Below are 60,948 nucleotides of genomic sequence, written 5' to 3' on the forward strand. Positions count from 1 at the left end.
TATTACCAAATACCACGCTGCAGCCAATCTTTAGTAAACTAACTAAAGATTAATTTTTTTTAAAAAGACAGAGCATTATTAAATGGTTAAAGGAATCATATACATTACAATAGATTTCAGAGTCTGTAGGTCAGTAAAATAGCAGTGATGGTAATTCTGCTAATTTGCAATAAATGTCTCCGGATCACCCACAAAGATCAGTCCTTTGTTTAAATCTTCCTTCTTGTTTGAAAATCACAGTCCAGAGAAATGGAGCAGGATTGAAGACCAAGAACTAAGTCATAGTCTGCAATTTATACCTCTTAGTCCAGGTGCATGGAAAGTTGCTGGCACAAACATGGAGTCCTGGGTCACCTGTGCCTTGCTGAGTCATGAGGCATTCATTGCCTATGTGCTGCCTGAAGAGACCTCAGGAGGGGTCCCTGGAAAAGCTGATTGTCCTTAATGGGCCATCAAGCAGGCTGGCTAGCCTTGATGTAAATCTGTGTTGGGGGTGTTATCCAGAAACACAACAGGTTTGAGATACAAACATCTAGCAACGTTTCATAACATACAATGATGATACATGCATAGAGAAAGGATAATCCTACTTAGCAGATTATAACTTTTCCAATGATACTTACATGACATACTTTGTACAAGATTTATCACAACTGTGCAACAGTGTGATGCATCAGTGTCACTTTTCTTTTATACAACCACACAGTTACTAAAACACATTCCAAAGCCGGGGAGTAGTCAAACCAGTTCCTCAGAGACAAAGGATAAACTGATGCCTCAACCAGGTGTGAACAAGGTCAAATGGCCCATCACCTGCAAAGTGGCTATTCATTGGCAGAAAAAGGGACATGGGCAAAAAATCTACCTCTAAGCACAGAAATAGCATGGAGTTTCCAGCCACAGTCTGTCTGTCTCCATGTTTCCAGCTGGAGAGGCTTCTCAAAGAAGGGAGAGGACTATAAAAAGGAGGAGCAGACACCCCAAATGATCCCTCTCTTCTCTCTAAAAGAAAAGGAGTACTTGTGGCACCTTAGAGACTAACCAATTTATTTGAGCATGAGCTTTCGTGAGCTACAGCTCACTTCATCGGATGCATACCGTGGAAACTGCAGCAGACTTTATATACACACAGAGATCATGAAACAATACCTCCTCCCACCCCACTGTCCTGCTGGTAATAGCTTATCTAAAGTGATCATCAAGTTGGACCATTTCCAGCACAAATCCAGGTAGTCACATAGAATCATAGAATATCAGGGTTGGAAGGGACCCCAGAAGGTCATCTAGTCCAACCCCCTGCTCAAAGCAGGACCAATTCCCAGTTAAATCATCCCAGCCAGGGCTTTGATGTTGTTTCCACAACACCTGAGGAACAAAAGAAGCAGCATTCGACTGGAAGGGCGGAATCCTGGCTGAACTTCTTTCCACCAGTAGAATTGCTGAAATGGGGTGAGGGAGACTTTGCTTTCAATTTACCCCAGTATGTTAAGTTAGGCACTAATTGTGTTTTACTTTTATTTTACATGTAAGCAATTCTGACATTTAGGCCTCATAACTTGTATTCACTTAAAATCTCTTTGTAGTTAATAAGCTTGTTTTATTGTTTTACCTAACCCAGTGTGTTTGAATTGAAGTGTCCCGGGAAACTCCGCTTGGAATAACGGAAATTATATGCACAAATCTTGTTAATAAAATGATGAACATGATATGAGCTTGTATTGCCCAGGATAAGGCTGGGCAGTGCATGACACACATTTCTGCAGGGAAATGAGGGAGTATGCTGATGTCACCCTGTGGTATATTTCAAGCTGGGAAAAGCGTGAGTGTGACTGGTAGTTTGCAAGTGCACTGACATAGCTGGGAGTAACTTACATGCTAAAGGCTGTTTGTGAGCAATCCAGGAGAAGAAGCAACAACAGCAAAGCAGTGTAAAGGGCACCTCAGGTGGGAGGGCAGGGGCCATAGCTACTCACTAGTCTAGATTGTATCCTGTATATGTCACATTCACTCAAAATCCTTCCAGTGCCAGGTTTGACTGTTATCTTCCATTCATGAGACATCACATTATCCTCCTGCCTTATCGGTAGAAAGATCCCCTGTGCCTCTTTGCAATCCTAGATATATCACAACAGTCCTTTGATCTTTATTCATAAAGAGGACACGCCCTGTTGATTGATCTTCCCTGTGGCCTCCCTCTCTTCTAATTAGCATCTGACTCCACATGCAGATAGGCTTAAATTGTGAGATGCACAATACACATCTGACTAGACACAGAGAGAGAAGTGTCGCCTATCCCCTGCCTGAACAGAATCCATCCAGGACTGGTCACCTCCTCGTGACTTGCCTTTAACTTCAAGACTTTAAGAACATAATTTCCAGTGTAGATAGATACAGACATTTCACAATGACTAGGATGCGCTGTGCAGTACTGGCTGGTGGTAGAGACCTCACACGCCACCCTTTGGCACGCTATTATGTATACAGGCCCAGGGGATTCCTGTAAACCCCTATGTCCTCCAACCCCCATGCCTTGTGCCATTTGGCACCAAGAGGTTCCTGTGTCACACACAGCTTATGAATATCTTACTCCAAGTAGTAGGGAATTATCTCTAGAGGAAAATTGTTGGTCAGGACTGAAAAAAAAAAGCAGAGTCACAAGTACGATGGAGACTAAGACAGGGCAGCGGTTGAGAAGGAACGGAGGCCAAGTGGCAGAAATCTGAAGCCAGTATGGTTCCTGAATGCTCACAGAAAGCCTAAAGACAGCAAACCACGGATAAAGTCACCCAAGCTGAAGATAGGAGTGATTGCTGCAGTGGCTGAGAAGCCTCAGAAAGAAACATGGAAACCATAGCTCCGGAATTTGACAATCCACACCTCTCCTGCTGCTTTTAGCCCAGTCACACATCAGACACGGTAGGTGGCTTGGCCTGCCTACACTAGGGATTTTTGGATGTAGCTCTCCCAGTGCTATCCCAATGTAGATGCATTGCATTGGTTTAAAGTGGGGTTCACACTGGTTGGACCAAACCTGGTGTCATACTGGGGGAAGCCCCGCTATGCACCTATGCAGAACATCTACGTTGGGGGTGTGTACAGCTACAGTCCCATGAAAAAATCACTAATGCAGACAAACTCTTAGGCTTTGTTTTCTCTGCTAAAAAAAGATGTGTTTTCACCAAGGGCTAGATAACAATCACACATTAACTATCCTGCTGTAAAATCATGGTGGAAACAAAGCTCTGAAGTTGTACCAGGAAGTAAACTAGGTTGAGGTCAACCCAGTACCCTTGCCTAGCTACTGCACTATAAACAGTACAGGTGACTAACACGTCTGTTACTCTGAAACTTATCTTCACTAAGACTTTACAGTGAGATAACAACGCAGTGTCAGTGATCTCTCTGTAACTTCCTTCCCCTGCCCCCATACCTTTTTGGCAGTGATGACATAGCTTTAAAAAAAGAGGGGCAGTTTCTCAGGCCATGTCTAAACTACCAGCTAACTTGGCACTGCTGCGGTCGATGCAGCGGTGTCAATTTAGTGGGTCTGGTGAAGACACGTTAAGTTGATGGGAGAGTGCTCTCCTGTCAACCTCTGTACTCCATCTCCCCGAAAGACGGAAGCCATGTTGACAGGATACGCTCTCCCATCGACATAGCGCAGTGTAGACACCGCTGTAAGTCGATTTAAATTACGTTGACTTCAGTTACCGCATAATGGATGTAACCAAAGTAGCATAACTCACATCGACTTACAGCATTAGTGTAGACCAGCCATCAGATAGACCATGGAGGATCTTGAGAAGGAACGGACAACAAAGTGATTACAGATGGGTATGAACGCTGATTTAGTGAAAGCAGTGCAGATGCCTTTGTGGACAGTCCTATTTAAGAATGGCTTATTTTTGGTTTAAGTTTAAACCTGTGCCTCATCAACTTAAAACTAAACTGAAAACCTTGTTTAAACTGACATAAGATCATCCAAACAGCCTTGAATGTTAACTGTTCACTAAACAATGTAGCTGAAAGTCCATATGTGGAACATTCACAGATAAAGGTGCTGAGCATCTCCTATGAGATGCTCAGTATCCTCAGACTTGTACTGGAGTCAGGACAGAAGCAGGCTCTTAATCAGTTCAAAAAAATTAGATACAATTTCAAGCTCACTTTACTCTCATTCAAGAATACAAGCTTGTTGCTATAATCATAGAATCATAGAATATCAGGGTTGGAAGGGACCCCTGAAGGTCATCTAGACCAACTAACATAATCATAACTAGAATGAATGGGTGTGGCTGATCCAGATGAGCTAATCAGAGGGGAAGTGATAACTAATCATGGTCCTGAATCAAACTCTCAGGTCCAAATACCTCTGAACTCTGGAGAAGTTTGAATCTGTCGCTATATCAGTCTGCCTCACCGGATCACAGTTACAGGATCAGTGTCTAGGAAGCATGCACTTATCTGGATAAACACTGACAGAAAAGAAAAGATGCTTTGGATACTAGAGTGGTGGGTGAGGTACAGGAACTCACGTCCGATTATAATAGGCCTTAATAATTCTATGTCTTGGGAGGAAATTTTATGACAACAAATATTTATTTCAGAAAAAGTCAAAATAAACTGCATCTGTTGTTTAGTACTTTTCTGGAAATCTGGGGAGGCTTTAGGGAGGACCTTTGTCATACCCAGCGGTAATCAAAAATTCTTTATAAGGAAAAATATAATTCAAGAGGTGAAAAATAAACCTACCCAAAGTAAAACTACTAAAAATGAGGAAAAAGCTGACCTATTTAAATAAAGTCTTAATACTGTTATGAAACGGGATACTACATAAATAGCTGGAAATAAATGTAAATTTGTAACTGGAAATATTCATAAAAATGTACTGCTCCGTGGGCAAATTTTCTAGGGAATCACCAAGAGACAAAAGCATGGACTACACCATAATGCTGTTTTCACACAGTCGCTTCTCACTGCAGAAAGGCACGTTAGGATCTCAACTTAAAAACTGGCTGATAGGTTGAAAATAATACTAACAGCAATAGTTACCAATTGCTCTCATAGCTCAGTTTCCCCAGGAATCTGACACAGATGCATAAGAACATAAGAACGGCCACACTGGGTCAGACCAAAGGTCCATCTAGCCCAGTATCCTGTCTTCCAACAGTAGCCAATGCCAGGTGCCCCAAAGGGAATGAACAGAACAGGTAACATCAAGTGATCCATTCCCTGTTGCCCATTCCCAGTTTCTGGCAAACAGAGGCTAGGGATACCATCCCTGCCCATCCTGTCTAATAGCCATTGATGGACCTATCCTCCATGAACTTATCTCATTCTTTTTTGACACATGTTATAGTCTTGGCCTTCACAACATCCTCTGGCAAGGAGTTCCACAGGGTGACTATGTGTTGTGTGAAAAAATACTTCCTTTTGTTTGTTTTAAATCTGCTGCCTATTAATTTCATTGGGTGATCCCTAGTTCTTGTGTTATGAGAAGGAGTAAATAACACTTCCTTACTTACTTTCTCCACACCACTCATGATTTTATAGACCTCTATCATATCCCCCCTTAGTCGTCTCTTTTCCAAGCTGAAAAGTCCCAGTCTTATTAATCTCCCCACATATGACAGCCGTTCCATACCTCTAATTATTTTTGTTGCCCTTTTCTGAACCTTTTCCAATTCCAATATATCTTTTTTTAAGATGGGGTGACCACATCTGCACACACTATTCAAAATATGGGTGTACATGGATTTATATAGAGGCAATATGATATTTTCTGTCTTATTATCTATCCCTTTCTTAATGATTCCCAACATTCTGTTCGCTTTTTTGACTGCCGTTGCACATTGAGTAGATGTTTTCAGAGAACTATCCACAATGACTCCAAGATCACAGAATCATAGAACTGGAAGGGGCCTTGAGAGGTCATCTAATTCTGCACTTGTGGCAGAACTAAGTATTACCTAGACCATTCCTGACAGGTGTTTGTCTAACCTGCTCTTAAAAACCTCTAATGATGGAGATTCCACAACCTCCCTGGGCAATTTATTCCAGTGCTTAACCACCATGACAGGAAGTTTTTCCTAATGTCCAACCTAAACCTCCCGCTGCAATTTAAGCCCATTGCTTCTTGTCCTATCCTCAAAGCTTAAGAAAAAACAGTTCTTCCTCCTCCTCCTTGTAATAACCTTTTACATACTTGAAAATTATCATGTCCTCTGTTAGTCTTCTCTCTTCCAGACTAAACAAACCCAAAAGAAAGATCTCTTGCTTGAGTGGTAACAGCTAATTTAGACCACATCATTTTATATGTATTGTTGGGATTATGTTTTCCAATGTGCATTACTTTGCATTTATCAACATTGAATTTCATCTGCCATTTTGTTGCCCAGCCACCCATTTTGAGAGATCCTTTTGTAGCTTTTCACAATCTGTCAGGGACTTAACTATCTTGAGTAGTTTTGTATCATCTGCAAATTTTGCCACCTCACTGTTTACCCCCTTTTCCAGATCATTTATGAATATGTTGAATAGGACTGGGGCCAGTACAGATCCCTGGGGGACACCACTATTTACCTCTCTCTCAGAAGAGGCTTTTGAGTGTGTGGAGTGGATCTACAATTCATGGTAGATGTTTTAAATTTGGTTTGTGAGTACATTTTCTAACTGGCTGAAGAATATTTTATGCTTTCATCTTGTCTAGTGGAGTGCTTTCATAGTGCATTCATAGTTGCAAATAAGCTTAAATGATGTATTATTATACATTTCAAATATAGATAGATTCTCATCTGTCATACTAAATAAAAGTGAAATTTTGTGCGATAATTAAATTACAGTAAACACTGATGATATCAGTACATGCAAATAAGAAACCTTATCACCTTCCTATTTGTTGGTTTTAATGGGTGTGAATCCAAATTGCATATCTGTGTATTAAAAGTCAACAAAGACATCAATGTAAAATTATGTAGTTGACCAATTGCAAGAAGACATAACCGGGTGGTAAAAATTACCTCTGGCATATCTAGGAAGAGCTGGATTCTATGCAGACTCTTCCAAACTATTCCACTTTCATTATCAGAATCAGACCTTACCGTCAAACATATTAACTAAATTTGTTGAAAAAAAACAAAGTTTAGACAAAGCCCCTGAGTCTGCAAATAGAAGAACTCAACAGTTTTTAGGCCCCAATTCAAGAAAGTACTTATGCACATATTTAACTTTAAGCACATTCTTAAGTTATTTGCTGAAAAGGAGTATAAAAGAGGTTTGAACTGCTTCAATCATCTCAATAGGGTGTTAAATATGAAATGTAGTTAGGAGAATTTAAATGTCAATTTTGTTAACTATTCCACTGATGATAACTTTAGCAGAAACACTCAGCTACTCTGGGATTGTCAGAAGAGTTTGGGTTTGAGGGTGGCATTTAAGTACAATATATCCACCTCTTAGTCCCTCCCACATCTGACTCCTGACACACAAGAGGATTTTCAGTACACCTAAGTCGCAGAATTAAATACAAAATCACAAAAGTGGTGGGAATACAGATCAAACACATTAAACTGTCTTCATGAGCAAATGTAAACTTATATTTGCATTAAGTAACAAATAGCCCTTTACTTGACACCTTTGTGTACACATTTGTTCTCCTCTCCTTCCTCATTACTGATCTATAACAACAGCAATATCCTCAATAAAAATTGATGGGCCACAATTCGACTCATCGAAAAAGGTAAGTATATTCTGTGAAAAAGTTTGAATGAGATAAAAATTCATTTTATCTGAAGTTTTTCATGGAATTTTTGAATAAAACAAAATATGTCATTTAATTTCCAGTCACACTTTTTGTTTCATTGAAGTTTTGGGTTTTTTAGAAAAAATTCTCCCACTGAAAAGTGAGGAAAAATAATTTAAAGAAACACACACAATGAAAACTTTCTATACTTATCAAAACATTTTGTTTGGTTGAAAAAATTCCAAAATAAATGGAATCGCCTCCCTCCCCCAAAAAAGCTCTTGAATTCCTTCAAAAAGCCAGTTTTCATATTTTTTTATTTTTTTAAAAAAACACAATAATTTTTAGCCACAATAATGCTATATTGAATCAGTAGCCAAAAAATAATATAAACCTTGAAAACAACATATTTTTCATATAATCCCCACTTAGAGGTTGGTAATTTAGCTAGTGTCAGCCACTTTTCTTCTTTCCCTCACTTCTCTTGGACTCCACAGGAAGTGGAAAGGGAATGGGGGAGCTAGAGAAATGAGACACTACTGAGTTTCTCTGCCTAGAACAGATATAAAAATAGGTCTGAAAGAAGTGTGAACTGATCTCATTCATCACAATGGAGTGTTAACTCAGAAGCCTGGTACTGGACGGGTGAATGCCAACATGGCTAATTTCTTCACTGCTGATTATTTTATGGTTGGTCTACACATAGAAATTGCAGATTCAACTAAATCAGTTACTAAATCAATGTAATTAAATCTCTTAATTTAAGTGCCTTAAATTAAGTAAATTGCATCAATTTTAGCCACACCTAAACTGATTTAACAGTGTTCCCACATGGGGGTGACACGAGTTTAACACTAGTCTGTGTAACCAATCAATTGCAATACACCTGTATTGTTGTACTCAGCCGATCTCCGGTTGAGCAGGGGTTGGACATGCAACAAACCATGGCTCCTGCCCCCTCCTCCAATTTAAGGAAGAGCTACCGCTGCTGCTTAACTGCTAATGGCCTTCTTTTCTTTGTGCTTTGTCACTCTATAGAAGTAGAGCTCAACTCCTGCAATATATAGGAGAGGAGGAGCCAGGAGGCAGCACATAAAGAGAAGGAGCTGACTGATAGGCAGCTCTCCTTCAATGCTGTTCTAGACCTGACCTAGTGGCAGCTGATGGAGCTTAAACAGAAGGTAGGTGAAATGAAGTAAGACCCTGGGGGAGTGTGGCAGTATTACCATCTAGCAATGAAATGTTGTCCCATGATAATTCACCATCAGCTCTTTAGTGTTCTATATAATGAGAAAGACACAGCATGGCTGAGTGGCAGCTGTGAGTTCTAATCCTGCCTTTCCACTGGCTTAAAGTGTGGGACAAGTCACTTAACCTCTTAATGTCTCCTCCTGTAACACTGACAATACTTCCTGGAGTCTAGTGAGGGTTAATTGTTGGTTAGCTAATGTTTGCACAGCCCTTTGCAGAAGTAAGGGCTAAATATCAATGGCAAGAAATGCACTTAGGGCCTGATGCTCCACAGCCTTGCACTTTGTGTAGTCAACTTTTCTTGTGCAAAGTGCATGTAAATAGCTGCCAGATCAGGCTGGGAGTTCTGTGTGTCCTCTGCATGGAGGTGAATGAAGCAAGGCAGTGAAGAATCAGGCCTTTAATGTCTGTTTGAAAAATGATGTTGCCCTGACTTCCCCTGGTTTAACCGTAGAGTTTAAAGGCCTGATTTGCAGGGGCACTGAGAGCCCCATTAACTTCAATATGAGCTGTGGGCACTCAGCACTTCCGAAAAACAGGCCCTTGTCCTAATATATAATCATCTGCACAACTGTAAAAATGTTTGGGGGTGGGGGGGGAAGTTTATTCTGAGCTCCCTCTTAATAAATACTGCAGGCTACTTAGGACTTCAAAAGAAAAGTCCTAGATTTCATGGGTCTGCCCACTTAGGTCAGCTACAAGTCCTCAGTTTATTTAGGGCTCCCCCACAGTGCCAGCACATGACCTCTTGGCTCCGGATGTTGCACCACTAGGCAAAGACCAGACCTTTTCATGGACTGATGCAATGTCAGGAAGTAGCATCACAGTGACGCAACTCTTTCCTCCCACTGACTAAAGACAAAATAAGTAGTCTCATGTCTGGGAGTATTTAAAAATACAAATATTTCCTTGGGGGTTGGGGGAGAGGGGAGAATGATCTTTGGCCTCTACTTGGTTATCTTTCCATTTATAGCTCCACTTGTGGAGCGGGAAGGATTGTTTTCCTGTGTGTGACTACATTGCTGTACTTATCAGAAATAAACCACATTAGTTCCTGCTGTCGTGTAAGCTCGTGCCCAGAAATCAATTTGGCGGGGTTGGACAGAGTGAAAGTGTGTGTTTTGTTCTAATTGAGCTCTTTCCAAAATCAACAAACTCTCTATGCAGTCCCAGAGTAGCTGGATGTTTCTCCTAATATATGACATGAAATAGTTACACAAGAAGTAGGCTCCAGAGTCAACACATGACTGAGATGAACAGAAAATAGATCTAAGCAATATACAACTCAAATGATAATTCAATCTGCCGATTCAGGAAGACACACTGTATAGTTCACATTCAGAAGGGTTTTTTTTGAGTGAAAGTTTAAATTCTCAGAAACTGATGCCCCCTGCTCAGCCCACTTCCTGCTGATGTTCTAGGGTCATTCCTGTATGTGCCCCAAGAGAAAAGTTAGTTAGCTCTACAGTGAGATCACTCTTCAAAAGAAAAACAATCCTAGCCCAACCCCAGCCTCCACCAACTTTCACTAGCACAGAAGGGAGGTTTCCTCATTTCAGGGTGGTTCTACAGCTTGTCTTCACTGCAGTGTTTTGTTCCAGATACAACTCAAGTGTTGTCCTTCATCTGACTCCTGTCCACAACCACAAATCTCCAGCTGAAGTTAAATGGTGCTTTAAACCTGAGCTAGATATCCGGTCATTAGTGGGTTGAAGCTCTAGTACTATTTGTAGTACTTGGACAGGTGGGTCTAGGCCTACTCCCTTAAGCCACACCACAAATGATTTCTGGGGACAACAAATGGAAAAAAAACACCCCACTCATGGGAGTGAGGTCAAAGGTAAAAAATCAGGGATCCAGAGGAGGACACTAAGCAGAGATCCCTCGACAACACCCACTGCTCCTCAAAAGTGTCTAAGGCATACATGGACGCTGCCTACAGAAACTCTGCTTGGAGACCTGACCAAACAAGGGAATGGAAATAAACCCTACAGTCACCAAGCACTCCCCCATTCAGCTTCCTTCTCCTGGTATGATGGATGCCATCTTGGCCAGCACCAGGAGGAGGTTGATGAGGAGGTCCTGTGACTTTGTGACGGATGTCGTGTGTGTAGATCAGGAGATGTGGGGAGAAGTGCAGCAAGGATCTCAGTAATAGGTTTTGGAGGAGCCGGAAGAGGGGCTGTAACCTAAAGCATTCTACAAAGACGTGCACCAGGATCTACCTCTCATCACAAAAAGGATAGAAGTCAGAGGTCTTCGTGGACTGTGCCAGGCTACATGCCTGTGCTCATAGCCCTGTGGAGGAGCCACCAACAAATATCCCCAGTAGGCTGTGGAACCAGAGTGGAATACAGGCTGGTCCACTAGGTTCCTCACTAGCCGTAAGTAGCAGAACCTGCTGTCAGGGCAGGACATAAGGGCAAGGAAATGGAATGTGTGAAGCATGTGCATGCACAGATATTCTCTGGGTGTGGTTTGGAGGTAGATGAGCTGGATATTGTGCAGCCAGCTCAGATGGTGTGCTGCGGGCCTCATGGGGCATGGGCCTGATGGCATGTTCTGGAGGGTGAGGGGTGGGCAGTGAGCACCCTCCTGCAGGACCTGTGTGAGGAAAGCAAGAGAAGCATGAGTCAAGTCTGCCTTTGCCTCCTGGATCACATGATGGGATGCGTGGGGTGGAGAACCTCATGCACTGGCCAAATGCTGCGGGGTCCACCCAGCCCCTCTGAGCGTAGTTCAGAATGTCTCAGTCTGGGGGTGCCAGTCAGGGCCAACCTCCGGCACACCAAGGGGGACTCCATCACTTGCACACGTAGATGGGGGGTTGTGTAGCAGAGGTTTGGTATGGAGATCTTCCCCCTTGACAGTTGATATGGACCTGGGTGCTGACACTAGCTTCCAGCTCCTGAGGAGGTCCTGGTGAAGAAGATCTCAGGGGAGGTGTCTCAGGTAGAGATAAAAGAGCTGCTGGTCTCTGAGGTGGCTGAGGAAGGCATGTGCCCGCACACTCCACCTGCACTGCTGAGGAGTCTCTGCAGGGCCTGAAGGTGGAAGGTGTAGACCTGGCTGTGGATGCAGACTAGGCCCTGTCTGCTTTCCCCACAGGGAAGACTCAGGACATCCGCAGAGACCCAGTGTAGCCCATTCCAGAAAAAATTCCTTCTGGAGGCGGGCCAGGGAGCATGGGGTGGGCTCGGCTGCTGAACCACTGCCAGAGCACGGGCAGGACCAACTTGTTGAGCACCAGCACCCTCCGCTGAAGGGAAAGACACCAAATCAGCCTCATCCACCACTGCAACCAGTCAGACACCCTGGCCTCTAGATTGATTCAATTCTCCAGCGGGGAGGAACTGGTGGCAGAAGGGTACACAGCCAGATGGAAACCCACCAAGGGCCCCAGCCACCAGCGGGAGGTAGGACATTTCAGTGCCACCCCACTGATGCTCCACTGAGTTGGCCAGGCTCATGGGCTGCTAATGCCATGGCTTTGCCCTGCTCATCATCCACTCATGCTCTGTAGCTTTGGCTTGAGCCTGGCCAGCTCCTTCAGCGTAGTGGCCCTCACAGTGAGCGGAGGCAAAGTCTCCATGTGGCCGCTTGTGACTGTGAAACCCTTCGCGAGTCTCTTCAATCCCACGCCCAGGCTGGGTCACAATCTCAGCCCATGCAGCCTGCCCTCACCCTGAGTCCCGGCTCACGCCTGCCAGCACTTCGTTCCCTTTCAACTCCTCCCTCTTCCCCACCCTCTCCCTAGGGCCCCCCTTATCCTCCCACCCCCCTTCCCCTTCCTCCCACTGACTAACTTCCTCTTCACATTCACAATGCAGCGGGTTCTCAGCTCTGGCCGGCAGCGGCTCCAAACCCGTTCCTGCGGTGGGGTGTTTTTCTTCCCCTCTTGATCCGGAGCAGCCCGGGAGGAAAAGCCTGTCAGGCTGAATTTACAGCCCTGGATGCCTGCCTGCCCCGATCGCTCTCACGGGGACGGAGTGGGGCTGGGACCAGCGCTCCCTCGCTCGGAGGTGGATGCGGCGTGGCCGGGAGCGCACGGCGGGCTTTGGGAAGAGAGGTACCCAGACGTGGCTGCTGAGCGCCCGGCTTCACCGCCCTGCCCAGCGCAGAGAGCCCCTTCCTCCGCCGGAGCCCCCCGCTGGCTCTGGACCATGCGCCTGGGGAGGGCCAGTTTACCTGCGGGGAGCAGCCGGTCCCGGCACCAGCAGCCACAGGTTAGCCCAGCCGCCCCCCACTCACAGCAGCCAGCCGGCTACGTCAGGACAACGTGCTGGGGGCGAGGCGAGACGGTTCAGTCTCTTGTTTGGCCATCGCTGGCTGTCCCCGTGCTCAGAGGAGAGGGGCACTGCCAGACCGTGGGCTGGGGGGCAGAACAAGTCACTCTGCCAAATTGCTTCGTCTCTCCATTCCCCAGCACCCCCCTTAAAAAGCACCGCGTAGTCTGTCGTGTGAGGCAGGGAGCGGAGAGGAACCGAAAGATCTGTTATTGCATCAGATTACTGGAGGCTGGGGGAATAGAAACCGGAGAGGTGAATGTGGTTCCTCCCTCTGTGTGGGAGACTCAGCATCGGCTGTGCAGAGGCCTGGGTGGGGATCTGAGATGGAGAATTCTTGACCATCCCCCCCCTTTCTTGGGTATTACCAAGGCTTTTAGCTAGTTGTTTAGTCTACTTGGTGGATTTGGGCTAATGCCAAAAATGTGCTTCACAGAATGATTCTATAATGTCTCTTGGCAAGTTCCTTCTTTTTCTTACGGTTTGGAACCATTTGTTTTTAAGAAAACTCTCCATTTTAAAAAATAACCCTCGTCTTTTATTTTAAAAATGCCTTTTCTATCGTTCTGAGGTGCCGCAGCATGTGTGCAAGCACAACTTCTGGAGAGGAAGAGTTCGCAAATTAAATTTTTCTGTGTATAGATTCTTCTATAGTCTGTTAAACCTGGTTCACTAGTGGTATTTATTGTTTCTCATTTCCCTTCAGTTTTATCACTCCTTAACAGTGATAAAATGACTGGACTGGAGCCTGGCCTGTGACCATGAGAATAACTTTCAGCAACTGGCAATATAATTTTTTGTAAAAGGGGCTGGTTATAATCCGCCTCTCTGACACAACAGTTATATATTTTATATAGAGTTTTCCCCAAGGTCGTCCCCCCCCCACTGCACTGAGTTTTTATTAATTCCCACAGATCATCTGTTTCTTGTTGGATGGTTAAGAGCATAATGGTCTTCAGGCTTCAGTTACAGCTTCTTACCCATTTATGGAGAGTTTAGGTTCCTGTGGTTTATGTACAATGTGTATTTTGGGCCAAATGCTGCTTTCAGGGACGTATTCAACTCTCATTTAAATCAACAGGCATTGATGAACAGTAAGTAAGGTTTATTTTTTTTGGTAACTATAGTACTTGCATCAACAAAGGGGCTCAGTGGGCAGAACTTAGGAAATACCATTTGTGTGAATGTGTGTATTGAATAAAGGACATTTGACAATAGTACATCCACACATACATGAACTTTTGGTTAAGTTTCGGTTTCAGCTTTTCTTAATTCTTTAATAGATCATTAGAGCAAGTATAGTTAGACTTAAATAGTTAGTGCTTTGTTGTTTTGTGACTGCCTGTAAGTGGCCACCAGCTCTAAAATGCATATGTCTCGGCTTGTTATATTTTAAATTAAACTGGTATGTTTGAACCAGATCTGTGCATACGGTATTCATTTGCAGGTGTTGTCCTATCTTTATAGCTTATTTGCTACAAGCATTCAGATAATGTTATCTGTTTCTGGAATCAAAGGACGCTTAATTGTTCTCCTGCCTTACTGGACCAGCTCCACATCCAGGCATAGAGCATTCTTCCTTACTTATGGTACTCTTCAAGTGCTCTTAGAAATAATTCTCCTATTTCCAATAAAAATGATGCACTCCCCTGCAGGAAGGGGAGTGAGTGAGTGAGTACACAACTTCATAAACATCAACTTAAAACAAATGAATTTGGTTAAAGGGAAAACTTGGCTTTGCCTCACCATTTGAAAGATCCAATAGTGAAGTGCTTCTTCAGGAGAATAAGCTGTGCAATGTGAGTAAGGGCTTGAACCCTGACATCTTCCATACCTCATCCTGCCACTGACCTCAATGCAGGCTCGAACCCTAAGTCAAAGACTGCTGGAGAGGTTACTGGAAGGCGATTTCCTTTGCAGGGGCACAGGGTCTCTGAGATCATGAAACCAGCATTGCAACTGCGCAGAAACTCTCATAATTGTAGAGAGAATTCCAGTAGCTTTTGGGCAACATTTTAAAAATATTTACACTTTAAGACTTTGACCCTGCCTTTACAGGCTGCTTGTTTCATATGGTGTCAGTTTTGTTTTTACGTGATAGCTGCCACCAGTGTTCTCCAAAATGGTGCCCACTGTCTTATAAAATGTGTATTTGCAGGTTATAAATGGATCCAGGAACTGGCAATAGGATCAAGTGTCTCCCACCTCTTTTGGCTGCCAGTTCAAATCTGGCCTGAGGTGCTAGCTAAAGCTGTTACCATCTAGTCACCAATGTGGGCTGTAGAGAGTTGTGTGAGCTGTCAGTCCAGCACCATTTGCATGCATTAAAAGCAGCTTTTAACAGTGTATTTTCAGTGAGAGGGGCTTCTAACAACAAGGTGCTTTTTGTCTTTTTGAACTAGCAGTGTTGAGCTGAGCAAAATGCTGGCCCAAAGAAGAGCTCTATGGAGCTCAAAGGCTTGCCTCTTTCACCAGCAAAGTTGGTCCAGTAAAAGATATGGCCTCGCCCACCTTGTCTCTCTCAAAAGGGGTACAGATCTTTTGAGGCTGGAGTTCTCCCCCATTTCCCACCCTTTGGCACCTCTTCCTCTATCTTGCCATCCATGCCTCGTCCCTGCCCCGGAATCTTTTGTGGCCTTTCCCATATGCTTGATGGGACCCAACAGCACAGATGGAGCTTCAAAGGAGGCTCTGCAGTAGTTGGCAAAGCTGCTTATAAGGAGTCTAGAAACTGAGGAGGACCTGGCTGGGAGGGACTGAATAAATCTCTTTGAATGGATGGTGAGAGACAAGGAATGAGAATGTAATTCTGATTCACCTAATTCCCTGGCCAACTACTGATACCTTCATGGGAGCTGTACGCTTTAGTGTGAGGGCAGCGGCTTCACGGGGCTGCTACAGGAGCACAAGTGTGGTAGGACTGTAGGACTCCTGCCCTTAGATCTGGACAACTGGCGCGTGAATGGGAGTTTAAAAAGGTGGCTGGAAATCTCTTGGCTTGTTGCTACCTGTCTCTTTTGGATTGGCTGGTAGTTGATGATTACCTCCTCATACCACATGGGGGTAGGAGGAGAGAGGCTGAAATGAGAGACTTACACTTGTTGTTGTTTTTCCTGAGTTGTTGGGCACCTAATCATGTGGAGGAAGGGCAGGGCGGGCTGTATTGTGTGGTGTGGCGGCCGCGTGATGGCTTGGCCCCTGAGGGTGAAATGATCGACACAGTTGTACTTGTTCTGAGTTGTCAAAACAAAAACAAATGTATGAAACCTCCAGAGCAGGCTCTGAGGCTGGGGGTGGCAGCCCCAGTAGACATGTGCTGGATGGTTTCATTTAATTCCTTTCATTGGGGGGAGGCGGTGGGGTGGGAACCTCACCAGCACCCTTTTAAAAACCTCAGAAATGTGCCGGATAAAGCAGATTGTGACCAATCAGTTCTTATAATGAATATGATTTTCTTCACATTTCCCCACTTAAAAAAAAGAGAGCATTTCTTTTCTTCTCAGCCCCCACCCCCCCAGCTTCTGGGAAAAACCCATCTGAAAACAGGAATAAATCTATTTAATCCGCCCACCTTTCCCCCCCCCAGTCATTATCTGTGAGTGGTTTCAAAATCGCTCACAAAGGACTCTGCACGTGCTGAAATTCATTCAGGCATTTCCCTTGCCTCCGCTTCCTACACGGATGGTACGATGAGACAATAGCCTTTGTTTTTGTAGCTTTATCTGTGCCAGGTGCTTATCAGTCTTGTAACTGTTAAGACCACGAGCTTATAAACCTTTCTCATTAAAGTACTTCCATTGGCTTTGTTGGCACTACTTGTATGTGTAAGGCAGGATCTGGGCCTAAAGGTATAGTCCCAGTGGAGGCAGCTGAACTGTATACACGGAAAAGACAAAGGGCTTCTCCCCTGTCCCCCCCACCTCAAATAGCTGTGTGTTCATATATTGCTTATTGTGCACGCAAACTGCTTTTAACAACACTTAGCGCTTATTTAGCTTTTTCATCCTGGAGTGCTTTATAAATAATGGAAATGGACAAGTAGCCTGAGCAATAGATTACAAAGTTCAAACACAGATTAAATATCAAATGGGCTGTTTATTTGGGATGTGTTCTTAAATGAAAAATATTTACCCACAATGCTATTCAGAAATCTGGCCTAGTGGCGTGGGATGGCAGGAATGATGTCCTCTTAATGCTCCTCAGGAAGGTGGGGAGGGAGAAACGTCTTGCAGTTCAAGCTTCAAGAATATTGTTTCAAAGTCTCCTCATAATGACAGATTTCAGAGTAGCAGCTGTGTTAGTCTGTATCCGCAAAAAGAAAAGGAGGACTTGTGGCACCTTAGAGGCTAACAAATTTATTTGAGCATAAGCTTTCGTGAGCTAGAGCTTCAGCATCCGATGAAGTGAGCTGTAGCTCACGAAAGCTTATGCTCAAATAAATTTGTTAGTCTCTAAGGAGCCACAAGTCCTCCTGTTCTTTTTCCTCATAATGAGTTAGACACTGTTAGTTCAGTGACTGTTAAGAACTGCTAAATTTGCAACAGCCTTAAAGTAAATGTAACCAAATGAAAATACTTTGATAATTCAGTCTACCAAAAAACCCTGTATGCTGGAACACAAATTCATTAGGAATTGGGGAGAGGAAAACGTCCTTTGTGCATGTCAATTAATAAATTTACTGTTGCAGTAATGTAGTATTTTGCACTTAATTTATTGTGGGGTTAGGGTTTGGTTTTTTTCAGTTAAAGAAATTTGTTGTGCTTAGTCTGATCACTTTAAATATAGTATTTAGCATTAGAATAGTTTAGGTTTTGACATTCATACCTCCATCAAGGAGAACGGGGGAGGGGGGGGGAAGGGGGAAGGGTATGTTTTCCCTTCTGTTAGTTTTCTGCAAGGCTGGGTTAATCCCAGCAGCCAGCCTGTCTTCATTGTGAAGATTACCTATGTGAGTTGGGCCCTGCCTACTAAAATTACCGCCGTGTTGTCAGGATCTTATTGTGCTTCTGGGCTTCTGTGTGGTTTGGAGACGGGGTGATGGTCTTGTGCTCGCTACAAAGTTGAATTGTGTTTGCTGCTTGGTTGTATAATTTTCTTTTTAATTAAAAAAGTTTGGAGTTTCCAAAAAACAGAGTTGTAGGAAAAACCCATAGGAAGGCCCTAAAATCTTAGGATCCACACACTCTCTTCACCTCAATTTTCCAGAAGGTACATCATGACCATGTGAAAATCGGAAAGGAAAGATAAATGGAATCTCTCTACAACCTCAGCTACAGAATTCACTCCTGAGTGGTCACTATAGATGGATTTCAACATAAACTCCTCTCGAAACACATGCCGAAACACCCTCTCTGTCCAGAACTTGGACATTCCAACTGAGTACATTCAGATCAGGTCTGCATTTTGAAATTTGAGTCTCTTAACCACCACTTGGGCAACAAGGTGGCATCCAATACTCGCAAATTCAGAAAAGCTGCTGTGTCCTGTCAGACCTGCTAATCCATGAAGTAGTGGTTAGGGGGCATCACTTGGGTCTAATCCCAGCTCTGCCTAGTAACTCCATTGTGACTTCAGGCCATTCACTTCCTATTTTTCAATGACTTAGTTTCTCCATCAGCACACAAGGTCTGATAACAGGGGTGTTGTGAAGCTGAACTGATGTTTGAAAAGACCTTGCAGACCCTCTGATAAGAGCGGCAACATGTTTATCTAACTGACATCTGACTTTATTAGCGTCTCCTCCCTCAGGGGCAGTAGAAGACTTCCAGGGAATGGGGGTGTGGAAGGTATCATAGGTCATCTGGCAGTCAGGTATTCTTTCGTTGAGGACTTTAGCACTGTAAACAGCCAACATTGTTAAGGTGTATTCTAATTAAAGGAGGTTAAAGGTAAATTGCCAAGGAGCCTCCTGATCACATTATCTCAACCAATCCTCAAGTACTGGCTTCCAGTGAGAGCACCTCTGTAACAGAGGGGAAAGGTGAGGTAAACAAACCTGTCAGAAACAAGAAGGGCGAGGAGACACCCAGGTGACTATGCTGTCAGAGTCACTCCATGTTACTGAACTCGTGAACTACATGAGGGCAGGTGCATGAGTCTTCTTGCCGCATGCCATGTAAATGCCACCTGGCAACCGTAGAGAGTCTCTCCTGCCTGTCCTGCTTCCATGTGCTCAGAGCAGAGACTTGCTCCCAAATACAGTCTCTGTCCCCTTGCCACGTGCTCAGCTGGAAAACTCCAGCTGCCTCTCTCTCCGGTTTCTCACCACCTATGGACCCCTGTAAAGAAAACCCATTGTTCCCTTGGGGGTGGGCCAGCCATATAGCCATTCAAAGTCAGTGGCTCCAAATCGCTCTGTGCTGGCTTCTCAGTGATGGCCCTTCACGAGGTGTCAAGCACCTTTCCTGGCAGTGCCTCTGTCTGGAACTCAGTACAGCTGGCTGCCTGGGGCAAGTTTTAGGCATGTGTTTAGCACAGAAAACACAAAAGGAGTTCATAATCTGATACAGATGTGGCCCACTTTCTCGCACTGGGGACTGGCTTTTGAGGATGTTTCAACTTTAAAACCGGATGGAAACTTAGCCCCCGAATCCATAGAGAGTGCGACCCTGGCGTTTCAGAGCATAAACTATGTCCATAGCAGTCACAGTCTTTTGCTTGGCATGTTCGGTGTAAGTGACAGCATCACGGATCACTTTCTCTAAAAACACTTTCAGCACTCCTCAGGTTTCTTCATAGATCAAGCCAGAAATACGCTTTACACCACCACAGCGCGCCAAATGACGAATAGCCGGCTTCGTGATACCCTGAATGTTATCACGGAGCACCTTGCGATGGTGCTTAGCACCCCCCTTTCCCAAGCCCTTACCACCTTTGCCGCGACCAGACATAATGCTACGACCTTGGAACCACCGCTCTCAGAAAACCAGAACTCGGACTAACAATCACCTATTATTTTCCTGAGGAAGCGGGTGCTGCACACAGCTTCCTAGCAAAAGGAAGAAACCGAACCATAAAGCCCATGCTCATGCTGTGGCAGTTCCTGCTGCCTTTGCTATGAGAGAGAGGTTTTATCACCCTCTTTCTTCCTCTTTTCTCCACCTTCCCCCTCACGCCCCACAACTCTTTTAGCTTTTAAATCCTGTGGACTTGTGTCCTGCTCCAGGGTATGTGTGTGTGGGGGGGAATAGTGATCATGTGCAACAGTGGCGTGCGCGTCCAACTGCTTCAGAGTGAGGCAATGGGCCAAATGAATTCCTGACTTCAGTCGAGTTACCCCATGGATGAATCTGCCCCCCTGAGATCCCACCACATAGAATCATAGAATATCAGGGTTGGAAGGGAACCCTGAAGGTCATCTAGTCCAACCCCCTGCTCGAAGCAGGACCAATTCCCAGTTAAATCATCCCAGCCAGGGCTTTGTCAAGCCTGACCTTAAAAACCTCTAAGGAAGGAGATTCTACCACCTCCCTAGGTAACGCATTACAGTGTTTCACCATCCTCCTAGTGAAAAAGTTTTTCCTAATATCCAATCTAAACCTCCCACACTGCAACTTGAGACCATTACTCCTCGTTCTGTCATCTGCTACCATTGAGAACAGTCTAGAGCCATCCTCTTTGGAACCCCCTTTCAGGTAGTTGAAAGCAGCTATCAAATCCCCCCTCATTCTTCTCTTCTGCAGGTTCAACTATCCCAGCTCCCTCAGCCTCTCCTCATAAGTCATGTGTTCCAGACCCCTAATCATTTTTGTTGCCCTTTGCTGGACTCTCTCCAATTTATCCACATCCTTCTTGTAGTGTGGGGCCCAAAACTGGACACAGTACTCCAGATGAGGCCTCACCAATGTCGAATAGAGGGGAACGATCACGTCCCTCTATCTGCTCGCTATGCCCCTACTTATACATCCCAAAATGCCATTGGCCTTCTTGGCAACAAGGGCACACTGCTGACTCATATCCAGCTTCTCGTCCACTGTCACCCCTAGGTCCTTTTCCGCAGAACTGCTGCCTAGCCATTCGGTCCCTAGTCTGTAGCGGTGCATTGGATTCTTCCATCCTAAGTGCAGGACCCTGCACTTATCCTTATTGAACCTCATCAGATTTCTTTTGGCCCAATCCTCCAATTTGTCTAGGTCCCTCTGTATCCTATCCCTCCCCTCCAGCGTATCTACCACTCCTCCCAGTTTAGTATCATCCGCAAATTTGCTGAGAGTGCAATCCACACCATCCTCCAGATCATTTATGAAGATATTGAACAAAACCGGCCCCAGGACCGACCCTTGGGGCACTCCACTTGACACCGGCTGCCAACTAGACATGGAGCCATTGATCACTACCCGTTGAGCCCAACAATCTAGCCAGCTTTCTACCCACCTTATAGTGCATTCATCCAGCCCATACTTCCTTAACTTGCTGACAAGAATACTGTGGGAGACCGTGTCAAAAGCTTTGCTAAAGTCAAGAAACAATACATCCACTGCTTTCCCTTCATCCACAGAACCAGTAATCTCATCATAAAAGGCGATTAGATTAGTCAGGCATGACCTTCCCTTGGTGAATCCATGCTGGCTGTTCCTGATCACTTTCCTCTCATGCAAGTGCATCAGGATTGATTCTTTGAGGACCTGCTCCATGATTTTTCCAGGGACTGAGGTGAGGCTGACTGGCCTGTAGTTCCCAGGATCCTCCTTCTTCCCTTTTTTAAAGATTGGCACTACATTAGCCTTTTTCCAGTCATCCGGGACTTCCCCGCGAGTTTTCAAAGATAATGGCCAATGGCTCTGCAATCACAGCCGCCAATTCCTTCAGCACTCTCGGATGCAACTCGTCCGGCCCCATGGACTTGTGCATGTCCAGCTTTTCTAAATAGTCCCTAACCACCTCTATCTCCACAGAGGGCTGGCCATCTCTTCCCCATTTTGTGATGCCCAGCGCAGCAGTCTGGGAGCTGACCTTGTTAGTGAAGACAGAGGCAAAAAAAGCATTGAGTACATTAGCTTTTTCCACATCCTCTGTCACTAGGTTGCCTCCCTCATTCAGTAAGGGGCCCACACTTTCCTTGGCTTGCTTCAAGGGGAGATGGAGAATCTGCTCAGTTTAAAGACCCATATGTCTGACAGGGTGGTGGTATTCCAGTTCTACATGGCTCTAAATAAACCAGTTGTTGTACAGGAAGGCGTTTCATAGACTTTAAGACCAGAAGAGATCATTAGATCATGTTGTCTGACCTCTTATATAACACAGGCCTGAGGATTTCGGCCCGTTGCCCTGTAATTGGGCCCAATACATTGTTTGGCGAAAGCGCAACTTCCTGGAAAGGCATCTAGTCTTCATCTGAAGACATCAAGAGGTGGAGAATCCACTGTTTCCCTTGATACGTTCCAGTGGACGTAAAGGGGGGAACCTTGATTCTCAAACGTGAGGGGAAAAGTTAAATAATTGCAGGGAAAAAAAGGGGGGGGGCTCCCCAATCTCAAGTACAGATGGTGACTTGGGGAAATAGTTTCCCTCCGAAAAAGGAAAAGTTGCTGAAATTAAATAGGGGGAGAAACAAATTGGAGAGGATTTTATATCCATAGTTAACTACCAAACTCTTATTCTCAATATAAATCTTACTTATAATCCCTTTGCTCAGGAAAACAAACTACAGAGTTTTGGGGTGAGAACTGATATATCTTAGAGCAGCAGACTACTTAAAGGGCAAGTAAATCAGTTGACCAGCTGAGTAAGGGAGGAGCTGTCATTCCAGTTTCGGCTAACCAATTCGGGTTCAGAATTTATCTTTGCAGGTTCTGTGTAGGGAAACCACCTTTCCACTTCTAAATCTCCACAGTCAATGTGACTCTGGTGGGGATATTGCAAAGAAACAGCCTTTTCTCTCTTTGATGGAAGAATCCTATGTGGTATTGAAAACTGAATGTTACTCTGGGAGAAGAGGGAAATGCAGTGGAGGGGGAAAATCAGACTCAAAGCTTTTAAATGAAGGTTGGATGTCTTATGAGAAGATTGGCTCTAGTTTGACTATGATCTGTTAGGCTAGATGCAGGGATCACAGGGTGAAATTTCTGTGGCCTGGGTTATGCAAGAGTTCAGATCATAATGGCCCCTTAAAGTGTTTTGCTTTTTTTAATCATGTAAAGTGGGGTTTAAAAAAAATCGCTTGGGCCTCTTTATTAAATCATTAAAAACTTGACCTTTCATGTGGGTTTTGTTTAATCCTTTGCAGGTCATCCTTTTAAATGCTCCATGGGCGTGCCTCCACAGGAAAATTGACCAGAATAACTATTCTTCAGTAGCTCCCTGTGTGGATGCTCTAGTCTGAAGTAAAAGTGACTTTATTTGGAATAAGTATTCCACTCATAAAGCAGACTGTTTGGAATATCATGTCCAGAGGGGGGAGTTATGCCAGAATAGCTATGCTGGTCAATTTCTTCTGTGTAGACAAGACCTTTATTTCATCCCCACTTTCTATTTCCTCCATGTTTCCCTCCCAGTCACATTCTGTGAGCACTAGATCTTGCCAAGAAAAAAACTCAGTCCCAGATAATAAATGGAAAGAAATTCATCAGTATGGTCTTGACCAGGGGTGGGCAAACTTTTTGGGCCGAGGGCCACATCTGGGTGGGGAAATTGTATGCAGGGCCGGGGCAGGGGGTTGGGGTGCGGGAGGGAGTGCAGGGTGTGGGAAGGAATGCGGTGTGCAGGAACGGGCTCAGAGCAAGGGATTGGGGCAGAGGAGGGGTGCGGAGGGGCTCGGGGAAGGGGGTTGGGGTGTAGGAGGGGTGTGGGTGCGGTGGGGGCTCAGGGCAGGGAGTTGGGGTGCAGGCAGGCGGCTTAGGGCAGGAAGTTGAGGTGCACGGTGCAGGCAGGGGGCTCAGGGCAGGGAATTGGGGTGCAGCAGGGGTTCAGGGTGCAGGCAGGGGGCTTAGGGCAGGGAGTTGGGCGGGGTGTAGCAGTAGTGCGGGGTGCAGGCAGGGGGCTTAGGGCAGGGAGTTGGGGAGCAGGAGGGGTTCAGGCTCCGGCCCGGCGCCGCTTACCTAAAGTGGCTCCGGGGTGGCAGTGGCGCACACCAGGGCCAGGGCAGGCTCCCTGCCTGCCTGCCCGCCCTGGCCCCACGCGGCGCTGCTCCTGGAAGTGGCCGGCACCATGTCCCTGCGTGGCCCCTGGCGGTGGGGGGGGGGGGGGGGACCACAGGGCTCCACGCGCTGCCCTTGCCACGCCTCCAGGTATCTCCCCCGAAGCTCCCACTGGCTGTGGTTCTCTGTTCCTGGCCCATGGGAGCTGCGGGGGGCATTGCACGGAGCCCTCTGCCCCCCCCGCCCCACCACAGCCGCAGGGACATGGTGCCGGTCACTTCTGAGAGCGGCGCAGGGCCTGCCGCACAACGAGGGGCAATCCCGCAAGCCGGATCCAAAGCCCTGACAGGCCGGATTCAGCCCGCGGGCCGTAGTTTGCTCACCCCTGGTCTTGATATTGAGTGGCATTTCCAGATGTCCTGCAATCATTACTGTGATGGTCCTATAGCTCCCTCTGCTGGAATGATAACCCATCGTAACAACTGAATACATTGAGCCATATGAAAGGCATTAACTGACATTGCTGAACACTAAAACAATAAGTCCACAGTTGTGGGGGGGAGAGTGAGAGAGAGACAGTGTGTGTTGGGGGAGAGTGTGTGTGTCAGCATGCTGTCTCTTTAAGTTGAGAGCCGCCGGAAGCAACCAATCTGAGGCAGAAGCTGATGCATAGACAGCTGATGTCCTCCTCACCCCATCTCAGCAGAGACCGGTACATGACTGGGTGGAGGGGGGACACCCCAACATCAGCCTCCGCCTCACTCCCTGGTTCTGCACAGCAGGAGTCTCTTCCCACCCCTCCCAGCAGCAGCCTGCCCTGCCTGCCTGCCGCTGTGGTCCTAGGGCCAGAGGGAGCAGGATTCTGCGCTAATTTGATTCCCTCAGAGTTCTCCCACAGCCTCCTCTCCCCACAGACCCAGGAGATCTGTCTTCTCCCCTGTAGTTCAGGTAGGAGTGTATTTGCTGCTGGCATCTTCAGCTGGGCAGCAGCTATGTAAGCTCTCCATGTGGAGCAGTTTCAAAACTTCCTGGGGCTTTGAAAGGGGAGGAGCACATGCCTGTGTAGCTGGATTCAAGGCAGTGCAGTTCAAAACGATGAGCTGAGCAGTCACAGTGGGCATTGTAGGATACCTCCTGGAGGCCAGTTAAGGTGACATAAAGAACACAGCATCTACACTGGCGCTTTGTTGATCTAATTTTGCCACAAAAAGCTCTATGCCTCTTGTCGAGGTGGTTTTATTTTGTTGGCAAAACAGGAGCATTTTTGTTCGCAGGAGGAGCATTGTAGTCTGCACACCTCCACTGTTTTGTCGACAAAAGCTGCCTTTTGCTGACAACATTGTCTAGTATAGACAAGGCCTTAGTTGAGTGTAGGGTCTTGGTTTGCTCTCAGCCAGTAAACCGTGATAGCACAATAACACTGTCAGCACCTCAGACACTAGCTCAAAATAAGAAATTGAGGCTGGTCATATTAAAGAATATCTGGTTGTTTCTAACATTTGGTTTAAAATGAATATAGTAAACTTTAAGGCTAATTAAGCCAATTATCTGTGGTTACACTTAACTGAATTCTAGGAGTAATATATGCAAATGTACAAACACAATACAGTTGCAGAATATAAATTCCCCCAAATGTTTGGAGGATTAAGAAAGATTGGCCTAGAAATACTTTTGAGAAAACATTTTAAATCATTAAAAGAAATGGCTCAACTATCTACACGTTTCCCACACCCCCGAACGTTCAATTGAATCATGACAGAACCATCGCACGCTGCTATTGCGTGTTTGCATTTAAAAGAGGTGATGGCAAATAACTAACTCAGCTAAAGTTTTATTTAAGACAATTGATCGGTACTGAATACAGCACTGTGCAGACTACAGATTAAAAAACATACATTACCAATGTGAGAGCGGAGAAGTTTGTAGCTCACTTTGCTTCCAACTAACATCCCCAAATTCATTCCTTATATATTGGTTTAGGTTAGGAGACAGAAAATCCTTTGAGGAGGGAAAAGCTACTTTCCCATAATGTATCCTAGTGTTTCTTCTCTCTTCAGTATCTCAATTTACCTCAGTACTTGATGGAATTTCTTTTATGGTATCCCAGTTTATATGATTGATAAGCGAAAGGAATTTCTAATCCAGTTTTTATTATTAACAGCTGTGGTAACAGGCAATTTCTAATGAGTTAAAAACATCTTTCAATGGGTCATGTTTTCATAAATCACAGAAAACATCTGCAATAACAAATACATCTTATCAATCACAGAACTTAATTGTATTATAAATAAGGCCCTACTTAATTTGTGATATTGTGGCTTCTGCAATATTAGGCTTCCTCTGCAATTTTGGTTTTAATTAGCTTACTTTGCATAGTCCACAATTTTGCGTACAGTAGAACCCATTTATTCAAGCTGATAGCGGTGGGGGCTCAGGCTGTCAGTTGCAGCAAAATGTCTGGTTATTCAAAAACAACCCTGCTTCCCACCACCACCACCACCTCCCAGGCATAACATAATACTTGAGTGTTTATATTGTTCCAGCAAATTTTTCTTAATCAAATAGGTCTACTCTATTCCAAATCACTGCAATTAATAGAGGTCCATTATTACTTTTTTGCGATTTTCCATGTCTGGTCTGCAACGCAGCTGCAATTATTTGACAATCATCCCGCAATTCAAGTAGGGCCTTAACAGAGTAATTGATGATGGATGCTTAAAATTATGTTCATTCTAGCACACTTCTGTAGTATGAGGCATCCTTTGTTATTGCCAGGGGTCCCTTCTTGGACATCTAGATTAGATCAAGGGAGTTAAAAGATCCATACACATTTCCTTATGAGTACATGCCTTTCCTTCATTTTGTCGATGAGGTTCAAGTTAACTACAGAGAACTTTTCAGTTGAATAGGTACAGAGACTAAATCATACAAATGCACAACATAAAAAGGATTGTGGTTAACATATAAAAGAACTATAGTGGATATTAAAACCCCTAACACTGCCAAGCCTCACAAGTTTATCAAAGGTTTTATGATATTTGGTGTTTGCTCATAAAACCCCAGTTTTTGGAATCATGGGATTACCTGAAAATCTCAGTTTTCATTTAAACAGTTTATAGTCCTCATGGTTGCAGAGAAAAGCATGAAAAAAGTGACCCTTAAAGGTTTACGAAGTAGAAGGCAAATAAACCTAAAATGTACTCTCTACATTTTACACCTCTGGTTCTCCCCAGTTGTTATCAAAATAACATGGCAAGACAATTTTGCGTGGCAAGTTTCTGTGTGACTTGGTTTTGGCCCCTTTTGCTTAAATCACTGTCTTCCTTTTTCTTCTCTTTCAGGCAAGTCGGAGTGAATCCCTTATTGTGCATTCAGGACACAAGGTGGAGACTGACTTATAATGGCTGGGAAACGACACTCAGAGGACCTGGACCCTGTGACCTACAACAAGTTACCTCGGCTGGAGACAGAGCCAAATTGTGTCCTCCCCACGGGCTTGTGTAAATCGAGCCCCTTGCCTAGTCATGGCTCTGAAAACCATTTCAGCTACAAGGGAACCTACTTTGCTTACCCGCTGCAAAGCCCCGATGGGACTGAGTCTCTGACACACTGGAGTCCAGCTGCATCTTACATACAATATCCAGGTAATGCTGTCAGCCAGCACCTGAGGAGAGATGGTGCACTGATGAACTGCCTGCTGTATGGACGAGAAGCTGAGAGCCTGGGGGTAAGACTACAGAGCTCTGGTGCTGACAAAGGGAAGGACAGCATGGTCCGAGACCACCTGGTTGTTCAGGAGAAGTGGGCAAATCATATGCAGCAGGCTCAGGGCCACGCTTTCCCAGTGCAAAAACCTGCGCTCATAAACAAAACAGTTGCTCAGGCACCTACAGGCTATGCTACCTTGGCAGTGCCCAAGCCAGTTTATAGAAGCCCTATTTGCTATGTGGACCCCAGGGCTTCTGTGTCCTTACAAACTCAGATGGAGAGCATGCAGAAGAGGCCGCTGGAAGTGGAATGGACTGTACCAACCCCAGTATCCTCAGGGCACCATATCCATGTAAAAGACCAGCCATGTGGGACTGCTTTACCCAAGAGAGCCCATCACCCTGATCCCAGGTTCCTGCAGTTACACCAAGGCACAGGGGTTCCCACTAAAGAGATGGTAGCAGCCTCTGTAGGCTTTCCACCTTACCATACAGCATTTGAGAAATACAGAGCACATCAAAGCACCTCCTTCCTTGAAGCAAACTACCCTGCCGTGTACAACAACCAGAAAAGGGTCAAAGATGTACATGGAAGCAGCTTATCCCAACATACATGGTCCAAGCTACAGCCTTCCGCTGACAGCCCACTGGCCCATTCCCAAACAGCAGCCTATCAGGACAGATCTCCAGCTTGCTACTCGGTGTCTCACTACCCACTGACCTCACACAAGCAGATGTTCCTTTATAAGGAGACCCCTCATGCTGAGGAACAGAATGGCACTCTGTCGACCTTGCCAATTGCAGGTGGCTACAAAGGAACCAACTTTCCAGGAAGTGGGGAACCTCAGCCCTTCTGTAGCACTTACTTGAGGCATCATTCCCCGAGAGGCTATTACACCAGCCCTCTGGAGAGCTATGCGTGTAGCCCAGCTGGTCCAATTCCAGTGGCCTCTCCAGCTTTGAAGCCTGGAGTTTCTTCTAGAGAACCTGAGCTCCAGCAGAATTCCAGCTGCAAAGTGGACTATCTGCAGCAGAACCCCAGTTTTGTTTTTGCCCCTTCTGACATGGCTTTGTACAATGCCTCTGTAGCTAATATGGATGCCGGTCATGATCGACACATTGATAGCAGAGTAGCTACTTCTCATGGGACTCAACCGGTGAGGGAGAACCCCAGAAGCAAAGAGGTTGCTAGCCAGCACAGTGCTTTCCAACCGATTGGTGCTCCAGATAGGCTACCTAACAGCTCCGAAAGGCTCACTGAAGTGCTACCTAAAGGAGAGCCAGGCTATGGGTTGGGCCTGTGTCAGACGGAACAACCCAGCCTGCATAGAAAGGAACAATCCCACTCAGAGAGAAGGTCCACTTTATCCATGAAAGAGCCTATGCACAGAAACACAGGGATTCATGAAGCTCAGTTAGGAGCTCCCATTGTCATTACTGATAGTCCAGTTCCGTACCACCACCACCACCACAAAAAAGGAGAAGCCCTCAAGGTCAAAGACAGGCTTGTTTCCTCACCCCAGATCATTTCTTCTGAGGAGAGACGGAAAAGCCTGAAAGATGCAGAGAATTCTCCTCCCTCCTCCCCACCTATGCCAGTTATCAACAACGTCTTTAGCCTGGCACCATACCGGGACTACATAGAAGGGTCTAAAGGGTCGGCAGAGATTCCCTTCTCAAAAGATCACCAAGAGGAAGAGTCCCCCTTCCGAAACAGCCTGGCAAGTGGAGACTGTAAGGCTATCTCAGAGTCACCTTCTGCCAAGGATTCATCAGAAAAGCCCATTGGGAAAGAAGCAACCCAGGCCCTAAAAGGAGAGATGGGGATGGGTGAAAACCTCAGTGCAAAACTGCAGGAGGGAAGCTGTGAGAGCTACAAGCCAAAGATTCTGTCATGCAGCCTGCCAGTGAGAAGTGAGCCACGGAACGGCAGCATCAGCGCTCCAGCTGCCACTGGGAACAGGGAACTTACTCAAGATGATGTAGTGCTAGACCTCAGCTTGAAAAAACTGCTAGTGAAGGCCAATGATCCTCTGAGCCCAGCTGGACAGACTGAGGTGACTCCTAAAGGAGAATGTGGAGAGGAAGAGGCGAAAGAAGGACCACTCAAAAAGCAGAGGGTGTTCGAGGGTTCCAAGACCCAGGCCTTGCCTTTGACTGTGGAAAATAGCTCTGGGGACAAGAGCAACTTCCAGAGCTCGGCAGCCTTCATGTTCAAAAAATACAAAATCTCGAAATCTATCCCGGCACGTGCAGTGCCCCCAATACAAGCCAACAGCCCCCCGGCAGCCGCCCAGGCCAACAGCCCCCCGACAGCCACGCAGGGTCCCCCGGCAGCCGCCCAGGCCAACAGCCCTCCGACAGTGACTCAGGGCCCCCCGGAGGCCACTGAAGCCAACAGCCCACTGAAAGTGACGCAGGGTCCCTCGGCAGCCACCCAGGCCAGCAGTTCCCCAGCACCCAACCAGGGCCCCCTAGCAGCAACGCAGGGCCCCCCAGCACCCATCCAGGCCAACAGCCCCCTGGCAGTGACACAGGGCCCCCTAGCAACCACCCAGGCCAATATCCAACCCTTGCAGATGACGTGCCTTTATCTGAAACTGCCCGACATTTCAAAGTCCCTGCCCTCCAGTGCCCCAGAGGCCTCCCCGGCACTGGGAGAGACCAACGTCTCGCTGCCCAGCAACTGTGAATCCCCTGCCCAGCAGACTTCATCCAGCCAATATTTCACTGCATTGCACATGTCTCTCTGCAACAGGATTTCATATTTTGTGTCTGGAACATCTCCAGAGCTCCTCAAACAGTGGCTGAGGAAGGTGGAGCTGGACGGGGAACAGAAAGAGAGCTCAAAATCTCCCCTCAAACCCAAGAATGGTTCCCGGATCCTGGAAGCCCAGAAACCCTCCAAAGGCAAGGAGATCTGGCTGGGTTTCCAGGATGTCAGTGTGCTCCTCAGCAAGCTGCTGTCTCAGTTGGAGACCTTCATGTTCACTCGCAAGTGCCCTTTTCCACATGTGGTTCGAGCAGGTGCCATCTTCATTCCCATTCATGTGGTGAAGGAGAAACTGTTCCCCAATATTTCTGGAGCATCTGTGGACCACGTGCTGCAGGAGCACAAGGTGGAGCTGCGCCCCACCACCCTGTCTGAGGAGAAGCTTTTGAGGGACTTAGAGCTTAAGTGCTGTACTTCCAGGATGCTGAAACTGCTCGCCCTGAAACAGCTGCCTGACGTCTATCCAGACCTCCTGAATCTCCACTGGCATGACTGTATCAAACACTATCTTGGTAAGTGGTGCTAACTCTCCAGTAAGCCCTTTCCCATCCCTTAGATTGTTCTGCCAATGGGACATTTTCCATATATTAGTAGCTCTCCAAGAAAGGGGTCAGCTGTACGTGTCCAGTAATGGGCATTTTATTGCGTAGCTGAAAATCTGATGTGCTTGAAAAGAACATTGATCCTGTCTCTCTTCTGCATTCCCTTTCCCATCACTGCTAACTAGCTGACTAAGGTCAACTGATGCATCCTCCTTGCCAAGCAGCCTGCCTCCCCCTCCATCTGACTCATCCAATGGTGTTGGGTCACTGGCCGGTGTTTGTAACATAATACATTCCCCCGGAAACTATCAATCTCGCAGTTCCTGAATTGCAAAATTTCCCACTTGGCCAACACATCCGGGTGCAGGTGGATTAGAATGGAGACCAGTTTCTGTTGATACAGGGATAAGTTGGAACTGTGGGAAAAGAAATAAGGAAATGCAGCTTTCTGGGAGAGATACAAGGTTCTTTATAGAAACTGGCCTAAATGTTGTAGTGGCTCTGTAACATCCAGGCTTTCCAAAATGACCAGTGACTTCGTGTGTCACCATTTTGTGTACCTGCCTTGGCATGCCATAAAGGGGATTGACCTTTAGAGGGCACTTCTTCTGAAAATCGGGTCTCAGGGTGGGTACTCAAAAAGAAAAAGGCACCCAGAATCATTAGTCACTCTTGAAAGCCTTCACCTCAGTTTACAGTGGACAACTTGCAGGTGTGATTAAGTGTTCCCTGTGTGGGCTTGCAAAGTACAGTAACATATACAGCTAGGTAAAGATCCAGCTACCGGGTCCGAGAGGCCTCCCAGATGCTAATGCAAGGGCGCATTGCATAATGTCTTGGCACCAGGCTCTTGTGGCCTCGCCTGTTGGCAGAAGTGAAACTCATGTCGGGAATTCATAACTGCCTGGAGTGACGTCAGGAAACGATTGTTCTGTACTGAGCTGCAGTGTTCCATTGTATGCAGTGGCATGTGCAATGCATCTGAGACCGAGCACTGCACTCTGCTACTGGGTGCTCTCTGAAGCACGGAGTGGCTAGTTTAATACCATTTTGTGTTCCTTAAGGAGACCACAGAAGTTGGATAATCACTGGCAGCAACTGGGGGGGCAAGGGGAGACTTTTCCTTCCTCTTCCACTCCCTGTGTCTTGTCCATTTTGGAGACATGAGTTAATAAGCATTAAAATGTTTACAAGCATATTGAAAAGAGCAGTAAGTGGAGAGGAAGAGGAGAAGGATAGATGAGAGGGGAGTGGAAGAAAAGGATAGCAAGGGATGGGGAGGGCAGATAGAAAAGGGAATGATGTGAGGTAGGAAAAAGAGAGAGGGTGAGATTTCCAAAAGCTTTCCGCACTGAGTTAGGGCCGTGCAGAGTCCTCTTGGAAATCTGACACATACAATTTCTTAAAGGTTTTAAGCCACCAAAAAAATTGACAGATGGGAACTTTCAGCAGGTTTTTTGGGTCTATTTTATCTTCTTCTGTAAGGCCCCATCTAAGCCCACCTTCAACCATAGCATGAATGAGGCTGAAAAAACTCTAAATGGGAAGTTTTTTAGAGTTCCCTCTTAAACCTTTAAAAATTTAAATTGTGTGGGAGGCAATGGGGCCGGACGAGTTGCATCCGAGAGTGCTAAACGAATTGGCGGCTGTGATTGCAGAGCCATTGGCCATTATCTTTGAAAACTCGTGGCGAACGAGGGAAGTCCCAGATGACTGGAAAAAGGCTAATGTAGTGCCAATCTTTAAAAAAGGGAAGAAGGAGGATCCTGGGAACTAGAGTTCCCTCTTAAACCTTTTAAAATTTAAATTGTGTGGGAGGCAATGGGGCCGGACGAGTTGCATCCGAGAGTGCTAAAGGAACTGGCGGCTGTGATTGCAGAGCCATTGGCCATTATCTTTGAAAACTTGTGGCGAACGAGGGAAGTCCCAGATGACTGGAAAAAGGCTAATGTAGTGCCAATCTTTAAAAAAGGGAAGAAGGAGGATCCTGGGAACTACAGGCCAGTCAGCCTCACCTCAGTCCCCGGAAAAATCATGGAGCAGGTCCTCAAAGAATCAATCCTGAAGCACTTACATGAGAGGAAAGTGATCAGGAACAGTCAGCATGGATTCACCAAGGGAAGGTCATGCCTGCCTAATCTAATCGCCTTCTATGATGAGATTACTGGTTCTGTGGATGAAGGGAAAGCAGTGGATGTATTGTTTCTTGACTTTAGCAAAGCTTTTGACATGGTCTCCCACAGTATTCTTGTCAGCAAGTTAAAGAAGTATGGGCTGGATGAATGCACTATAAGGTGGGTAGAAAGTTGGCTAGATTGTCGGGCTCAACGGGTAGTGATCAATGGCTCCATGTCTAGCTGGCAGCCGGTGTCAAGTGGAGTGCCCCAGGGGTCGGTCCTGGGGCCGGTTTTGTTCAATATCTTCATAAATGATCTGGAGGATGGTGTGGATTGCACTCTCAGCAAATTTGCGGATGATACTAAACTAGGAGGAGTGGTAGATACACTGGAGGGCAGGAATAGGATACAGAGAGACCTAGACAAATTGGAGGATTGGGCCAAAAGAAATCTGATGAGGTTCAATAAGGATAAGTGCAGGGTCCTGCACTTAGGACAGAAGAACCCAATGCACCGCTACAGACTAGGGACCGAATGGCTAGGCAGCAGTTCTGCGGAAAAGGACCTGGGGTGACAGTGGACGAGAAGCTGGATATGAGTCAGCAGTGTGCCCTTGTTGCCAAGAAGGCCAGTGGCATTTTGGAATGTATAAGTAGGGGCATAGCGAGCAGATTGAGGGACGTGATCATCCCCCTCTATTCGACATTGGTGAGGCCTCATCTGGAGTACTGTGTCCAGTTTTGGGCCCCACACTACAAGAAGGATGTGGATAAATTGGAGAGAGTCCAGCGAAGGGCAACAAAAATGATTAGGGGTCTGGAACACATGACTTATGAGGAGAGACTGAGGGCACTGGGATTGTTTAGTCTGCAGAAGAGAAGAATGAGGGGGGATTTGATAGCTGCTTTCAACTACCTGAGAGGTGGTTCCAGAGAGGATGGTTCTAGACTATTCTGAGTGGTAGAAGAGGACAGGACAAGGAGTAATGGTCTCAAGTTGCAGTGGGGGAGGTTTAGGTTGGATATTAGGAAAAACTTTTCCACTAGGAGGGTGGTGAAACACTGGAATGCATTACCTAGGGAGGTGGTAGAATCTCCTTCCTTAGAAGTTTTTAAGGTCAGGCTTGACAAAGCCCTGGCTGGGATGATTTAATTGGCGATTGGTCCTACTTTGAGCAGGGGGTTGGACTAGATGACCTCCTGAGTCCCTTCCAACCCTGATATTCTATGATTCTATGATTCAATCACGGCTTTTCTGTAGTATTCAGCCATGACCAGCTACGCCCCATATTTTAACATTTAAATGGGTGGAGGGTCCAAAACTGCAATTTCAGGAGGCCGAACAATATTAATGAGGTCTGATTCTCCTTGTAGTTGACACATGCTATCATTAGTGACAGTCTTTGGGCATGCCATGCTGCCACTCGACGAGATGGATGGGTCTGGAATGGCTGTGGGTCAGATTCTGATCCCACCCTCTAATGATTTACCTCAGTTGATCAAGTGTTGGGTGTCTCCTGTGATGCTTGTGAATGTGGCCATCCCCTCATGTCTGCCCTCAGGCCTGCTTGGAATGTCATGCATCATGCCAGGCAGGATTCCATTGCCGGTTCTGCTCCTGACCCTACCCAGGGGCTGTTGTGCCAGAGGAATTGAAGGCAGCCAGCCAGTTTTCCCGCCTGGTTCCAAACCTGCATGGAAGATGTTGCAGCCAGCTGCCCCAGTGTCCTGCTAGCAAGGGAGGGAAGGGAGCTGAGAATGGAAGGGGATCAGGGTGTATGGCAAAGGCAGAAAGGGGACAGAGCAGGCAGGGGTATATTTGGTGGATAAACTAGTCCATTCTATAACATGTTGAATTGTGCGCACACAGCCTGGCCAGAAGGGCCTATGAGTGCCTGGCCTTACCCTCTGATTTTTCTCTGGACATGGTGACATGCCTCAAGAGAACAGCTCTTTTGCTGTCAGAAATGTCATAGGATTGGCAGGACGGTAGAAATTGAAGGGCGTGGCAGATGCCTCATGGGAAGGTGGAGTGATCTTTGCAGTGGAATCTCTCTAAAAAGAAATATCAAGCCTGCGGCTGTCCGATCCTTGCCACAGAGCTCTATGAACTCTCTCCTGTACTGCAGTATATGACGGTCTGATCAGGGCTCAGGGGTGCAATCCAGACCAGTGAGGGGTTATCACCCTTGGCCTGTAACCCTGGATGCCTCACAATGTTTTGTAGCTCCCAGCCTGGGCCAGTCACAACCAGCCTGCCACCATGTAGGTCACACCTTGAGTGTCTGTGTGCTTAGATGGCCCTTGTTCAGCAACTCTGACCCCAGCAGCCAGTCTACAGCCACCAGCCTGGCTTACAACCAGCAAGATGATCCCAACACACTCCCAATCCCAAATTTCCCCCAAACCGTGTGCTCTGCAATGTTCAGACCTCTCCTGGATGGTTCAGAAGAATAATATGGTTCGTTTGTTCCTCTAAAGACAAACACATCACAACTTATTAACTTAACTTGGGGGCAAGTACACCCTTCTGTTCAAACACATCAAAGAGCTGGTTTATGGTCAGAATAAAATCTACTTATTAACAATAGGACATAAGTGATGCCAAGTAAAAAGAATAAAGCTAGAAAGGGTTACAAGTAAAACAAAAGTGAAAACATGCATCTAAAAGTCTAAACTTAATCTAGCAAGATACCGGCTTTGTTCAAGATGGTTTCTCACCTGTCATTCTTTTTCCTATTCATGGTTGACTTTCCGTCAGGACCTTCCACAAAAGTACAAGGTTCTGGCTTCCCTTGTCATCTTAGGTGAAAGATCTTTGCATAAGCAAGTTTCTGTCCTACATTCAGTTCTAGAGATTTCAACCTCCCCTTTGGTTGAAGGACCCATCCTTCTCAGCTTGCAAGGGGTCTGTTCCCTTGTCTGTCTAGCAGTGGATGCCAAAGATGGCTTCAAGTCTTTGCTTATATCTTCCAAAGTTCCAATGACTTTTTGTTTCAAGGGACAGGAAGACCTCCTGCTATTTCCCCTTCCTGTGAGCTTCCCACCCCATGGCTGGTTTCTCTATAAATGGGGCTTCCATTATTTTTAGTCACACCTTGCTTAATCTCTTTGGAGACAAATAGCTGGCTGTGACATTCCCTCCTGTCTGGGCAGACTGTACAGCCACTGTACAGCCTAATATCAATGAGCATCCATGATTCCCTATGTAGTGTTAATACATACCGATGACATGGGTTTTAGCCCATGAAAGCGAATGCTCAAATAAATTTGTTAGTCTCTAAGGTGCCACAAGTACTCCTCGTTCTTTTTACAATTCATAATGATATTGGTCACCATGTGTCCTTAGTTTTCAGAAGAGACCTAGCTTGATATGTTATAACACAGTAATATTGTAAACAATTGATTGATTCAATTGCTTATCACTTGAGGTTCAGTGCCCCCCAACCTGTCTTTATAGACCAGTAAAGCTTTGCAATGTATTCTTTGAAAAGTAAAACCCAACCAAGTGTCTGTCTCCTGCTGGGTGTAGACGTCTTCTCCCTCACCTGTTAGTGTGAGATTTGCCTCCACCTCTTGTTAGCTTGATGGGTCTGGTTCTGTGATGCATAAATACATTCTCATTGACTTCCAAAGTACTTGAGAAGTAACTCCCAGGTGGGGAAAACACATTCCTTTTGTCTAGGGCAGACCTGTTTACCGACTCTTCCTGGCATAACTGGTTTACATACACTTGAGTCATAATTTCACTCTTAATACACACCACATATTGCACAAGGATACTAATGATCAGTGTGTTAGTTTTCAAATAATACCTCACAAGGCATATTTTGTACAAAGATTATGACAACAGTGTGCAGGGTGTGAATACAGGGGTGCTTAGTGTCACAGCGGGTAAATGTGTGTAGCTTGGAGTGCCCTTAATCCTACCTCTGGCATTTAACACTCTTCTGTCCCTACCCCATAAAACAAGGTACCCTGCCCCTGAGCTCTATCAGTCTAACCAGTCATTCATGTTCTTGCTCACTGCTACCAGATACCATGGTGATGGGTAGTCTTTCAGACAGCAAATAGATAGATCAGAGCTGCAGAGCAGGTATGAGAATTCTAGGTCAAGGCACTGCTTGGCATTCAGTTCAGAAGCCCCTTTTCCCCAGTGCAGATCATGCAGGGAATAGTCTGCTGTATTTCAGTCAGCACTCGCTCCAGGCTAAGAAACTAACTGAATTTTAAAACCAAACAGCACCCGAAGCAGAATGTTTGTTTGTTCTAATGCAAACAAAGTAGCTTTACCTTTTGGGTCCAAGCAGTTATTTAGCATGGGGTAGAGTGGGCCAAGTTGGGCAATGTATGCTCACAGCACTTTTTGGTTTTCTTCAGCATCTTCTATCACTGCTTGGATATGCGCCCTGTGTTGTGATGACAGAGACTTGCTGTGATCTGGAGCGGGACAGCTGGTCACAGCTCAGGGCATAGGGAAGTAGCAAACTGCTCCAATTTTACCTTAGCAGACTGTACAAGTGAGATATATTGTCCTGATCTGCCTATGCGCTGTAGATGGCTGTGTTCCCTTACTGTATTTTTTTTATCTTAAGCAGATGGTTACATTCTTGGGATGTCCCTTAATTTTAAAGGGATGTATTCTGTCCCTGTGGGAGGGATACCTGCTCCAGCTGAATTCTCAGTGGCTGCATTTCTTTTGCATACTCTGGCTGTGAATGGCACCCAAAACCAGCCCTTTAAATAGATGCTCCAAGCTACTAACTGTCCACATATGAACCTGTAACAGCAGAGATTTGGAATAAAAAACAGGGCAAAGGAGCCTAAAAAATCTTGACCTCTAACTGCTGTGACTGTATAATCACCTGCTTTTGTGGCAGTTAAAATGTCTTTCTAGTCATTAGGGCCCTGTTCAGCAAAGCAATTAAACACATGTTTAACGTGAAGCATGTATAGTCCATCAATGTGCTTTGCTGAATAGGGGCTTTGGTCATCTCTAGGTTCCATTATGAGAGGGATGGAGGTCTTTGCTGTTCTCCCTCTATTCTGTACATTTAGGTGTCTTTGAAGGTGTCTTCACTGGCATTAGCATCTCTTTTCGAGTGTTAAAGATAAATCTCCAACAGAAGGTTTGCACTTGCCCCTATGATGTCGCAAGGCAGTAACTGGAGGAGCACTGCATCATTAGAGGCCCTAGTGTTGGGATGAGGTGTTGAGGTCTGTCCTTCCCATTCCCCCCATGGAAAAAGTCAATGGAAAAGTTACTGAGTGTGTTATTCAGGTCAACCCTTGCTGACACTTCTTTGGGAACTTTGGTTTGCTTTGTCTTGTGTAGGCAGAGCCAGTTGGCCAACTTTGACCAGAAACAAAGGGTCTGATCCCTATATGGAACATGTAGATGGGATTCTGTGCAGAGCTAACTGGACTTATTTCCACTGAAAGCCTTAATTACCAGAAAGATGGTGTGTTCCCAGCATGTGCACCCAGACCCAGCCTGTGTTTCTGCAAGGGAAGTACCTCTTGCAATTTTTTTGGAGTGACCCACACAGAAGGTATATTAAACCAGGCCCCTGGCACAATGAGATTACAATTCCCATTTTATTCTCAATGGAATCATCATGATTTAGAGCCTGGCCCTGGAAGGTGCTGAGTGCTTTTGGTTTGGAGGTGCCCTGTCCCTTGTGGAATCAAACCCTCAATTCCATATCAGTCACAATGCAAATCAACCAAGATTTTGCTAGGAAGTCCCAGCTCCTCTGGCCTGGTGAAATTCCTCTGCAACCTTAGCAATAGGTTGTGCAGAGCTCTAAGTGATTAGGGGAAAAGAGATTACTCTGATTTCCCCAGGGGATCAGTTTGTACCCTGAAAAAACCAAGCATAAGTCTCTCTTTGTTTCAAAGTAGAGACTGTGATCCTACCGTAACTAGTTCCAACTGCCCCTTCCAAGTAGCCTTTGAATAGTGTCATCTTTGCTGCGCTTCAGATGATTACCAATAACTTTATTTCTTACAGGTCCAAGTTCACAAGCTGGCCAGCATGCCTCCAAGTAGGTATTTGTTCTTTGTGTGTGTTTTTAATATATTAAAAACAGTTGAAACCGTGCTGTTGGGGAGAACCCCCCAGTTATTTATGGGGCACACAGGTGAAGTGGCACTGGTGTCTGAGCTACTGGCCTTCCATCACAATACTGGACAACAGATTACCATCTGCCCATATGTATGTAACAGTCTGTCTGGAGGAGACAAGAGAGGGAATGGCTGGCCTAGAGTGTGTTGGCAAAACTGGAATAATTCTTGAAAAATTATTCCTGCCTATTCCTCCTCCCAATATGCCTTTAAAATCCCATCCAGAACAAATCACTCTCAAAGGAGCTGAAGGGAGTTAGGTGCCCAAATCCTTTAGACTCCTTGGAAAATCCCACCCCAAATAATTGGACACTATTTGGTCATTAGGTACAACGTAGTTTTGAACACTTACTAAGAGAACATTGACTATCTTTGCTAATTCTGTTTTTAAATTGCATAGGGGTAAAAGCCCCTACTCCAAGAATAATTCTCAATGGTTCATTGTTCAACTGGGAGGATGCACCTAGTGAGGTATTTAAAGGGTATGTCTTGGGTCTAGTACTACTCAATATTTTCATTTGCAACATAACTGATGGAGTGGAGGCTCCACTTACAAAATTTGTGGATGACACTATGCTGGGAGGGGTTGCTAGCACTTTGGAGGACAGGATTAGAATTCAGAAAGGTCTTGACAAATTGACGAATTTGGTCTGAAATCAACAGGATGAAATGCAATGAAGACAAGTGCAAAGTACTAGACTTAAGAAGGAAAAATAAAATAACAAATACAAAACGGGGAATAACTGTCTAGGCAGTAGTGCTGCTGAAAAGGATCTGGGGGTTATAGTGTATCTCAAATTGAATGAGTCAACAGTGTGATGCTGCAGTGAAAAATGCAATTGTGATTCTAGGATGAATTAAGTGTGTTCTATGTAAGACACAAGAGGTAATTGTTCCACTTTACTCAGCAGTGGTGAGGCCTCAGCTCCAGTCTGGAGCACTGCACTTTGAGAAAGATGTGAACAAATTGGAGAGACTCCAGAGGAGAGCAACAAAAATTTATGACGTTTAGAAAACGTAGCCTATGAGTAAGCCCCTTCGTTTTCAGTTTAAACCGATTTTTACTGAAAAAATCTTGGATTTGATAAAAAGTGTTTGTTTGTTTTTTCCAATTTTCACCCTACTTTTGTAGCATTCAAATATATAAAAAAAGTACTTGTTTATTAGGAAAATACAAGACATTGCATGAGATATATGTACGATAATACATTAGTCTGTGTGTATGTGTGTGCGTATATGCAAAGCTGCCTGTTGATGCAAGGCTATGTATTCGTTTAGGAGAGACACCCAATAAACAAACACGCACACGTGCAAGCTCTGAAGCGTGTGCGCATCTGAACGTACTGATGAATCTCACTCTCACCACGTACACATTTCAAGCTGTTAGCAGATAAGTTTAAAGATCTGACACGCTCAAATGGGAAGGAAACAAAAACCTGTATCCGTATGTGTTTCAGAACACAAGGAAATATTCAAAAGTTTAAAAAAAACAAAAACAGGAGAAAAGGATGAAGTTGAGTGTATGCGCTGCAAATGGTGTGGCCCAATTATTACATGTAAATATTTATAGGCTAACAGTTCTAAGTCTGCAACAGTAAACTGTTTGTTCAAATTAAAAGTTTTATTTGGAGATTAGAGAGATACTGTTTTCTTAAAATCAGAGGTGGCATTGTGTATTAAGTTCTGTTTTTAGTTCTGCAGCAAACCACATTGAATTCCATTCATCAAAGCATTAATCTACTGAATACTTCCCCCTCACCCCCATCCTTCTGTCCACCAAAATAAAACCTGATACTTATCCAGAAAAATTATTAATAGTGTTTTCCACCAATTTTCACCTGTTTTTGTTGTTGTAGCAATAAACACCGATAAATTCATGGAAAAATTAAATAAAATAAAACCTGAAAATGAAGGGCCCTACCTATGAGGAAAGGCTGAAAGATGGGGGCATGTTTAGTCTAGAGAAGAGAAGGCTGGGGGAGATCTGATAAGTATGTTTTAAAGAGGATGGTGATCAATTGTTTTCCATAGCTGGACAAGAAGTAATCAGTTTAGTTTACAACAAGAGAAATTTAGTTTGGATTGTGTGGGGAAATCTTTCTAACCACAAGACCATCAAGCACTGGACGAGGTTACCAATGGAATCCCCAGCACTAGAAGTTTTTAAGAACAGTTTAGACAAACGGGGATGGTCAAGGTATACTTACTCCTGTTTCAGTCTGGGCAAATGGACTAGATGACCCCTTGAGGTCCCTTCCAGCCCTACATTTCTGTGATATTCTAGATCAGATCTCATCAGTACATGATGGCTTCCATTTCCTCATGCTCTAGGCAAAAGCAGGGGCTAGACCAAGGAGAAGCAGTGCAGAAGTGGCCTCCTATCCAAGCTCTGAAGGTTACCCTGTTCTTTTAACTTGATGGTAATTGACTCAGAGCAACTGGAGAGTTGTAGAATAAGCTGATCTTGTTTAAATCGTGAGGGTGGGGCGTGGGCAGGAGCTAATGAAACCCAGTTTTTTGACAGTAGAACATCATTGTCAGAAACACTATAATCTGGAGGTAGCACTTCCATGACAGCCATTTAAAACCCATGGCAGAGCCTCCACTGGTAGCTAATGGCATAGGTTCAAATTCCTCATCCTAGTCATAGGCTGGTGGGTAACCACAGTGCCACGGTATACTCTCTTCTCCCTCATAAGTGTAATGGAATTCTCCTAGGCACTGCTGGCAGAGGAATACAGCAGGGAGTGGTCCATCTCTACAGGTGCTGGATCTGAAGGGACCTTTTTACCAGGCTCCCTTTCAGGTCACTGGAAGTAAGCCCTAAAGAAGGAGGAAATGGAGCCCATTGCATTTTGGCTAGTGACTAGGGTTGAAATTATATGGTGTGCCTATGGCTTCAGTTCTTACAGATGTCGGTCCACACAGTGCAATGAGGGCTTTATTTTAAGCAGGTGAAGGCGCTAACTTAACTGACCGTGTTCTCTCTTCCTCACCTAGGTGAACCTGGTGCAGGGACTCTGACAGATGAAGGCAAAGCAGTAGCAGTGGATTATGTGAAGAAGAAAGCAACTGGAGGCCTGATGGGTGCAAGAGCTGGAACATTGGCCAACTTGTTCAAGGGAAAGCACAGCAAAGGAAAGTTTCTGATCTCGTCTAAGCAGGCGTCTTCTTTCCAGGAGGTGGCTGCTGCACTGGGACCAGAGAAAACCCAGCCGCTTGACGAGAAGCCTCAGGGAAACTGCTCCCCTCCTGATGGAGGGGATAGTTTGCTCAAGGATGAGAGATCATCTTCCCAAGTTGTTCCCAGCTCCCTGGATTCAAAACCAAATGGACTCCCACTGCCCTCTGGTGCCAAGAGGCAACTTCTCCAAACCCACAAGCCTTGTAGGACCCTTCAGCTGAAGCTGACCAGTAAGTCATCCAGGAAGACCAGGAGTACCTCAAGGGTTCTGCACCTCCGGAACTCAATGGTCCGGATCAAATTCCAGAGGGTCCTTCAGGGAGCACAGAGGACTCCTCACCATGACACTAGGGGGATGAGGGGGAGGGGTCCAGCTTCAAGGCGAGGCTGCTCCCTCCTCACCAAGACCTTCAGGCATGATGCAGAGAGTCCGACCTCCCCATCCAGGTACCCGGAACTGGTGGGCAAGCGGATCAGACATCTGTATGAGGAGAATGACAAGACAGAGGCCTGGTACCAGGGAGTGGTGCTGAGGATCCACAAGCGTCACAAGGACCCCCTCAAGACCGTGTATGAGGTGAAGTATGACAGCGAGCCCGAGTGGCAGTACTACCTGGAGATCCTGCAGGACTACAAGAAAGGCTGGCTGAAAGTGGATGAATGAAAGTGAACCTTGGCCATTGCTGGTGGCTCGCAGCACTAGTGGCTCCAACTCAGTAAGAGTAAAAAGCTCTAGGGCTTGTTTATTGTCTTCCGCACCATGGTCCCATCTCTATCAATGGACTAAATGCACCCAGGTGTCGATGGAGAGAAATGCCACATAACTAAATGAGTTAATTCCTTCCTCCTCCGCCACTCACTCTGCACCTTCTGAATGGACACCAAAGCACTGCTGTGCCTTGTGCCTGTAGTGGGAAGTCCAGAAGATAAATTTCACATGGAAGGTCACTGGGCTTGGTTCAGTGGGAGAGGAAAATTGCATCTATTCAAAGCAATATTTCCCTCAGGCTGACCATTCTCCCCGTGTCCATAACCTCCCATTGTTCCTTACTGGCACAGATATCCCCCACTGGGGAGAGCAGTCTCCTTCCTGGAGGCTGGGCTCTCCCATGGAGGCCACCTTCAGTGTTCAAAGGGGACAGGCCCTCCACGTGCACAACCCCAGCAGCCTATAGAGGGCACCACACCAAGCACATGCAGCTCAGGAATAGGAGCAGGGAAGTGGTGTCCCTCTGTTTTTCCACTAGGCACCTTTTCTTCTCCTCTCTCTTTACACAACCTCCCAGCCATGCTCATCCCTCGGTTTTCAGATGGAATGTATTTCTGCTCTTATGCTCCCTTGACTGACAGTTTGTGTGGGTTTCTGTTAAAAATGCACCCTATGAGCAATCCCCTCTGGGTCTAGCTGGTGACTGCTGGAGATACAACATCCTTGAAACTGAGGTGCAATTGGACGTGTGGGGCTTGATTCTGCTGCCAAGGGAGTCATGGCTTTCCGTGGAGCAGGATCTGTCCCTTAGTCAAATTTTGTGATTTCCTGCACTCTATGCAATCCCCTTGGCAATGGTTTGATCTTGCACAGGATCTAAACTGGTCCTGAATTTGGTCCTTATACATCTCCCCCTGTCCGCCAACACACACAGCTTCTTAATTTTTTTAATATTCCTTTTTAGTTTAATATTCTATGGGGGATTTTGAAAGTGCATTTTCTGTGGAGCTGGAAGCTTTACAAGAGACAGACTAAGCCCACTCACGTTAGCTGCCTCATTGCTTCCAGAGCAGCTTGCGTGGGCTTGCTTATGGGTGCTTTTTAAGAACACTTCAGAATGTACAGCACTGATTGGCTGGGACAAGGGCAGTAACTGGCTCTGTTTTCCATTGCTCATCTTGTAAACCTTTCCACTTTCAACCAAGACTGGCTGATCTGTATCTGATCTGCTTTGCAGAATAACCATGTGTTTTGTTTTGTTTTTTTATGGGGAAGGGGTTCTTTGGTTCAATGTGGTTTTTTTGAGGGGAGGGGGGGATGGGGAACTTCACTTTCTGCCACTAAAGGAAGAAAAACTAACTATGAGGGAAGCTGCTCTAAGAACTACCATCTACATCTTCATTGCAGTGCTCCCCATCACTCAACCAACTTTTGCTTCTCCCTCCTTCTTTACACATACTTTATTAATTAAATATAGCTTCTTGCTTTAATACTCTGCCCTTTTTAATCATGAAGGGCTACAGAGATTAAACAGAACATTGGGATTATGACTTCCATAGTTACAGGACTGATTTTGTTTTGAATGAAAACATTTTAAAAATGTTATGAACTTACCTTTGTAAGGAGCTGCTGCCTTGAGGTTTTTGTTTGTTTTATTTAAACTTTTGGCTTCACTTGTTAACTTTGCTGAATCAAGGTGGAGTGAGATAGTGTCACCGGTTAGGAGCTCGCTTCTTAGCTGAGAGACATTCTGAGTGGGTTTTAAAGACTGATTTATTTTTATTTTTTTAAACCTGATTACAATGCAAGTCCTGGATGCTCACTCCTGGGTGTCTTTTTTAAGGAGCTCTTAGGGAATGCACATGCTGGTGAAAATCCTTTATACTTGACAAGGAAATGGGGACGGTCCTAATGTAACAATAAAATGGGGGTGAGGAGAGAGACCTCAGATATGTCTTCAGAACAGCTATAATTTCATTTCCTATAACACTGTCATGATTCCAGACACAATACTGAAGTCTCCCTCTCATCAGCTGAAGTGAATGGCTAAGAACTGACACATCTATGCTCCACCAGGCAACCAAACGGGACTGGCTATTGTGCGGTGGAGAAGTATAAAAGCAGACTCTACACACAGGTATTTTCAGCTGGTCGGGGGAGCAGGCGAACACGTTAAGAGAATTTTTTTTTTTTCACTACAGGAAGTATTTATTTTCAATCTACAAAACTAAAACCAGTGGACTAGTCTTTCCAAAACGGTGTTTTCCTGCTTCTGGAGGCAGTTGCTGCTGCTGCATTGAGTACCATTTTATTTTTAAAATGCTTGTACTGAACACGCAGGCGACTTGGAAAGAGGGGTTCTCTGTGCCGTTCATGCACTCTCTTGCCATGCGCAGTCTGTGAGTAGCATTGTAAAGTGATTCGGAGACCAGTGTTTGTAAATAATATTGTAATTTTTTTGTATAGAGTTGAAGTGGGAGAAAGACCTTCACGTTATTTAATATTTTGTAAGAATATCACCATAAGAGGTGCCTCGCCCTGATTAAAGTGTTTGTTTGTTTTTGAATACTCTGGATTTCTCATTATCCATGTTATTACAGTAGCACCCAATCTGTTACTGGCCCTGTTGTGTAAGGCACTGTATGTACCCAGAGTACGAAATGATCCTTGCCCTGATGAGCCTGCAATCTAAATAGATGTGACAGATGAAGAGTGGGAGGGGAAACAGGAACAGGCAGGAGAAACAACTTGCCAAAAATCTGTCCATGACAAAGCCAGGAATAATACCCAGATCCCCAGAAGCCCAGTTCAGTGCCTTTATAAATCAGACTATGTGGCATAGGCTAAATCCTGTTTTGCTTCAGTGGGACTGCTCCTGTGATCAAATGAGCAGGATTTGACCCTGTGTCTGATATTTGTCTGTCTTACATACACAAACAAAGCTACCTGTAGAGTTTTATCCTGTTTCCATTGAAGCAGAAGGGTGTTCTATTGTTGATTGCAGTGGGAACAGGGGAAGATCTATGCTATGCTGTTCTGCCTTTCAGTATTGACTGGGTCTTATATTTGCACTTTGCCTTCACCCACTTTGGAAAAATTTGTTGCACAGAATCAAACTGCACTTAGTCCTGCTGGACCTCAACCATTGCTACTCCACAGCTGTTGACCCTCATCTCTGTGTTCTTAGGGGAGGTCTGGGGAGGAGGTGACCATATCACGGGACTCCATGTGCAGCCCCCAGCTATGTGCTGCTCCAGTGGTACAGAGGGGATGTAAAAGTGCTACAAGGGGCCAGGGGACAATTCCCCTGACACAGGAACAGCACAAGGCCACTGTTGATTAAGTGTATAGTCAATTGCTTGACCACGCTTTGGTTTGATATGAAATCAATTCAAGAGACCAAATAACCAATATCAGTCAGCGTTATGGCTAAAAACCAATAATGCAGTCCAGGACAAAGGTTCAATACGATACCAGTCTGCGGGAAGCCATCTCATGCAACGTTCTTCCCTTCACCTTCCATAGAGGGTATGCTCCCAAAGTTACATGTTTCAGCTTAGAGCATTGACAGGATGATTTTACAAGTTACAAAACTCCACGTCACTAAAATCCAACCCATCAGTTCATCCCAGTCACTTAAGGAAGGTAAAGGTACAGAATAACATGTTATCTGTGTTTTGGGTATTAGCATTCCAGCTATTGGTCCATGAAGGTACCTCCCTAGTTCATATTAAGATGTAGAACAAATCAATCTTGATTTTTGGCAAGTTTCCTATCTTTTTATGCCAGATACTGAGTTGTACTTTGCAGGTTAGTGTGGGAAGTAACTTAGCCTGAGTGAACAGAACTCTGCGAAAAACACACGCCAATTCAGCTCTTAGTACGTTGTACAAGGTAGTATATACTCACCTAACACCACTGTGCCGGGCCCTCCACCGCTCCCTCACTGCCTTCAGTGTTGGCAGGTGCTAAGGTTGGGAGGAGAAGCATGAGAACAGCCCATATGCGCCTGGGTAAAGCCTTTGCCCTGCCCTTTGAGCTGAACCCTCTGTATGGTGCCTCCCAGAATGTGCAGCATAGAATCTGTCCCCTCACAGCTGAATAAAGAGCTAGTTCTTCCTGCCAGAATTCTTCTGTTCCCTCCCTTGGCCTATTCCATAGAGGAGGAGTGCATACATCATTCTTCATCTCTGAGGTGTTGATGTGCAGTCCTCTTTTTCTTCCTATGAGAAAGAGACAGACACACACGCCCGCCTGCACCTACGTGTACCAGCTGCACTCGTCCATACTGGCCTCTAAAAATCAAGACTTCACTGCCAGTGTTGAAGGAAAGTAGTAGCCCTGTGTTCTCTGAGCTCCACACTGTTCAAAGAAGCAAGGATAAAAGAGGCCCTGGCAGGAGTGCTCAGGGTTTGTTGACACAAACTATTAGACCAGAGCGAGCTGTGGTGTGAAGCTACCATATTCTAGCCTGCCATCAGTATGCACCTCGCTGACCAGCACTAATGGTTGGAGGTAGTCCTATTTCAAAGAGGACTAGATCAAAACCCTCGAATAAACTTAAGATGCAGTGACATGGTCCCTCACCAAAGGCTCTTAAACAAAGTAGGCACTAATGGGATAAGAGGGAAGGTCCTCTCATGGATCAATAACCAGCTATGATAGGAAACAAAGGCCTGGTCTACACTACAGAGTTAGGTCAACATAAACTCTCTTATGTCAAGCTAACTCAAAGCGTATACACTAAAATGTAGCTCCCAATGATGTAACTCGCCCACTACACCAACTTAATTTCACCTGCATGAGAGGTGTAGCACTTAAATCGATGTAGCTAGGTCAACGCAGTGTCAGTGAAGATACTGCATTGCTTACATTGACTTGCTGCCTTTCAGAAAGTTCTTCACACAACGCACCATCAACCTGTGGAATTTGTTGGCAGGGGATGTTGTGAAGGTCAGAAGTATAATGAGGTTTAAAAAAAGATTTAGATCAGTTCATGGAGGATAGGTCCATCAATGGTTATTAGCCAAAATGGGCAGGGATGCAACCCCAGGCTCTGACTGCCAGAAGCTGGGACTGGGCAACGGGATGGATCTGTGGATAAATTGCACTGTTCTGTATGTTCCCTCTGAAGCATCTGACACCATCCAGTGTTGGAAGACAGGATACTGGACTAGATGGACCATTGGTCTGACCCAGTATGGCCGTTCCTATGCTCTGATCAGCAGAGTGTGCCAACATGTACAGACAGTTGGACCATGGCAGGCTACTGCGGGGTTGATTCACACCCCAGCTCACCATGGTCTAATTCATGTAGACCAGTGTTTTTCAACTTTTTTTTTTTCATTTGCGGACCCCTAAAAAATTTCAAATGGAGGTGTCAAAGGTTTCCCTTTGGAAACCTTAGACATAGTCTAAGGTTGAAAACTACTGTTCTATGGTAACGCCAACCTTTTGTGGACCCCTTAGACATCGGCTGCAGACCACAGATGTAGACCAGGCGTTCTCAACCTTTTTCTCTCTGAGGCCCCCCTCTACATGCTATAAAAACTCCACGGCCCGGGGGGCCTTGGGGCTGGAGCCTTGGGTATAGGCATAGTTTGACTTCTATTTTTGGGGGGCAGGGGCTAGCAGGGCTCAAGCCACCTCTGCATGGCAGGGTCCGGGGGAGGGAGCGCCACCTCCACTCCTGACTCAGCTCAGCAGGCCACCCAGCCTGTCTGGGTTGGGCGGGGGGGACGCAACCAAAAATTACAACTCAAAGGTGGGTAGCTTAGCTCAAAAAGTTTGTAAACAGCTTAGTGTGCAGGGAGGGGGTACCTGGGGCTGTGTGCACGTGGGGTGGTTGTGGGTGCAGGGAGGGGGTAGCTGGGGCCATGTGCAGGCGGGGGGAGTAGCTCAGGGTGCCGGGAGGGGTGAAGCTGGGGCTATGTGCAGACAGAGGGTTAGCTCAGTGCAGGAAGGGGAGTAGCTGGGGCTGTGTGCAGGGAGGGAGTAGCTCAGGGTGCAGGGAGGGGTGAAGCGGGGCTGTGTGCAGGCAGGGGGGTAGCTCAGGGTGCAGGGAGGAGGATAAAGGGCTGTGTGCGGGAAGGGGCTAGCTAAGGGTGCAGAGAGGGTGTATGGAGAGGGGTATTAGGGGCAGTGTACTGGGAGGACTCCCCTGTGGTCCCTGCTCCCAGAGAGGTCTGCCAGCCACGGAGCCAGGTCTCCCAACAGGGGGCTCTTACCTGCTGCCTCTGTGGGAGCACAGGGGGCTGGGAGCTGAGGAGCAGCTTCAACCCGGGGCACCAGCAGGAGAGGAGGGAACGCTGCCACTGCCTGCTCCATGGCACCAGCCAGAGCAGCAGCTGCCCTGCACTGCCCGGCTCCTGCTTCCCGCTGCAGTTTGTGGGGCGGGCAATGCACTCCATGTCCCCAACTCTGCCCATGGGCTCAGGGCTTCTGCCCCACAGAGAGCACCAGGCTCGGGGCTCCGGGATTCAGCCCCGCACCTCCCGGCTTCAGCCTCGCGGGGGGGCGCCAGGGTTCAGGCCTTCAACCACAGGGCCCTGCGGACCCGTTGAAAGGGCTTGCCGACCCCCCGGGGGCTGCAGACCCCAGCTTGAGAACTGCTAATGTAGACAAGCCCTTAAATGACCCTCTGCAATGAGTGTCTGAGGAGGGAGGATGTCGTCTGACTCCAGATGAAACAGAGCTAGGGCATCTGAAATAAAGGCTTGCCTTCACCTTCTGCTTTAAGAAGAAATGGCATAAGCTAGCCATAGCTTTGAACCATCAGTATGGAGATAGACAAGCAGTTCATACTGATTTGACTTACCCCTAAAAACTGCTTGGTATTCCATGTTCAAGAAATCTCTCTCTTGTGTATCTGTCACTAAGACGCAGATGTGACTGAATGGTGGGACTGGGACAAAAATTGTTTTGTTCTCTCCTTGTGGCATCCAATGGTGTTGCATTAGGGGTCAGCCTTGCTTGGGCCAATATCACTCCCACAGAAAACAGGTAGAATGAAAGAAACTGTCCTTTCAAATTCTGCAAGACTTGTGGGAGGCTTCAGTACGTGACCAGGGCCCTTCATTTGAGTTCTTGTTCTAAAAGACTGCAGTTCCCCCTGGAGCAATTTATGGTTTCCTTCCAAATTTCAGCGGTCAGCCATCAGGCAGCGTGTAATACAAAGGAGAATGGTTGAAATGAGGTAGTGCTGAAATGGGAAAGGAGGCGATGAAATGTTTTTGAAGTGTCTGAGGTGTTCTGGATGAAAGTGTATTATCAAAGCTGGGTGTGAATCACTGAGCTTATTTTAGATCAATCCTTTTCCTGCATTCAGGGTGACTGCAGTCTGAAATAGATACTTTGGAAAAGATGAACCTGGACCAGTGTATGTTGCTGCCATAAAAAGCATCAAAGCCAATGCCAAGTGGAAAAGGGTGGTATCCAACTGTGGCATTTTCACGTTGGCTCCTCACTGGAAGCTACAGCAACCCCCACTGAGTTTGATGTCTTTTTCTTGATGATGTTCAGACAGATGGGCATGCATACTAACCATCACCTGCGTAGGAGCAGAAGTAAAGTCCCAAAGTATCCTGCTGAGGTTTTATCTTACAACATACAGAGCACGGCCAGCAGGGGGCCTGATGCAAAATGTCCGTCTGTTGCCACTTCTTTCTCCATTGACCAATTTAATCCAGTTTAATCCATCCCATCCATTGCATCGTTCAACAGCGAATGGCCCAGTTCTTTAAAATACTGTCAGCCAAATACCCTGAGTGAAATATTTCAACAAAAGTTCTTTGTAACAGCTGGAAGCAGCTTTAAAAAAACCAAGGTGCTGGGAGAGGGGGCTAGGCCCAGGGGAAATTAGGGTGACTCGATCCAGCGCTGTCTGTGAGGAAATAGCCATGAATCAATAATATTAGCGCTATTGCTGAGCAACAGGGACTGTCCAGTCTGACATTCATATTTTTTTCTGCTGGCAGTTTTAGCCCCTTCACGGGAGCTGCTGTTTTGTGCTTACTTGAGGGGAACCTCAGCATTCTGTTACGATCAGGACCAAAGTCGTTGTCTTGTCTTGTCTGAAGCTCTGGTGTTACAGCGGGGCCAGAAAAAGGAATCCAGGAGGGTCACATGAGTTGCGAATCAGTTATTTTTATTCTGGCTGATGTCTCTGTAGATAGCTGAAGAGCAACACCCCCTCCCCAGCCATGATAACAATGCTCACTGTTATTTAAGCCTGGGGTCCCCAAGTAATTCCACTTATACAATTCAGCCCTGACCCCCTCCTACATGACGAATTGGAGCCACATCTACCTCTGCCATGATACCTTGTTTTGTAGCTAGGTTATCCCCTAGCTATTTCCCTATTGGGCCCTAACACAGATTAGCCCACCATGCCCCTTAACCTCTATGTTTCAAGATTTCTGCCCTGCCCTTCCTAACATATAGTAGGTTTTAAGACCATGCTTCTATGCAGCCTTCTGATAACTAATTGAAGAGTTCACCTTCCTTAGCCATGAGAGCCTGCCCCAGCAACACGGTCATTCATGAGAGGAAAACCTGCCCGATATGGCAGGAAATCCCAAGATTTGTGGAGGAAGTAGCAGCCTGAGCCAGTCTCATCCCTAGACCAAAGAAAATCCTTCTTCAGCTCCCCAGTAGCCAGTGTGGCAGAGAGAAGCAGTACCTTGAATATCCTGGGGTCAATAAAAGAGCCTAATGTCAGCCTACCAAACCCCAGCCAGGCAATGGAAAACCCTTTTGTAAATGACAGGTTTCAGAGTAGCAGCCGTGTTAGTCTGTATTCACAAAAAGAAAAGGAGTACTTGTGGCACCTTAGAGACTAACCAATTAGTGAGGAAGCAGCGGTATGTTGCTGCCTTCAAACTCCAGACACCCCCTCCCTTTTGTAGTTAGAGAGGCCAGCTGGTGTTTCCCTCCTTCCCATACTCCAGGGCAGTAACATATAGAGGGCCTGTCTAGACAAACGTGGCATTTTGAGGAGCATGTGTTGTGTTTTGGGGTCAATGGGCTGGAGGAACGTAACACACACACACATTCAGAACCAGCAAAAGCTGACCACGCACTTCCCAATTCCTGTAGCCAAAGCATCACAGGAAAACTTGCATTCCTCCTCCCTCTCATTCTGGTGGGGAGAGGTTTCACATGGTGAGGTGCAAAGTGGATTAATGAGGAACCTGGCCATCTGGGACTCAGCAGGTACTTCCTGCCTTGCATTCCCATCCCCCATGCCAATGAAATAAAAGAGCAGGCCTATGGTCTGCTGCTTTGTACCCTTCCCCTTTGAGTGGGTGACTGGTCAGTAGCCCTAAGGTAAGACTAGGTAGGGGCTTGTTGAAAATCAGTGCCTTGGTTAAGGGGATTGGGTGAATAGTTGCTTAGACTATGGCTCTCACTCTGAAAGTATCATTGCCTTCTTGCAAAGAAATTCTTCTGGTTCTGCTGTGGGTGTCTCACTATATGTACTTCCTTAATAGTGAAATTAGTCCCTTAAGAGGGGTTGCTTTAATGTCAGCCTAGAGTGACTTGCAGGGCTTGACTGGCCTACAGGGTTCTGGGGTGCTCATTTCACAGTATGATTCCTATGCCAAATGGGTATAATAGCTAGTGGTTACCTTGCAGAGAAAATGAGGGGATCTAGTAAATAATTGTCATACTAGCATTGTCTTAGGCAGCTAGCCTAACTAATTGGCTGTATGTAGAAAGCTTGTTGAGGAGACCTGGGATAAGAAGTTGTTTAGGGTGGCAAGGCCTGCTTTTGAGAAGTGAAAGTTAGTTGACAAACCTCTGATCTTGATTTCTCTTCCCCTGCTGCCCCCACCCCCCAGGCCTGTATTCATGATCTGCTTGCTACTAGTGCACTGGGCATGCATCTGAAAGTGGTGGGGGGAAGAAGCCATAAAAGCTGTCCTGGGAAAACAAGCTAAAGTCCTGCAACTGCTGTAGAAAACAGCTGAGTAACTGAGAAGAAGCAGCTAGGTATTGGGAGTCCCTAGACTTTATCTTTCTCTTCTGTGCATGCCTCTTCTGGTGGCCCTGGCCCTTGCATGTACTAGCCTGCCCTGGCTTTGGAGGGGGCAGCCTTATCTTGCTTAGGACTGTGCATGGCAAGCTAAGTGTAGGCTTCCTCATACTGGTCCACTAGCTAACTCTAACCTAGAATGCCTAGTGTCCATGTCTAGAATGCTCTCCTATTGCGTGATCATGAGTTGCCTATGGCTGTAGCTAGGGATGGTTGACTCTCACCAGTGCTTGCCACCTAACTTTTTAGTAAAGCTTCATCACAGTTAGCCCCACAGCAAGTGTAGCATTAACTTGCCTAGAATGTCTTCCACTAGCTGTAGATGCTGTTTCAGCTCTAGCCTTGCTGTGCCTACAAGACACTTTCACTTCTGCATTAGACTCCCATCACAAACCTCCAAGACAAAAATGCTGAGCCTGAGGTTGTTATGGGAGCTGCACTTATATACCTGCTGTAGACCTAGGAGCTGGTAGGTGCGTACATACTAAAGCAATTGTGCCTACAAAAAACTAGGGGCACGTATCCCGGTGTGCATACACCACTGTTATGCACAAGTTTGTGTAGGTGTGGTAGAATGGGCAGTGGCACCACAGCTTAGCCATGTTGAGTAGTAACTGGCCTGACCCCTGTGGGTGGGTAGCTAGCACAAGTATGTGTATGTGAGCTGGGAGGCTGTTGTGTAGATGTAGCCTAAAGGGTCTCTAATCTGGGCTCTGCCTCAGACTTTGGAATGGGCACCCACTCGCCCTTCCTCAGCCCCTCTAGTGACTCTGCAGAGTGTTTACCTTGTGATGGTTCCACCACTGGAAGGTGGGTAGAAGCTGCTAAAGCTCTTAAAGTGGCTACTTAGCATAGACTCTTCTTCAGGGCTCCTCGATTTGACTTCCCTATCAAGCCTACATATTAACTGTAGCTGACAAGTTCTGATCTGCTAGCTGGGGTGCAGTGATATACTTGGCAAACTGTCCCACATCCCTCTCCATAAGAATAAGGTGTCCATTCCTCCCAGTTTCTGTAACTGTGGGGAGGAATGCATATAGTATTTTTTGGGGGTGCTTTTCTTTTCTTTGGACACTTCCTTCCTCTTTCATCCCTTCCAGAGCAGAGCTCTGTGAAATAGGTGATCTGGAGTAATGGAGGGCTGGAAAAAGAAGGCATCTCTCCGCTCCTTGGGGTTTCTAATCTAGCCCAGTACTTGCAGTCTGCACTGTTGCATCTTCTGAGGTCCCATCTAAACATGGCTTTAAGTAGTTGAGCGAACCCATTTAAAACAGGAACACACCTATTTAAGAGCTGGTATGTTAATACTCAACAAAAGACCATTGCCGCATCAATAAGCGTGTGGTGGGAGACTGAGGCTCTGGCCCTGGCTCTTGATTGATGTCAGAACTGACTAGTTAAAAGAAAACAAGCACTTGACTAGAATAGTATCTATCCAATCTTCTTCTTCTCTCCCCCCATGCCCCCTTGTTAAACAGGCTGTAGCTGAGATTAATTTAAAGAACTGCTTGATTTGAAACCAGCATAGGAAGGTCCTGGTTTAAAGTCCTAGTTGGAAAAGACTGTATGTGGTTATTTTTTCTTTTTAAGGGAGCAGGTAGCTATGGAAAACATTGCATAGCTTGACTAATAAACAGCAAGGACTAAATTGGCTCAACCTCTGGAGTGTCAGCCTTGCACAGGTTATTTAAGGTATTAGTTTAGTCTTCCATTAGCAGTTGGGCTAGTGGATCCCATGGGGACGTGAGCTACCAAAGTAGCTGCTACCTTAATTAGGGAGGACTGTAGACTAAAGCAACTACTGTATCTCCTAATTCTTCACAGCTGAGCTGCCATGATGAGATTGCCCATGATAAATCATGGAGCAGGACCGCCACATATGGATAAGTCTTCAGGGCAAGACACTACAATGGCTTCCCCAAGAAGGAGAAAAAGCACCATGAGAGTAACCCCATGCCCTGCCACTGCCTTAGTGACTGTTGCCAAAAGGCATAGATGGCAAATCATATTGGCTACAGTGACCTGCTTTCTCGCTTCTACCATTGCATGTAATGAAGGGTCTTCAGCTACTCCTTGTCAGAACCCTCTTGGCACTGTGCCTACAACTTTACCCTTGCAGCCTGACTTATTGCTATCCCAGAACGCTACTGGTGGCATCTTGATGAAACCCAACAAGTACTTACTGAACCACATTGTAAAAGGGCAAACTGACTTGCATGCTGCTAGGGAAAAGCAACATGCTAGAAGCTTACGGGCAGACTCTGTAGGCAGCACAGACCAGCTAAGCCTCCCAGAAGCCAAATGGAGTGACTTAAGCCAGATCTCTGCACTTGCATTCAAGCTTGATGGAAAAGGGAGCCTGCATTATAAATTGAGAGCTGCCAAGAAAGAGAAGAATGGCATTGACTCTAAGACTCTGAGACTTGAAACTTCTCTGACTCCTGATGCGCTAGCCAAAATGACAGGGGAAAGCTTAGAAGAGAAGCCTAAGGGGCTACAGGCATCCTCTAAGGAGGACCTGACATTCTCTCCACATGCATCTAAAGCTGTGGAAGTTGGCACAATGGACTCTAATTACCCTGCAGTGGTACCTGGTACTCTGTCCCAAGCACAATCCCTTCTGATAGATGCAGACTTCTTGCAGTATGACTCATTGCACTCTGCTCCAAAGGCATCTGCACAGCCCCTAAAAGTTTCTCCAGACGCTGCCTCCATTGCTCAGTCAAGTTCAAACTCTGGCTTGAAGCAACAAGCTGCTGTAGACGGTCTCACTAGTGATGCATGGGGTCTGTATAAAATGACCCACTTTGCCACACTAATGGCTCCCAGCACTAGCCTAGATCAGAGAGCCATTAGAAGTAGTCCCACTAGTGTCTTGCCTGAATTCCTAGCCTCTGCACCTCCAACATATAGGGCTAGCAAAGAACTTTCCTACTTAATGTCACTGACCACAAGTCCTACTGTGCCAGCCAGCCCAGCTGTTCCCACCCAGGATAACTTAACCATGAGTACCAACTTCCCAGAGTCCACATCTCTGGAAGCAACTAACATTGGCCCTATAGAACTGATCACCAGTAGGTGGCCAGGTTCTTCCCCCATATCAACTGGTGTGGCTGCTCATGAACCTGTGCAGCCAGTGTGGCTTGGTGCTGTCCCTGGGACACAGCCAGGGTCTCTGACACCATCTCCTCCATCAGGAGAAAGTTTCTTGGATACATCCCCCAGTGTAACCATGCCCAACCAGGAACACCGTCCCTCTGAACTATCTGATGTGATGAAATTCATGTTGAGTGCTCTTCCTGTTAGCACGTCACAACCCACTAACCTGCTCCCAGCCCCAGTATCTACAGCAAGACTGCCCTCTGCCAAACCAAAGGCCAGTACCTCAGCTTCTGCACCACTGCATGTGGGTGACCTGAGCCACTTCACAGAGCACCCATCTCCTGGGCCCCTTACTGTTCCAGACACCTTAGCAGGCCACACTGAACAGGTAAAGACTGAGGAGCAGTTTACTGCAGCTGTACTGCTGGGTGTCTCTCCCACTGTTAGAGAGTCAATTAATTGGCCAACACTACCTGTACATGTCAGCACTACTGCACAATCTCCTCCCCCATCTGGTGCTCCAGTCTCACCACTAAAGGTAACTCTTCCTGGTGTGGTGCATGCAAGTTCAGTAGAAGTGTCATCTGGGTTTCCCTCACAGAATGGTGTAGGGAGATCTATCCCTACCGCTCTGTCAGGACACAGTGGAACAAGGGCTCACATACCATCAGTTCCCAAGCCAGCCACTGCTGGGCTGGGCCAGCTGCTAGTTCTAACTACTAGTTTATCAGGATTATTAGACCTTCCAGCTGACCGTGACACTCCAAGCTCTCTGGTGCTGGAAGAGACCTTTCCTGAGGCCTCTTCAGAACAGACCATTGTCCCTGGAGTCCCTCATAGTCTAGTAACTAGCTCTAACATTCTCACTGATGTTGCAATCAGTGATATAACTCAGCTGACTGGAGGTGTTACAGAGGGTCCCCCTTCAGTTGCAGCTGGAGTTGGCCTTTCCTCAGCCACACATCCCCTTGATCATCTCAAACTTGATGCAGAGACTGCCAGCACATCCTCTACAGAGAGAATCCTGCCAGTGGGACAGCTGGGTCATAGACTGAAAGAGCACACTACTGAAATGGCATGTACTGGTTCTGATTCCACTAGTTGTCCAACCTGGGTGTCTGACCTTAGTACAGCTGTGGAACAAAAGGGTTCTCCTAGCCTTGTTATTACACATGCTCCTGCTAATCTAACAAGAGTTTCTCCCTCTCAAGAATCAATGAGAGGTGTCTCCTCCAAGCCAGACACTCCAGTTGCTGGTACCAGTCAGGCTTTGACCTACTCCACAGTCCTGGCTAGTGTGAAGCCTGTTGCAGGCTTCCTGCATGAAGACACTGCAGCCAATTCTCTATCCCATATGTTGCCTATTAGCAAGGGCCCTAGAAGTCAGTCCAGTACTTCTGCTTGCTGCCCTGAGAGATCCTCTAGTGTCTCAAGAGCCAGTACAGCTGCAAACATTACTAGTGCCACCCTCTACAGGGAATCATCTAAAATTGTGAAGTTCCTTGATAAAGAGCAGACTCCAGCGGCTGCTGAAGTAGTGGCTAAAATGCCTCCTGGCTCCTCAGAGCTCCCGCTGGAAGCTTCAAGTGATGCTCCAACTACAGAGCTGCTTTCCAGTTCAAGTTCAGCAAAGCCACAAGCTCAACCAGCACGTAAGCATTATTCACTCCGTAGACCGGGAATGAGAAGAAGGCTGTCCACCCCAGCTGACTTGGTCTTATCCCACTCAACCACATCTCTGCCTAGTGGGACAGACATCCAGCCAGGGCCAAAGGCGCACACTTCTCCACGGAATAAGACCTTCCCTTTGTTGCCCTCTAAAACAAGTAGCGATACAAGTGTCATAATGAAGACTGAGACAAACATCACCCATTCCACTCCCCTGTACCTAAACCAAACAGGGCTAGCATTGCTTGGTGGCTCAACCCCTACTGGAATGGAATATACTCCAGTGCCTAGAATAGCAGCTGGTGTCCCAGTAGCTTCCACTACAGCTGCATCAGAATGGAAGCCCACATCAGCAACTCTTGGAGAGCACAAAGTCCCAGGTGTGTCTACAAAGGCAGCAAACTTCAGTGGGTTGGCCTCTGCTCAGTCTCCAGTCAGTGTTATGGCACCTGCTGTTGGGTTGACAGACACAGCCGTGCTTGTGGAGAAGGCTACACCAGTCAAAAATAGAACAGCTGCTCCACTGCCATCACCTCCAGAGCTAAGTACAACTACACTACTTACTAGTACAAACCTTACACAGTCTTTTGGGCCCAATGCTCCCATTTTCCAGCCCCTTGCTGAAGCCAAACCTAGTGTGGTGACTTCCCTTCATAGTACCCCCAGCATTCTACCCACAACAAAGACAACTGCCCTGCTCACTAGTGCCAGACCTTCAACCACCCCTGCCCTGCAGCTTCCTACTGTACCAAAGATCACTAAGCTGATGCCTTGGAACAAAACCACTCTATCAACATTGCTTATACCTCCTACATCAACCTTGTCCACCCGCTTGCTGCTAATCTCCCAACACAGTTCAACAGCTAAAACAGACCTCAGTGAATTAACTAGGACAATGGCTGCAAGAACGAACTTAACCACAGCTGCAGTGTCTGCCAAGCAGGTGGCTACAATCAAAACTGGCCTCATTTCAAAGCAGATCCTGCCTGAATCTGAGGTTCCAACACTGAGCTTCTCTCCTAGGGGAAAGACTGGGTCTGCAACTAGACCTACATCACCTTCACTGCAGTTGCCTGTGCATATCCTATCTCTGCAGTTCCGTCTTACTGGAATCGCTTACACAGAACTCCTGAAGAACAAGTCTTCTGATGGGTACAAGAAGCTGGAGAAGGAAGTGAAGTTAACTGTAAGTAGAACTCCTGAAAGTGTTGGAATTTAGAGAAGTCAGCCAGTTACTAGAGCTGAACTTTGCTCCTCTGGTTGCCAGGCTGCAACTGAGTAGCTACTTGTAGCTTGTTTTCAGCTTATGTCTATGAAGACTGCTCCCTTGAGGGAAAAGTCTGCCTAGCCCATAAGGATCCTAATACCCCTCCACATCAGACTGGCAACTTTAATGAGTATCCAGTGCACATAACTCTACCACTGAATAGCCAAAAGTTTGGTTTTAGTCATGATCAACACTAGCCAGATGCAGACAAGCAGTCTATAAACAAGGGGCTTTGTTCTCCCAAATGTGCATAGACTTACCATGGACTGTGGTAAAACAAATTCTTTGTTCCATGCATGGCAATGCTGAGATAGCATTTCCTATTAATCCTTCAGACCCATGTGGACTCTACCCTTCTCTCCCCCCCCCCCCACTCTGTGCTTATCGATTTAGTCTCTCTTGAAGCTCTGCTTCACTTCCCAATCCAAGAACTAGTATCGATATCACTTCCTGGCTCTGCACAAACAAGTCCAGGTTCCTACAAGTCTGACCCCACTTCCAGTAAGCCTTCACTATTCATAGTGAAGGATCTGTGAAAATGTGTCCTTAACCAGTGGCTTTTCTTGTTTCTAGCTAAACAAGATGTTATCCAGCTATGAGAACTTTCTCCAAGCAAACATTCTCCAGTTTTTGTGAGTATCTTACACAACATAAGTACTCCTCATGCTTAAGCTTTTAAATGTGCTGTCCATAGATTCCATCACTAGCTTATATCTGTAAGCCATGCAGGGAAGAGGGTGAGCCTCGGGTGGGGAGTAACATTATAGGTCAAGGACTTCAGGTTGTCTTGCTTCCCTTCCCATCCAGATGGGATAACTTACCAAGTCACACAACAGAAGCAGGTTGGGTACACATAGTGATAGCAAGTGTCTGTTTACTAGAACAGACAGTAGGTGGCTATTGGCTGACGAATGCAGTGGGGTCTACCAAATTCACACTTTAAACTGGTGTTCCTTTGGAATAGCCTTTCTAAAGCTATGACTTGTGTTTGCACAGTACCTGATACAATCCTATCATGCTACTAAAAGCTTCTAATCTAGCTATCTCCCTGGCCTCTCACAGGAACGGTTCTCTCATTGTTGAGAGTGAGGTTTTATTCCAGAGAGATGGCCCTGCTCCCACAAACTCTGACCTCATCCGCACAGTTGTCACAGAAGTGGAAAGGAAAATGGACACCTTTTTTGACTGGAGAGTGGATGTCAAGTCTGTCTGGTCAAATGGTAAGCACTTGAGTGTCTGCAACACAATACAGTGCCCAGCAGCAGGGCAGAGCTCCCATTACCACTCCTCCCCATTGCCAGATGGCCACAGGAACAGTCAAGCCTGCCCTTCAATAACCAAGCCAGGTGGTGTGTGCCTCCCAGA

The 60,948-nt window shown here is 46.2% G+C and overlaps 1 protein-coding gene and 1 pseudogene across 6 annotated transcripts; one reads left to right on the top strand and one right to left on the bottom strand.

Annotated features, from left to right (window-relative positions):
* Positions 1 to 12,797: 12,797 nt before the first annotated feature.
* C10H15orf39 (chromosome 10 C15orf39 homolog) lies at positions 12,798 to 46,076 on the top strand. 6 transcript variants are annotated; one of them, XR_012153946.1, is made up of 5 exons: positions 12,798 to 13,218; positions 27,695 to 31,345; positions 39,505 to 39,538; positions 40,526 to 40,645; positions 42,618 to 42,701. XR_012153946.1 is itself a non-coding variant. In XM_073303436.1 (4 exons), the coding sequence occupies exons 2-4, from the start codon at positions 27,754 to 27,756 to the stop codon at positions 42,619 to 42,621; spliced, it is 3,630 nt and encodes a 1,209-aa protein (XP_073159537.1). In that variant the 5' UTR covers positions 12,798 to 13,218; positions 27,695 to 27,753; the 3' UTR covers positions 42,622 to 42,707. The 6 variants fall into 6 exon arrangements, 4 of the variants coding, with proteins under 4 accessions (XP_073159537.1, XP_073159535.1, XP_073159534.1 ...); XR_012153945.1 differs by lacking the exon at positions 40,526 to 40,645 and adding an exon at positions 38,827 to 39,043 and having other exon boundaries at positions 42,618 to 42,667; XM_073303436.1 differs by lacking the exon at positions 40,526 to 40,645 and having other exon boundaries at positions 42,618 to 42,707.
* Positions 19,775 to 20,168, bottom strand: LOC140917917 (histone H4-like; annotated as a pseudogene).
* Positions 46,077 to 60,948: the final 14,872 nt, after the last annotated feature.

Source organism: Lepidochelys kempii, chromosome 10, assembly GCF_965140265.1.
Source record: "Lepidochelys kempii isolate rLepKem1 chromosome 10, rLepKem1.hap2, whole genome shotgun sequence".
NCBI lineage: Eukaryota > Metazoa > Chordata > Testudines > Cheloniidae > Lepidochelys > Lepidochelys kempii.

What these genes read in the sequence shown, in the direction of transcription:
- C10H15orf39 (XM_073303434.1), top strand. Translation starts at nt 27,754, where the DNA reads ATGGCTGGGAAACGACACTCAGAGGACCTGGACCCTGTGACCTACAAC. An exon ending in CTGTATCAAACACTATCTTG is followed by an intron (nt 31,346 to 42,617) that starts GTAAGTGGTGCT and finishes TTCCTCACCTAG; the next exon opens with GTGAACCTGGTGCAGGGACT.